Below are 71545 nucleotides of genomic sequence, written 5' to 3'. Positions count from 1 at the left end.
CATCCACCTACCTACCTACCTACCAATCTATCTATCTTTTGGTGAGGAAGATTAGCCCTGAGCTAACATCTGTCGCCGCTCTTCCTCTTTTTGCTGAGGAAGACTGGCCCTGGGCTAACATCCATGCCCATCTTCCTCCACTTTATATGGGATGCCGCCACAGCATGGCTTGACAGGCGGTGCGTTGGTGCGCACCCTGGATCTGAACCCTGGGAGCCACAGCGGAACATGCGCACTTAACCGCTACTCCTCGGGGCAGGCCCCATGAATTTATTTTAATGATGTTTTGATTACATAAAAATTTTGGGGACTCAAAATTGTCTGCAGGGCAAATTTATAAGTCATGTAAGGAAAGAAATTTTATTACTTTGTAACTATACCTTGAATATTATCAAAATGTTCTTTCAAAAATGGAAATTTGTTGGGTCCCGCCTCTTCTAAAAGTTGTCCAAATGTTCCCCAGAACTTTCCTTAGCTTAGCTCATCAGGCACTTCATGCTCTGGGATCTGCCTCTCTGTCCAGCTTCATAGCCTGCCACCACCCCACGAGAACCCTTCACTCCAGGGATTCTGCACTAACAGCGAGTTCTTAGAACATGCCTCTGTGCCTTTACATCTTCTATTCTGTCTGCTTGCACTGTTCTTCACATGGATAACATATCTTTCAAAAATCAGCTCAACATCATGCCCTCTCTGAAGCCTGCCCTGATTATGCCTGTTCCAGTCTCATCCCTGTCTCCTCCTCTTTCCTTCCGTGGCACACCCGTGCCTTCATCTACCACATTTGTCACACTGTACTGCAATCATTGGTTTACTGGTCTGTTCCCACTGCTGTAAATTGTAGGTCATGTATCTTAAATTATTTCGAATCTCCAGTGCTCCGTAAAATTATGTAAGTGCCTACTGCATGGAGAGCAAAGTGACACTTCTTAACAATTTTTTTTCTTTAAATCAACAGGAGCTGAGACTGAGTGCAGTTTTATTGTTACTGATGATGTTATGTAATGATACTTTTAAAGATTAGTTTCAAATCAACTGAATTCATAAAGCATCTTTTAGTTTTCATAACAACACATTTTCTAGATATGACCAGAAGGCTGAGGCATTAAATTAAAAAGTCAGAAATAAGAAAAAAACCATAACAGCAGAACAATCATTTATAGCAGCTCAACTTGATTCAACATTCCATCTGTATATCCTATATGCAAGACACTGGTTACTAAGATATTGGTTCACTTTCGCTAGACATTGAATTTCAGGAAAAAAAGTGAAAATATAAACTTTCAGAATGAAAATACTTTAGGTTTTTCTGCATAAATAGATCCTAACTGGAAGTGTCCAGCATTGCAGATTATATTACATGAATCTTCTGTCTTGTTTTGTTCATATGGGTTGAAATTTTGGGGTATAAACGTAAGTGCAAATCTTCTGTTAGGATATGTGTAAAACTAGGAGAACTAATACAAGATTTTCCTAGGCAGAATCTTGAACATACGAAAAAATTGCCTAATAGAACTCTAGAGGCCCAGGGGCTGAAGTCTAGATTTTGGTTTTATATATAGTTCAAATTCAAGATGGCATCCATTCAGTTCGTGACACTGATGTATTAGTCAGGGTTCTCCAGAGAAACAGAGCCAATAGGATATATATAGATATATATGAGGAGATCTGTTATGGGAATTGGCTCACATGGTTATGGAGCCTCAAATATACTGTGATATGCCATCTGCAAGCTGGAGAATCAGGAAAGCCAGTAGTATAATTCAGTCTGAGTCCAAAGGGCTGAGAACCAGAGTCCACTGGTGTAAGTCCAGGAGTCCAAAGGTCAGATGTAGTTCTGATGTCAGAGGGCAGGAGAAGATGTATGTCCCAGCTCAAGAAGACAGAGAGAGAATTCCCGCTTCCTCTGCCTTTTTGTTTTATTGGAGCCCTCAGTGGATTGGATGGTGTCCACTTGCATTGATCTGGGGGGATCTTCTTTACTCAGTCTACTGATTCAAATGCTAATCTCTTCCAGAAACACTCTCACAGACACACCCAGAAATAATGTTTTACCAGCTGCCTGGGCTTCCCTTAGTCCAGTCAAGTAGACATATAAAATCAAATATCACAACCCATTCAGGTAGCTCCAAAAGAAGATTGCAAGATGTGCCTTGTTGGGTCACACCAAAGGTGGGTTAAGCATTTGTACACTGCCTCTGGGGCACTTGCACTGTTACAGAAGGAAGATGTGCTCAGCAGGGAACAGAATAGTTGGGTCTTCTGCTTTAGAAGACATTCACTCATGCAACAATCATTGATTCTTTGCTTATAGTATATGAAAAATGTGCTAGATGTTAGATGCTAGAGCTCAAAGATAATTAAGACAAGGTTCTTGGCTTGAGGAGTTAAACATTTCCAGGGGAACAGAGATATAGAGAGCTAATTAGAGTAAAATGCTGTGCAATAACATCAGAACTAGCGATTAGCATGACCCCATAAAGCTCTCTGTTCAAGAAAGTCTTTCAATGTTTTGAGTATATTGCTGTCCAGATAATTTTTAAAAATGTTTATGAAATTAAGGTCTTCATATTTAGAAACATGTATATCTTTCTATTAATAGAAAATAACTTTATTATAATATAATATTAAATTTTATATAAATATAATATTGAATTATATATAATATATTTAATATTAGAATCTGGTAAGATTTTATAGTTTTAATATACATTCTGTAGCTTTTTTATTCGAAGTATTTTATTGATTTTGTTATTTTTAATTTTTTTTTTTGCGTTTCCATTTCAACTGCTTTTTTGCCAGCATAGAGAGAAGATACTGTTATACTGCTTCCAGCCATGTTAGCAAATTCTCTTACTAATTTTAGTATAACTTAGTGTTTATTAAGTTTTCTGGATATAGCAGCATTGGCAAATAAAATATTTTCTTTCTTTTCTAATATATTTTATTATACTGCTTATATTGTTTCCTTGTCTTGTTGCATTAGCTAGGATCTTCAAGACAATGCAGAATAATAATGGAAGTAATGCTTTAGCATTTCATTGTTTATTATTAAACAAAAGCTTGCTGTTGTTTTCATTTAGTTCTTATACTATTTATGAAGTTCTCTCTATTCCTATTTTTCTTATACTTGTAAAAAATTAAGAATGGCTGCTGAATTTCATTGAAGGTTTTGAGTATATATTTACAAATCATATGGATAATATAGTATTAATCCTTTAATTGTTAAAGTAATTAATTATATTAATAGACTTTTTAATATTGAATCAACTTTGCATTACTGGAATAAACCCTGCTTGTTGTTCAGTATTATGTTTTCTGTAAACTACTTGATAAAATTTACTTTATTTTGTTTAGACTTTTTGCCTCCATTTTCATATGTAATATTTTTCTATTATGAAGTATTAAAGTTATGCTAATTTCATGATACAAACTGGAGTTATTTACATATTTTTCTGTAATCTGTACTGGTTTTAATAGCTTCCAAATTATTTATCTTTTAAAGGTGAGCTGAAACTCAGGTGAAAAAATCATTTGAGCCTCATGCTTAAAAAAAACAAAAAAGCATCTATTGAGGTAAAGTTTACAATAAAATGTCCTTATTTTAAATCAATGGTTCAATGAGTTTCAACAAATGAATACACGTGTGCAACCGCCATCCCATGCAAGATATAAAATATTACCATCACCTCCAAGAGTTTCCTGCATACCTTTTCAGTCAATCCCACCAGCCCCAGGCAACCACTGGTCTGAATTCTAAAACTGTCAGTTAGTTTTGCCTGTTCTAGAACTTCATATAAATGGAATCATACAATATGTACTCTTTTGTGTTTGTCTTCTTTGCTTAACACAAGGTTTTTGAGATTCATCCACATTGCTGGACCTATCAGTAGTTTGTTCTTTTTTATTGCTGAATAGTATTCTGTTGTATGGATATACCCCACACATTGCTGATCCACTCATCTGCTGATGAACATCTGTATTATTACACTTTGGGGCTAGAGTGAATAAAGATGCTATAAAATTCATGTGAAAGTCTTTTATGGACACATACTTTCATTTCTCTTGGTTAAATATCTAGGAGAGGGATTGCTGGGTCATAGATTAAGTAGATGTTTAATTTTTTAAGAAACTGCCAAATTGTTTTCCTAAACTGGTTGTTCTGTTTTACATATTTACCAGCAATGGATGAGAATTCCAGTTGCTCCGTATCCTAACCTTTGGTATTATCAATTTTTTTTTTTAACTTTAGCTTTTCTAAGTGCATGTAAGCTGTGTCTACCTGTGGTTCTAATTTGTATTTCCCTGACCACTACAGATAAAGAAATCTCCTTATGTATTTATTGGCCATTCATATCTCTACTTTTGTGAAGTGGCTATTCAAATATTTAACCAATTTAGGGCCGGCCCCGTGGCTTAGCGGTTAAGTGCGCGCACTCTGCTGCTGGCAGCCCGGGTTCGGATCCCGGGCGCGCACCGATGCACCGCTTCTCCGGCCTCATGGCCGCGTCCCACATACAGCAGCTGGAAGGCTGTGCAGCTGTGGCATACAACTATCTACTGGGGCTTTGGGGGAAAAAAATAAATAAATAAAGAAATAAATTTCAAATATTTAACCAATTGAAAAATTTGGTCATTTGGCTTCTTATTATTGACTTGTAAGAGTTCTTTATATATTCTGGATGTGTGACCTTTCTGAGATGGTCTATGAATACCATTGGGTCTGCAGGGTCAACTATTTTCAAAACAATACCAAACCATTATTTGACTTTTTTGTTGTGCTGACATTTGTGCTGATAGTTAACAAATGAAAAACTCAAGATGGGTAAAACTACTGGCTCCTCACCATGAATGAAAGCACAAAACTGTGCTAGTAGTCATTGTATTCTTCACTGCCACAAACTTGTAGTTTTAAAATATTCCTGTTTCACTTAAGAATGTACTTGGTGATGCAGTAAAAATTATTAACTTTATTAAATTTTAACCTTGTTGTATGTGGCTTTTTAATATTCTCAGTTACTAAATGGGAAGTTTGCATAAATCCCTTCTGCTACACCCCAAAGTTTGAGGAGGAAAGCATTTGTGTAGTTGTCTGAGTTGCAAGCATAACTAGCCAATCTTTTCACAGAACATCATTTTTACTTGAAAGAATGATTGATAGACATCTGCTTATTTAGACTTGGGTACTTGGCAGACATGTTCCTCAAAATGAATGGTGAATATGTGTCACTTCGAGGAAAACAACTGACGGTATTTGTTGCCAATGGTATAATTTGAGCTTTCAAGGGAAAATTACAATTTTTGAAAACTTGAATTCATCATCATGAGCTTGATAGCTTCCCGATAGTTAAAATCTTTCTGATGATATTAGTAGTGATGTTAACAAATGCAATTAAGAAAATGTTGTATAATAGAAGGTGTCAACATTTGGAATCTCAGCATAACTTAATGAACCAATATTTTCCAAATGACTGTGATGCTACAAAGTCATGCATGGGTAAAAGAGCCACTCAAAGTAAAAAATAGGCCAATGGATTTTAATAAGGATGGTACGAAATGCTCATTGATATGGTTTCAGATCCCACATTGCCACTAAAATTTAAAAAATTACTATTTCTTAAATTTGGGGGTTAGTATCTGTACTAATTTCGTATGGCTATCATAACAAACTACCACAAACTGGGTGGCTTAGAAGAGCAAAATTTATTGCCTTTTAGTTCTGGAGGCTAGAAGTCTGAAATCAAGGTGCCGGCAGGTCTATGCTTCCTTTGAAGGCTCTGGAGGAAGGGTCCGTCCTTGCCTCTTCCAGCTTCTGGTATTCCCAGATGTTCCTGGGCTTGTGGCAGCATAATTCCTCTCTCTGCCTCCATCTTCACATGGCCTCCTCCCTGTGTCTCTTTACATTGTTTTCCTTCCATGTATGTTTGTGTCCGAATTTCCTTTTCATTAAGGACATCAATCATATTGGATTAGGGCCCACTCTAATGCTCTCATCTGAACTTGATTATCTGTGTAGACCCTATTTCCAAACAAGGTCACATTGTGAGGTACTGGGAGTTAGGACTTCAACATATCTTTTTGGGGCAACACAATTCAATCCATAAGAGTCTCAAAGAAGAATATCTACAATTTTCTGAAAGGCTATTGAAATACTTCCTCTGTGGCCAACGCATATCATGTGAGGCCAGATTTTCTTCATATACTGCAACCAAAACAACATATCATAACAAATTGAATGCAAAACCACATATGAGAATATAGCTGCCTTCTATTAATCTCATTAAAGAGATTTTCAAAAATGTAAAATAACGCCACTGTTCTCATTAATTTTTTTGTATTTTAGAAAATGTGATTATTTTTCATAAAAATATGCTAACAGTTAATAGATTTGTTATTTTGATTGAATTAGTAAATATTCTTTAAAATTCTTAGTTTTAATTTTTGATATAGTAAACATTGATAGATATAGGTAACTCTTGATAAACAAAACTTCTTTGGTGAGGGCGTGGTCCTGAACAATTTTACAAGCGTAGTCTTTACTTTAGGGCTAGTGGCCTTTCAGGCATCTACAGAATATTCTACGTGTGCAATAACTGTTCATAACTCAAATGTCTCTGAACCCTGTCAAGCACAGGTGTTGTTCAGCTTATAACTCTTCAGTAGTTCTTCTTTGCCTGGCCTCGTGGAGTCTCACTCTATACGTGTACAGCTTAGAATTCAGCCAAGGACTCAAGTGAACCTCTCTATAGATTTTGGAAATTCTTCGTCTGTGTAGCTCTCTGCTCTCCAGCACCCTGCCCCTCCAATTCCAGCTGCTTCAGTCTCCTTGAATCTGATCTCTGTCTCCTCTTTTCCCCGAGACCACTGTTCCTCCTCCTTCCCAGGTTTGGTAAATGCCTCCAGGTAGAAAGTCATGGTGATTGTAAGGCTTATCCTGTTTGTTGCCTTTCTCTAGGTGATTAGACTCCTGTGCTGCCTCTGCAAGATAGCTGAAAACAGTAGTTTCATATAATTTGACCAGTTTTCTCATTGTTTAAAGAAGAGTTGGTTCCCAACTAGTTACTCTGTCATGGCTGATGAACTTCTGTCTTTTATATGATAGGTCTTAATTCCTCTTTCATATTTTGAATTTCTTCCCTTAATTATATTCAGATTATACTTCAGATTCTAAGCTGTTACTCTTGACCACATCAAACGAAAGGTATATACTTCTTGTATTAATATTTCAAGTTTAAATTGCTGCGGGGAAACTTTTGGAAACCAAAGCATTTAACCATCTTTGTGTTACAAATAAAGATTAAAAGAGGATGGCTCTTTTTAGAGTAGGAAAATGAGATATTAGGTCAGTTTCTTAGTTTGGGGTTCCCCAGAAGTAGGCCCCGAAACAAAGATTATAGAGTAAGTACTTATTTGGGGGTGATCCCAGGAAACACTGGTGGGTGAGCAAGGAACTTGGACAGGGAAAGAAAAGGAGCCCATATGTAGTTCACTTGCCACTGTGGCCAACTGGAGCCTAATCGTGCTAGGAAACTCGGAGAATCAGTGTAAAACATGCACCTCATAGTCATTCCACCTGAGGAGCGGGGGAACTGGGGTATTTATCCACCAGTTTCCACTAGTCATTGCTTGAAGGCTGTTTCTGAGGAGTGTTAATTCCCTGGTGCTTCCAGTTTGCCATTAAGCAGGTAGAGTGGACTGCAGAGGCCAGAAAATATCCTTGGGCAAAGATAACCTGGCAGTTTGAAGTGCAGCTGGTGTGTATAGAAATGGTAAGGATAAGAACATATGGGCAGGCCATCAATAGCTTCTGCTATAGTCAGTGAATCAGTGGGGGAGTGGTATGGTTAGTTGCACAAAAAGTAGAACAATGATAGGGCTGATGATGAAAGCAATCTACATTGGGCTCTATCTTCCAAATACCTAGGTTGAAAAAGCTTGACGTCACATAAAGTTTTAAAAAAATATTTCTCTTTCAAGATCAAAATATTTCTTTCTTCTATATCACCATTGTTTATTTTGGATCTAGCCATGGTTTTTCCCTTATATTTTAAATTTCAGATTAAATATGGAAACATAGTGGTCTTCTTTCCATCCTTGCCCTGTAGAGTCTGCCCTCAACATTGCAGCCAAATATGCTAAATATATAAGAACTGCTAAAATATAAGAATGTGTCTTTCTTCTCCTAAAAACCTTCCAATGCAGTCCAATAGAACTTTCTGCAATGGTAGAAATGTTCTATGTCTGCAATGTCCAATACGGTAGCTGCTAGACAGATACTGCTACAGAGCACCTGTGGCTTTTGAGCACCTGTGGCTAGTGGCTACCGTATTGGACAGCACAGCTTCAGTGGCTTCCCAGATCTCTCAGAAGAAAAGTCATGATCTGTTGACCTCCGTCTCCACGTCTATGACTTCATTTCCTTCACTCTTTCCTTGCTCACTCTACCTTAGCCACATGGGCTTCTTGTTGCTCCCGGAACATGAAGGTCTGCTCCCACATAGAGGCCTTCATACTTGCCTTTTCCTCTGCCTATGATGTTCTTTCTTTAGATATTCTGATAGCTCAGTCCCTTAAATCCTTTCATTGGAGTCTTCAGAACATTAATTTTTAATGTGATTATTAAATCAATAATCATAAATCAAATCTATGCATTTCAATTTACCCTCTTGTTACTTGTTTTCTATTTGTCTCATTTGTTCTTTGTTTCTTTTTTCCTTTTCTCCAGCTTTCTTTTGGACTTATTACACATTTTTTGAATGCTGTTTTATTTCCACTGTTGGCTTATTAGCTGTGCCTCTTTGTTTAATTTTTTTTAGTGTCTGCTTTGGAGTTTACAATACACATCTTAAACTTATCACAGTCTAGCTTCAAGTAATGTTATGCCACTTTACATACAACAGTGTACTTAAAACCATTACAATTACATACTTCCATTCCCTCCTTTTGTCATCTGAACTGCTGTTCTCATACATTTTACTTCTATATATGTCATGCATTCCAAAATTTATTGTTATTATTTTGGTTTAAACTGTCAATTATCTTTTAAAGAAAATTAAAAATGAGAAATAATGTTTTATATCTACCTACATTTTTTTAAATTTCTAGTGCTCTTCATTCCTCATGTTGATCCAAGTTTTTATCTGGTATCATTTTTCTTTCACCAGAAGAAATTCCTTTAACATTTCCTATAGTGCATGTGTCTTGCTGACAAATTCTTTCAGCTTTTGTTTATATGATAAATTCTTTATTTGGCTTCCATTTTATTTGTCTATTTACTTTTTCTGGATATAGAATTCTAGGTTTGACAGATGTTTATTAAATTTTGTTTTTCTTTAGTACTTCAAGGATATTGTTTCATTGTTTCCTGGATTGCACAGTTCTGACTAGAACTTTGCTATCATTCTTTTCTTTATTTCACTACACATGCATTGATATTTTCTCTTTATTGCTGCTTTTTAGTGATTTGATTATGATAGGTCTTCCTGTGGTATTTTAATTTTTATCCTGCTTGGGTTTGTTGGGTTTCCTGGATATGTGGCTTTAGTTTTCAGAAAATTTGGAAAAGTTTCTATTTCTTCAAATATTTATCTGTCTCCTCCTTTTTTCCTGAGATTCCAATTGCATGTATGTTAGACTGCTTGATATGGTCCCACAGGTCACTGAAACTCTTTTCATTTTTTCATTTTTCTTTCTCCTTGGGCTTCATTCTAGGTGTATTCTGTCATTATGTCTTCAAGTTTGCTAATCTTTACTTCTGCAGTATCTAATTATTTATTAATCCCATCCAGCTAAATTTTCCATCTCCCAAATTTCCATTTGGTTCTTTTTAATAATTTCTTCTGCCCACACTCATTATAGTGATGTTTACCTTTATATCCTTGAGCATACAGAACATATATATATAATAGCCATTTTAAGTTTTTTTCCCCATAATTCCATCATCTATGTCATTCCTGTTGACTACTTTTTCTCTGGTTGTTCTTTTTATTCCTGAATCTTTTATGTCTATTAAATTTTTTTTATTGGATGTCAGATATTGTGAATTTTACATTGTTGAGGTCCTTGATTGTATTATTTTCCTTTAGAGAGCGTTGGGCTTTTGCTTTTTATGGCAGGCTAAGTTACTTGTAGATTAGTTTCACCATTTTGAGAGTTGTTTGTAAGCTCCTTTAGGGCAGGTCTAGAGTATCCTTTATTCTAGAACTATTTTTGCCTCACTGATAAGCTGTGGGCCTTCTGGAGTCTCTACCAAATGTCTTCGCATTCAGTGAGATCTCGTCACTCTTGTTGGAGGGAACACCAATGATTCCCAACCTTGCATGAGATTTAGCAATTGTTTTACAACTTCCCAATAGTTATTCTTTCCTCAGAAATTGTTTTTGTCTGGGTTCATGGAGTTTCACTCTATGCATATGCAGACTGATTCAGCCTCCGACTCAGGGACTCACTAGGCAGATTTTTGAAACTCTTTCTCTTAATTATTCCCTTCTCTTTGGAACTCTGTCCTGCAAATTCTAGCCTTTTCAGCCTCCTTGAACTCTGTTCTCTGTCTCCTTAACTTAGCAAGACTTCCAGGCTCTGTTTAGGGTCCCTCTCCCTGGGCCTCAGTCTGGAAATTGCCTCCAGGGAGAAAGCCTCATTTGCTTCCCTTCTCTCATCGGTCACAGTTCTGAATTGCCTGTTGTCCAATGTCTGAAAATAATTGTTTCTTATATTTTGTTCAGTCTTCTAGTGGTTTATGCTGGGTGGGCATTTCCAAACCCTGTTATTCCCTCATGGTCAGAGTCAGAGATTTTCTCTTGTCTCCTTTGAACCTTTGGTCAAATGATACTTCCCAGTGAGGCCTCTCATGACAACATTCTTTGAAATTGTAACTCGTCCCTTCACCAGCACTCCATATTCTTTTTCCCTGTTTTATTTTGCTCCATAAGTTAGTTATCACTTTATTACAAACTATAAAAGGCAATAACTTATTTTGTTTATTGTTTGTCTCTCCCCACCACCTCTCCAACTACCATTAATAGAATGGATGCTCTATGAAGATGCATAGTTTTGTCTGTTCTGTTCACTGATGTAGCCTCAGTGCCTAGAATAGCACTTGGAACACAGTAGGTATTTAACAATTGTTGGGTGAAGTCAAAGAAGGTGTGAATTTTTATGCTTGTTCTTACAGGACCTGCATTAAAATATTTGATAAAGAGATTATAAGAATTACAAAAGACGTATATGATACAGTTGCTGCATTCAAGAAATTTCCAGTAAGAAATGAACAGGTTCGTTTCTGTTAAACCAAGGTCCTCAAGGCAAAGTCTAGTTGAGTGCTGAGAGTGTAGTGCAGGCAATACCAGTTGAGGAGGTCTCCATGGAGGAGGCGAGATGGGCCAGGTGTTGCAAGGACTATGAGGTTTTGTTAGGCACGGAGAATCAGGAAGACCATTCTGAACTGGCTTTTCTTTCTTTACATCCCCTAAACACATCCACTTCCATGATCCTTATGCTGATGACAAACAGGGAGATTTCTTTCTTTTAGTTAGAGGATGGGAAGAAGCAGAAGGACAAGTGATGGACACAATGAAGGGACAGTAAAGTTAGGAGAAGAACAAGAATAAGGTCCCGGGGATCTGTATCACTGTCCTGTTGCTGCCGTAACGAATTACTACAAACAGTGGCTTGAGACAACGCAAACTTATTCTCTTATATTTCTGGAGGTCAGAAGTCCAAATAGGTATTACGGGGCAAAATCAAGGTGTTTGCAGGGCCGTGTCCCTTCTGGAGGCTGTAGGGGGGAATTCATTTCTTTGCTTTTTCCAGCTTCTAGAAGCTTCCCACATTCTTTGGTGCCTGACCCCCACCAGCAATTGCATGACTGCAACCTCTGCTTCCGTCATGGTATTTCCTTCTCTGACTCTCCTGCCTTCCGTTTCCCTTATAAAGACCCTCATGATTACATTGGGTCCACCTGAATAATGCAGAATATCTCCGCATTTTAAGATCCTTAATTTAATCACACCTACAAAGTGCCTCTTGCCATGTATGGTATCATATTCACAGGTTCTGGGGATTAGAATGTGAAATTTTATGGGAGGGCATTGTTCTGCTTACCACAGGCTGAGCAAGTAGATTTAAAAGACGAAATGTCCAATGTGGGGGGACATATAGGAGAGAAGGATGACACATGTCACTAAGAAAGAATGAGTCCAAGAATACAATAATTTAAAGACAAATGTAAATGATATTTAAATTACTTGTCATTCATATCGTCCATGTCTGTGGCTTCCTCAGCTGGTATGGGTTATTATGAGCTGATGTTGACTGTTTATAATAAGAAAGCTGCCATTTTTATGTATTTATAATCTTATTCAGCTGAGATTTGAACCCAGGTCTACCACACTCCAATCCAAGATACTTACCACCAGCTTCATGCCCTCCTGTGAGCAAAACTAGTCTATATTCTTATAACTCTAAATTGCTCTATTGTGTCATGGAACACCATTAAGCATCTGAAATAATCTGGTTCCAAAGCAGTAACATTGCCACAGAAATCAATATGATATCTTAGGAGATTTTTATTAAAAGCAGAAGGGCCCTTTTAATCAGCTTATGCAATCAGAGCTTACAATGAATTTAAGGAAAACTTCAGAGCATATGGCATTCCTATGTCTCCCAAGTGTAGTTTGATGGGACCGGCAGTGAACATGAAGAGGAGGTATGATTTTTAAAAAGCTGTTGGAGTATTGTGTTGCAAATAAAATCTAAGAAGGCATTTTGCAATTCACTTTTCTGTTTCTATTTTTTTCCTGGTGTTTTATTGCTGCCTTTCATTCCCAAACACTATAAATGTTCCTTGCCAGCTTTACATTCCAAATTCTAACTCCATGGGTTCTCTCCAAGAATCTGACACTTACTTCTCCTGGTGTACTGGAAAGAAGGAATGTCACAGCTTAGCTAAGTAAGGGGGTGGGGGTGGGAGTGGGGGTGGCAGGGAGGGGGGTCTGAGCCTGGGGGAACATGTCACAAACTCTCATTCTTATCCATCATCTCATCCCTAAACGGCAGCATTTGGATAAAATAGCCTCTAAATTCTTCCAGTCCTGTAAGTCTACGACCCTACAGGGATGAGGTTTGACTCTGGTTTGGACCATCAAATTTCATACACGTCCAAGTCCAACTGTTTATTACAGCATTCCACCCCTGGCAGTGATGCAGACTGAAAGGGGAGTGGTGTTTTTCAGGCCTTTGTGCTGTTACTCTTTGTATTTACAGTTTGCTGATCACCAACCAAAGACGACTGACGTCTCAGAGCTGTCATCACAGACCCAGGGTCAGCAAGGCCTAATTCTGCTCAAGTGCGCTGAGAAGACAGGAGACGGGGGAGTCCTCGCAGAGCACAGCTCCAGAGACCTACCGTCTCAGCGACGCCCTCAGCTTGGAGGTATTGAACCCCGGCTTTTCAAAGTGAGGTCTGAGGACCAGCATTAAAGGCGTCACCTGTGAGTTTGTTAGACAGGGAGGCTCAGGCCCCGCCCCAGACCTGCAGGGTCAGAGTCTGCGCATTAGGAGTATCCAGGTGACTCACGTGCACATAAAAGTTTGAGAAGCCTCTAGTTAAGTGTGGCTGACCACCCCTGCCTTGCCCCTAAGTATGGCAAGACCAGGCCCCGAATTAGCCGCGTGTCTGCTGTCGCGTTGCGGGAGGGGGCATGAGCCCCCACTACTCCTCGCCACTAAAGAGCGGCGGAGAGAGGGACGCGAGGCGCGGCGGTTCTCCCGCAGCCCCGCTCCTCCCGGGCAGCTCTTCCCTGGGAGATTCTCCCCACCCTCCCCGCGCCCCTCACACCCCCACCCAGCCGTCCCCAGTGAGCGGCGGGAGCGGGAGTAAAGCCCGCCCCGGGCGCCCCCTGCGCTCCTCCCCGCCTGCCGTTCCCTCGGGCGAGCGCGGCTCCAGCCCGGAGGCGCCGGCACCCAGCGCAGGCTCTCCCGCGCCCTGTCCCCTCCTGTCCCCTCCCCGGCCATGGAGCCCCGGGCGCTCTTTCTGCTCCTGTCGCCGGTGCTGGCCGCGCTGGGGAGCCTGGGGGGCTCCGGGATCGGTAAGTAGGGCGCCCTGGGGAGAGCGGCACCCCGCGCTGCAGGGGGCAGTGGTGGCGGGCTGCAGGGGCGGCGGGAGGAGGGGAGCTTGGGACACCCTTGCTGGGTGTGCGCGGCGTCCCCCAAGCCCCGGCATTCTGCAGGACCTTTTGTGTAGGAGGGCGAGCCTGGGCCTCCCGGAGGGGCCGACAGGTGAGTCTCGTGGTCCCCTGCTTCTCGGCCCTTTAGTCCCTTATGAACCTGCCCGGTGGGTGGGAGGGTAGTGGGCTCAGGGGACGAATTCGGTGTCTTTTCCTCTCCTGTCCTCAAGCAGGTGGGAAAGGGAGCTCTTGCCACACCTGAGTGCAGGACGCGCCCTCCCTTCCAGGCACTTCCTTCCCCCAACGTCCAGGCCAGGCCAAGTCGTGTGCACTTTCTAGCCCTGATCTCTACTGGGCCCGCCGCCCGGGTCTACCAGGCAGCAAATTTAGCTTCTTGGAAGCCTCGGGAAGAGGGGCCTCACTCCAGAAACAGCCCAGGGGAAATGGGGCTTGGGCCTCAGGTGCGGTTAGGAAGCAACTTCCTGTGGCACCTGTTGGTAGCACTCAGGTCTAGGCAGACCCCAAGGCAGAGGAGAGCTGAATTGAGGTCCCACCTGACTGAGACACCCACAGTTCCCACAGGGCCAGTGGCTGGTGACCTAGCCAGTAGAAGGTGCCCAGCGTTTGTCAAACCACCTGGCCTGCAGGCTTGCCATCTCTCAGGACAGGTGCTCCTGATTGGCCCTCACAGATGGAAGGCAGGTTTTAAATCATTTTAACTTATGCAGGCTCTTTCTGGGTCAAGGTCCTGTTAACTAGTTTGGAGGAGGTGCCACTTAACTGAGATATTTGTCTTCCAGGAGAGATTCTAACCCTCAGATTTTTGCCTAACCCGGTGGAGCATCTCTGTTGTGACAAGAAGCCCTTGCTCTGTGTGGTCTGTTTGCACCACTCCTGAAACAAGATTTAAAGTTACTTGTGTTTTTTACTAAGCAGTGGTTTCCAACACCTTCTAGTATGAAGACATCTTTATGATGTCTGTTTTAGAACAGCACGTGATCATTGTACTTTGTGTATTGATAAACTATGAGAAATCTACTATAAACTTAATATGTAAATAAATACATTCATAAATAAGTTTCTTATTATTCACAGAAAGCATCTACCTAAATTTGAAAAGTAGTGTTTGAGACCCATCTGCAGGTAACATGTAGAATCTATATGCACATTTGGTCTCCAGGCTGAGAATCACCAGGGCAAAATATAGTTCCAGGTGTGACTCACCTAGCAGTGAGTGTCTTTGAGGGCTGACTGCAACCCTAATTGAGATCCTTCTAGAAGGATCTGCTGGAAGAGGTAGTAAAGGAGTTAATGCTTTGTGAGCATTTATGTGGTGGGTACTGTGCCAAGTGGGTTTGTGCTCATTTAATCCTTGAATCTTCCTCTTAGGATCCCTCATTTACTAGCCTCATTTTATAGACAAAATTAAGTTCCAAAGAGAGGAAGTAACCCTCCCAAGGTCATGTTGTTAGTAAGTGGTCCAACCAAAACTCCAACCTATGTAGCCTGACATCTGAGCCTGTGCTCCCATATTAGTGATTGCTGACATCACCTGCTCTCAGTTTAATGGTTTTGGTTAAGTCAAGTGAGATTGCCTGGAGGGATGTGAGTAGACAGCAAACTTATTAGCTATCCATTAATGAATGATACTTCCTAAGTATTTTATTAGAAATGCTTTTTATAAGCCAGCATTGGAATATCAAACATTGAGTAACTGTGCTGAAAGCAGTCTTAGAGGGATACAAGTAAGACTAAGGTGTGGTCCCTTAGCAAAGAAGGTGAGTCTACGCAATGGCCTTCCATTGTCAACTTCCATTACATATCTTTGCATACAACTTTCCCTTCCATACGCACAAATTGTCCCTGGGAGTAGGAATTGCTGGTCTTCACTACGTCTTTCAGAGACTTCTACTAGTATGGGTCACATGGCTTATGTTTGCTGGGCATCAAGGATTGGCTTTTTCTCTTTGAAAGTTAGGACAATATAGTAAACTAAGTACAATCAGGCCTTCTTGGTGTTTCCTTCTGAGGACCACATTCCATAACAGGCTTATTTTTGACCATTAATCTTTCAAGGTTGACAAGCACAAGTTCATGACTTGGATAAAACTGATAGTAAAAATCAATCTCATGCAAATAACTAAAACTTACAAATATTTGTAACCAGGTTATTAGAGGCATTCTTATAAAGATGGTATGTAGGACCCAAACCCTACTCTCATTTTAAGACATATCTACTACACACGTCTAAAAATAAACTAGAGTCAAGTACTTTGGACCTAGACCTCTAAACTTGCAACTCTTCATGTTCTGAGTCTTTGAACCAGAGCTGGAAGAAGTCAGTCTGCCCCATCCTAGTAGGAAAGCAGGGAGGCCAACGACAATACTCCAGCAACAACTCCACGACACTGGAAACAGTGGTTTCCAAGGATCATCACTGGTGAACTCGTGTGGGTTGTTAGGGTACTGAATCCCACTAGCATTCTCCTGGGTATTAGTTGAAGAAAGGTGTCCAAAACGACCTTTGACTGCAGCTTATCATGAAAAGGTGCTCTCTTATACCCAAGGAAGCCAGGAACTCGCATGACTTTGCTTCTTGGCCATCCAATGCAGATGAAGTAAGGTGTAACATAACGAGGCAAGCTGCATGTGGTGAAAGGTGCATTCCTGTGGCCTGGCTCTGCAATGGAGAGCAAGAGTGCCCTGATGGGACTGACGAGCAGTGTGGTAAGCGCTTCCCACTACTGTGTCGGGTACTTGTCCACATCTGGCCCTTATTGCTCTGTGCTCGGTTGGCAGCACAGTTTGTGTGGTTTTCACCCTCTTAGGGGGTATTCAGAAATACTGGGTGTTCTGGGTTGTTGCAGGCTTTCATTGGGTAAGGCCAGGGATGTTCCTTCAAGTGTTGGTAGCACTATTGTCAAAACAAATGTGGAGGGCTAGTTGGGATGGAAAATCCAGCAAAAGTCTGGCTCCTCACTTTAATTTCAGGCTTAACCATCTGTGGCAGTTAGTTAAACTGGAATAATACAGAGATTCCTTTATAGGAAACCCTTGCAGACCCCAATGCACACAATTACTTTTATATACAATAAACTAGTTCAACTTTTATGTGTTTAGATATTATCTGACTGAAAAATAACTTTGTAAATTGAGTACAAAGAAAACTACAAAACCAATAGAAACCAAGTTAGCCATTCGATAAATGTCTTGCTGAAATAAAACTCAAATATTTCTGTGCTAAGAGTGCTCGAAGCCCTAGAAGGGACACCTGAGCACCTGTTTATGAGGAAGCCTCTTAACAGATACCTCACATCCTTGTGTAGTGCATACGTAAGGGGGAATTCCTCATTAAAGGAGAAAAACCCCCAAAGAACTTAGTGAATACTACATTCCTTTTCTCCATATGCACGTTCCTGGGATGGTCACTTACTGTAACTACTTTAACATGAAACCTTTGCTATTAAAACATGTAACATTGCAGGTTAGAGTAAAATTTCATACTTGCAGGAATGCCTTGTGTTCTGCCCCCCTTCGCTTAATCCCAGCTCCCCAGGTTTACTTGCCAGTAGGCATACATATTTGAAGGTTTAATTAAACCCCAGACTAACAGTTCCCAGCTTGTCCTAGATCTTCATGTAGTGTCGAATGCCAAAGGAGTTCAAAGAAGTGAACCTATAAAACTGTACTGTCCAGTGCAGTAGCTGCTAGCCACATGTGAGGATTTAAATTTATTTAAATACATTAAATAAAATAAATTCAGTTCTTCTGTCCTACTAGCCACATCTCAAGGGTTCAATAGCCACATGTGACCAGTGGCTACCATTTTGGACCACACAGATATAAAACGCTTCGTCACAGAAAATTTTATTGGACAATGATGTTCTAGAAGAACGATGGGGAGGATAAGCTTTATTGATCTGCTAGGTGATTGTCCCTTGGTAAGTAAGGGGTACTGTGTGATATCGTCAGGGGTAGTGTGAAAAGGACAGTCAAGTTTAGGGTTGACTCCAGCAGCAAATCAAGAATTAATTATTCTTTTGCTAATGAAAATACTGAATATGAAACCCAAATTTAAAAGCTGCTAGTGTCCTGACAACTGCTTCTTCCTTTCTTCTTCTTCTTGAACACTGCTGCTGGCCCGCAGAGGAAATATGTCATGGACACCCACAGGCCTGGCAGTGTGATGATGGGAAGTGTATTTCTGTTAGCTGGCTTTGTGATGGTGTTGGTGACTGCTTAGATGGCTCTGACGAGGTTAACTGTGGTATGTGCAACTTATTTTCATCTTTGGTCCTATTCTGTTTATCACTACCATTGATTAATATCAACAGTATTAGGTAAAACAAGCCATTCAATAGCCTATGCCATACATGTTAAACCCAGATATTAAATTGTCTCTGGTATTACAGGTGACATTTTACCTACTTCTCCATTTTTCAGAATTACGTAAAATAGATTATCAGCTTTATTGACTTTTTAAACTCTTTGGGGTGAAACTTCAGTATACAAAGTTATGGCCACGTCTCCAATGGCTACCATCCCTTTCAGTTCTTGGTTTTCTATAGACTGAATCCATGAGCAAACTATAAATACCTAAATAATAAGTTCATAGTACAGCAGTTCTAGCTCACTGAGCCAACTCCTGCCTTTTAGAGAGATTGACAGTGTGTCCGGCCCAAAAAATCCAGTGTCCAGGAAATTCTCAGTGTCGTGATGCCTGGGAGCTCTGTGATGTCCATGAGGACTGTGATGGGTTTGACGAAGCGCACTGCCCCCGGAAGCATTGCCTGGCTAGGCAGTGGCAGTGCAGGAACAGGGTGTGTGTCATGGACAGCTGGAAGTGCAATGGCATCGACGACTGTGGTGACTCCTCAGATGAGGACATCTGTGGTGAGTCTTGCTCCCTGCCTCCTTTTGTTTAAAGGGAAGGTTGTACTATGTGGGCTGCTTTCTGAAAGTTGCATTTTAATTCCTATGACTGAGACTGCCATCTTATATCTAAAAACAGGATGTTTCCTAGCAGTAACCAAGAGTTAGTTATCCATGGAAACATAAAGCAGTCTTGAATAGTGACTCTGCAATGGACACTCGAAGCATTGCCTAGAATGTTTCCACTATTCAGTTATGGCCAACGCACAGAACACCTGAGCATCGGTGTCTTAATGAGGCCTCCTAACAGATGCCTCACATCCTTGTGCAGTTCATATGGAAGGGGAAGGGTCCTCATTAAAGGAGGAAAGCCCCCACAAAGAAGTTGGTGAGTGCTACATTTCTTTAGTTTACATACACAGTGCAGTGGAACCTCCAACTTCTTGGTGAACCACAATCCCATTCAGTCTTTCTTTTCTAGAGTTAAATCTGCAATATTGAATATATTCAAATTCTAACATTTTTATAATAAGTATAAGCTTGTTTCTTAGGAGAATACTTCTTTTAGGGCTGGTGTTGACTGACTTTAATACCATTTCAATTAGAACTATTTAATACTAGCTAAATTTCATATTAATGCCATTTCAATCCAGTGCCCAGAGGTCTTAACCTCTTTGTTATCAAGTCTAAAGTCCCAATTCCATGAAAATCTGGCTGAAAAGATAAAACTTTCTGTCCTACCTAGACTTGCCTTGGGTTATAGAAATATGACCACCGTGCCCACTGTAAGGGTGGTCTATTTCTACCCCCCACTATAAGTATTAGTGAAAAAGAATGCCTAACTTCCTACACAGATTCCTGTCCAGAAGGCATGGTTAGATGTGATGAAGGGAAATGCATCTTAGAATCCCTAATGTGTGATGGGGAAGCAGACTGCACAGATGGCACCGATGAACCTACCACATGTGGTAAGAAACCAATTGCTTGGCTTAACGTGGGAGTGGGGAGAATAAGATTAAAGAACTCAGTGGCTTAGATATCATAGGGGTCTGCTCTCTGAGAGAATGCTTGGACCAAAACTCCTACATAAGGAGCTATCCTTCAATGATGGATCCCTCACATTTTACAAGTTCCAGCCCTTGGCTCTGGTGTCCTGAGAGTGAGCAAATATTACCTAAGCTGTAAAACTTTGAGAGTTATTTTCATGTTGAAGCTTTAGGGAAATAGACTAAACACTTCAAACTATATTACTCCTAAAATTCTGGAATAAAGAATAGAAACTTTGCCACCGAGAAGCGAATCATTTGTTGGGGACAAAATGGTGAATTCTCTAAGGATTTAACAGAGAAAGGAGCTAGGAAGATTATTTCCTGGTGAGGAGGGGGTGGGGCTTCTGAGCAAGCAGCTCCAGCTTTTAAACCCTTGTGTTTCTGGCTTAATCCATAAGTAGGGGTAGAGGAAGAGTGAGCATCTGTCTCCAAGTCATTTTGTCATCTGTCCCCTATTTCCCCCCAAAATCTGGTCTTAGACATGTATGATGAAACCTCTTGAGTACTGTTAAAGGCTGCGAAAGAAGCTTTTTACTAAAGGAACACATAAGAAATTCTAAGAACCTAAACAGTGGAACAAAGTACAGGTTTCTGGTCCTGTATAGATAATTTATTGGGTAGACAGTAAATTATTATATCACTTCCTGAGGTAAGGGTGGCAGCCACCATAAATTCTAGACAAAATAGAGAAGAGGTTGCTGGCCCCTCCCTGGGTGAACAGTACACAAACACTTGAAATTGTCCAGACCGTGGGCCTAGAAAGAAATGCCTTGCCCCTGCCCCGTGACTCCTGACTTTCCCTCTTCTACAGTCTTCCCCTAAAGCCTCCATATTCTTAAGTAAGAGGTCAGAGTCAAAGGTTATTCTTAACCAGTCATCTGTTCTCATAAGAGTAAAAAGGGTTGTGACACAACAGGATTTGTAAAACATTTTATCTTTACCGTGTTCAAATGTACTGACCACTGTCTTGTCTCTACCAGGTAAAAACTGCTCTCTGGCCAACGGGGGCTGTGAGGGGCAGTGCAGTGACACAAGCTGGGGTGTCCAGTGTTCGTGTGGGACTGGATGGCAATTACAGCTGGATCGTCAGAGCTGTGGAGGTCAGAATTCATTTGGCTCACCTTTTAAAAAAAGTTTTATTTATTTATTTATTTATTTATTTATTTTCCCCCCAAAGCCCCAGTAGATAGTTGTGTGTCATAGCTGCACATCCTTCTAGTTGCTGTATGTGGGACACGGCCTCAGCATGGCCGGAGAAGCGGTGCGTCGGTGCGCGCCCGGGATCCGAACCTGAGCCACCAGCAGCAGAGCGCGTGCACTTAACCGCTAAGCCACGGGGCCGGCCCTAAAAAAAGTTTTTATTGTAGTAAAATATACATAACATAAAATTTACCATTTTAATCATTTTTAAGTGTACAGTTCAGTGGCATCAACTACATTCAAAGTGTTGTGCAACCATTGCCACTATCCATTTCCAGAACTTTTTTGTCACCCCAACAGAAACTCTGTACCCACCAAACAATAACTCCCCAGACCCCCCTACCCCATCCCCTGGTAACTTCTACTGACTTTTTGTCTCTCTGAATTTACCTATTCTATTACTGCATGTAATTGGAATCATACAGTATTTGTCCTTTTGTGTCTGGCTTATTTCACTTAGCATGTCTTTAAGGCTCATCCATGTTGTAGCATGTATCAGAATTTCCTTCATTTTAAGGCCAAATAATATTCCATTGTATGTATATACCACATTTTATCCATTCATCTGTTGATGGTCATTTGGGTTTTTTCCACCTTTTGGTTACTGTGGATAATGCTGCTGTGAACACTGGTGAACAAATATCTGTTTGAGTGCCTGTTTTCAATTCTCTTGGGTACGTACTAGAAGTAGAACTACTGGATCATATGGTAAATTCTATGTTTAACTTTTTGAAGAACCAACAAACTGTTTTCCACAGAGGCTGCACCATTTGACATTCCCACCAGCAAGGCACAAGGGTTCCAATTTCTCCACATCCTTGTCAATGCTTGTTATCCTCCTTTGTGAGAATTGCAGGTCAACGGTTGACTAATGAGAAAATGTTAAATTTAGCAGCTTTCTCTTATGGAATTTAAGGGTTTCTTTCATAGAATAAATACGCTTATCACTTCACAGCCATGCCTAGGTCTGTGGTGTGGGTGGTAGGGCAGATTCTGAAATTAGAGCCTACTGTGTATTATCCTTGCTTGTTCCTGCTGGCTGACCTTCTCTGAGTCACCCAATCCTTGAAGTCGCATTTCTTCCCTTTGTGAAATGGGATTATTATGCCAGAATGGCTAAAATAAATTTCATATATCTTCATTCTTCAGTAACAATATGAACAGGTTATGGCTGTTGCTTTGTAGCACTTGTCCATAAAAATATGGGACCATATTTTAGGTTAAAATGTGATTAGGAGGGTAAAAGACTTATTGTCTTAATGCTTTGGCCTAAGAGTAGATCAGCCCTGCCATCCTGAGCCTGGGCAATGACCCCTATTCAGTAGTCCCCTCTCTCTTCGTGGGTTCTACCTGCAGCCCTACAAGCTTGGGTGGGAAGGATAAAGAGGAAAGGCCCTGGTTATTAGACAGCATCAGAGTTACATTTAACAATGACTTTGGTGTTAACAATTCATCAAGAATTGTAATGAGCTTCTTCATTGGAAGTCGGAAGTTAGTATCTGGTCATGGCCTTGGAGGGGTCTGGGTTTTGTACACATGCCCAGGCTTCTGCAGCAGCCTTTTAGGGTTATGGCTCGTTGTGGGGCTTGATTGGCCACTGAGTTTGACTTGTGGCCATATATTAATTATTCTTCCCCTGGGCTGCGAAGGCATTGTTCTACTTTAGGATTCTATGGTTTTGGAGGAATAATGTTTTCCTGGCAATGCCCCCAAGGAACCACATTCCTTCCTGTTAAAAAAAAAAAAAAAAAAAAAATCTCTCCTAGTCCTATGACTCATACTCTACAGGGTCCCTGCCATCCCGCTTTAAGTACTAGGAAAGGATAGTACCTTATCTAAATTCTGCCAGTTATACCTGTGAGGCTTAAGCCCTTTCCATCGTTTTGGATGAGATGTCACATGGCACGGTAGTGAACTCTAGGCCTTAACATTTGTCATTCTGAATTAGGCTCTGGCTGGCTTGACAAGTGACACGTCCCCAAGAATGTTGCTAGGGTAACATAGATCAGTATTCTGTATCAACCAAACATCTAGGGTCCCTATGTGATGTTTCTGCTGAATTACATTCACATGCGTGGGCATTCTGTGGAGGCAAGGAGTGTCTATTCCAGCACCTGCACAGTGACTTCCACATAATGCATGTCTAGTGAGTATCTGAAAAGTGGCCCAAAAAACCAAAAATATTCAAGAGATTGTTCCTGGGTCTTCTCTAACTTTTGGCTCTCTGTCTTCAGATGTAGATGAGTGCTCTATGGCCTACAGTCCTTGTGGTCAGCTGTGTCATAATACACCAGGCTCTTACTCCTGTGAGTGTATTCAAGGTCACCAGCTTGTCAATGGCACCGACTGTCGAGTTATGGGTGAGTTTCAATACTGAAAGCAAAGCCAGCTCCTGCTCTATTCTTAGCAGTAATTATAGATAAAAGTGATATAGATGATCCATTTTAAGGTTTAGTGTTAGAGATGACTTTGTTCTTTCCATAAAGAAGCTGCTATTAATAACATTCCTTGGCCAACTGGAGTGTCAGTTGCTATTAAATATCTTTTAAATGACTTAGTTATTCTATAGGCTCTACAACTAGGTGCTCCAGAGACCCAACCAACATAATCTTAATTTGGCCTGTGCTTCTTTATCGCTGGGGCACTTAATTACATTTGGCTACTATATACAAGGCATGGAGAGGACTTCTGTCTAGCTGGGGAGAAGGGCTGAATCTGAAATCAAATAAGGCAGTAAAGTTCCAAAGATTAGTTTTAATGTGCTCGAGTTCAGAGGAGGAAGAGAGACTTAACGTGGTCAACTAGATCTCTTCTGGATATGCCTCAGTCTAGACTTCAGAGATAAGTGGATTTTGGCATGGGAGATGGGATAACATATTTAAAGAGAATGATGTGAAAGAAAGTTTCAAAGTAATGTGTCCCTACTTCTATTGCAGATGATGCTGTTAAAATTCTTATCGCAGCAGATCAAGAGCTTGGTGTCCTGCATCGAAGAACAGGCAATTATGAGACTCTGATACCTATAAAATCAAGGCCGACTTCTGTTGCATATGATCTTGAGAGAAGCATGTATTTCTGGGTGGATGAAGTCTTAAATGTGTTTGTCCTTGGGAAGCCAAACTCCATTCCCCTCTATCCAGGTATATTTCTTGGTGTTAAGAGGCCTAGTTTCTTAAAGCTACTTAAACATAATGTGAGAAGTGTATGTATTCATCCAGGCACCTTCCTCTGTGACTCACTTGTCATGAATCATGAGAGTACATAGAAGCTCAATCTGAGATAAGACTATGTAGTTTGGCTCTACAGGAGCTTCATAGAACATAACTTGATAATTAAATCACTGTTAAGCAGTACAGAAAATTTGAGTATGTGGACTCAGGCCAAGGTTAGTCTCAGCCCCATCATTAGGTATGTGACCTTGGGCAAGTTGTTAACTCCTTTGAACTGCCCTCTCTAAGATGAGGGTAATAGTCCTCGTCTCTTTGGGTAAGCATGGGGATTAATCTAGACAGTGCTGGTAAGGAAGTGCTTAGCATAGATCTTGGCACATAGAAATCCTCTGGTAGCAGTTAAGATGTAGACTTCATAGCAATTCACCGGAAACTTCTGTAATAAATATTGCCCCAAAGTGAGGTCACATTCTCTTGGATTCCTTGGTTCTGCTTCTGTTAAGGTCTTTCTCTTTCCCTCTGCCCACTCTATGTGGGAAACACCTTAGCACAACTCTGGCCCTCACTCCCTGTGTCCTATTTGCCTCGTTGTATAGCTTGAAATCAGATGTAGAAACATTTTGTCCGAGTCTCTCTTTTCAAAGTAAGATGGGTGTAGAAGAATACAGGAACATAACACTTCTCCTGTATCCCCAGAACTTAAAACAGTGAACAGTATCTCTTTGGACTGGTTCACGGGACAGTTGTATTGGGCTAGCAGCTTCGCAAGGGTCATCTATGCTGGTTTAAGTGATGGTAGAGGCTACGTCAAAATCTTGGAAAAGGATCTGGTGCCAGAGCAGCTGATAGTGTTTCCTGAAAAGAAGTAAGTAGTGTTTCTTGGAATATATCCAAAATCATTGGTTATCTTAGATATTTAAGTTGATAAAAGAACACTTCAGCCTTTTCAACCTAGGTCTCATTTGCTCCAAAAATTTCTTAATTTTGAAGTCTAAATTGAATATTATAGAGCCAAACTTTTCAAAGTCTGAGTCTAAGAGAAGAAATACCCAGCATTCTCAGCAGTGCAATGATACGAGGCCTGTGCGAGAGAGCTGAGGGAGCCTGGCTGTTCAGGATAATGTACGTGCAGCTGAGGACTTCTCTAACCCTTTGCACTTTTGCTGTCCTCAGGTACTTGTACTGGGTAAATCGAGGTGAGAAAGGCATGCGGACTATTGAAACTGCAGGGATGGACGGCTCTGATAGGAAGGTGCTTGCGGTTGTGAACATGGAGGAACCCGTGGGACTGACACTTGACCGTGTGATTGGCAGGCTCTACTGGATCAGTAAATTTAAAGAGGTACCATAGATAGGTTAGGAGGAAAAGGGAAACCCTTTCAGTAGGGGCTTGGGGTGATGGTGGGTAAGTACCAAGTTCTCTTAAGTCTTACACCAACTTGGTGAGGTATCTTCTGGCCATGAAAATTGAGAACAGCAAGCTATAATTGCATGGTATGTTTAGTTAGAGCCAGACTGTATCAACATAGGCTTGGAGACTTAGTGTGACTTTCTTAAATACTCTACAGTCAAACTTGGCACTGGAATTTCCTGGTAGTATAGGTCATGTTCTATGTTGTACCTAGGATACAAAACCTTTTTAAGATGGCAGTCCACTTCCTTGAAAGCATGCAGTTACTTAAGTACTTCAGTGTCTGGTACTCGTATTTCTAGGTCTTAATATTCTAGTTTATGTTATCTAATTTTTGGAAGCATCCAACTAAAAGACCAATATGACATGGTGGCTAAAAGCAGAGGCTTGGGAGTCATGTTTTTAAGCCTATGACCTCCAGCTGTGATTTTGGCTACTTACGCTGAGCTCTTTGAGCTCCCATTGCCCTCTCTGAAAAGAGATAGAATGCCTACCTCAGAAGGCAGTTGGAGAATGTAGTGAAAGGATTTGGGACAATGTCTGGATGTGGACAATAAGTTATTGTAGCTACTTGTACAACGTATCTGTGACCCCAGTTTGTACAAGAAGCAGTCCAATCCACTGGCTTTGGTGTGAGCCTTCATGAATCCTTAGATGAGTTCATCTTTATCAAGTTGATATCACGTAAAGATGTTGAATCAGTTTCCAAGAAACTGGGGTGCACTGACGTTGTCAGCATCTCTGGCTAATGCATCCATGCTCTCATGAGACTCTCTAACCTGCAGTCCATAGAGACGGTAAACGTGGATGGCAGCGGGAGGCACACCTTTCCTGAGGTCTTCTTGGAAGGTGAAGATCCAGTAGGACTAGCTGTATTTGAGAACTCTTTCTTCTGGGCAAATAAAATACAGCTGTTTTGTACTTCACCCCACACCCCGAAGAAGAGAGAGGTGCTGCTAAATGCCTCCGTATCTGCTTTCTCAGTCCTCCACAAATCCCAGCAGCCTAAGAGTAAGTCAACAGCTTGCTTTTGAAATGCTTATGAATCAGAATGCATATTAAATGGAAACTACGTAAATTACTACCTCAGTCTGTTGTTGGAACTTGCTATTTTGAGGCGGGGGTACGTTCTTGGTATCATTTCAGACTTATACAGGACTTCTAAGTAAGATGAACTGAACAAAAACATCTACTGGGAAACTCATTCCAGGCATGTACCTTATGCTTGTCCAATGTAGCAACCAGATTTTTAATGTCTGAAATAGACAAAACAAGGTAGTAAGCTGTTCACAGAAGCGCTAGAATAACTTACTCACTGACAGGTGAATTGATAACAGAAAATTGAACCAAGCCCAGCATCCTGCTTATCGAAGGAAGTCAAATATTCATTGACTAGGAGTTGAAAGCTTTTGTTAATCTGAAATTATATGTCAGATTCAACTCAGATAATGCTGCTTAAATGGGTCCAAGAAACTAACTAAAGTAGAGAGCCTAGACCGCTATTTCCTTCTAAGAGAGTCTTCCTATAAGCAAGCTAGACAGTCATTTTGCCTTAACTCTAAGGGAGAAGATGCTGTTGGTTGAAGCTTTATTGGCCCGAGCTCAATATAGGTAGGTAATTGTCACTATCAGAAAGACAGGAGACCACAGGCATTCAGAGATCAGCATGCCTAACGTGGAAGGTAACAAGTACACTGGGATTCCTCTTAAGGCAAAAATGACTTAACTCCCCTTGAGTATTAATTTTTGAACTAGTATGGATAAATAAATCTGAAATTGTATCTACCTGTTTCTATTTTAAAATAGGCAGATACCCAGCATGCGTTCCAGGTTCTTGTAGCCACTTGTGTCTCCTGTCTCCCGTCCATCCCAAGGGCTATAAGTGTGTTTGTCCAGAGGGAATGTTTCTTTTACCTTCTGGTACATGTAATGGTAAGTATGCTGGGTGAAATGGGCTTGGCTCAAGGAGGCACGTTCCCTGGTAGGCCTGGAAATAATGTAGCTTCCATTTTTGGATCAATCACTTTTATACTGACAACCTACTTTGATAACAAGTTTTGTTATCAAAAGACCTTGATTTTTTTTTTCTTTTTTTATTGTGCTAAAATATTTGTTGTTAGTGCTGTGGAGTCAATTCCAACTCCTAGTGACCCTGTGGACAGCAGAGTGGAACCCTGCTCGGTCTTGTTGCACCATCCTCTCACCTTCCGGCCCTATATCAGACAATGCTCTGCTGCTATTCATAGGGTTTTCATGGCCAATTTTTTCTGAAGTGGGTGGCAGTTCTTTCTTCCTAGTCTATCTTAGTCTGGAAGCCTCACTGAAACGTGTCCATCATGGGTGATGCTGCTGGTATTTGAAATCCCAGTGGCATACCTTTCAGCATCATAGCAACACACAGCCGCCACAGTATGACAACCGACAGATGGGTGGGGTGGTTCCCTGACTGGGAAGCGAACCTGGGCTGCGGCATTGAGATCGCCTATTCTTTTTAAATTTTATTTATTTATTTTTTCCCCCAAAGCCCCAGTAGACAGTTGTATGTCATAGCTGCACATCCTTCCAATTGCTGCATGTGGGACCCGGCCTCAGCATGGCCAGAAAAGCGGTGCGCCTGTGCGCGCCCGGGATCCGAACCCCGGGCCGTCAGTATCAGAGCGCGCGCACTTAACCGCTAAGCCACGGGGCCGGCCCGAGATCGCCTATTCTTAACCACTAGACCAATCAGTGCTAAAATATACATAATGTAAAATTTACCATTTTAACTATTTTTAATTGTACAGTTCAGTGGCATTAAATGCATTCATATTTTTGTGCAACCATCACCACCAGCCATCCCCAGAACTTTTTCATCTTCCCAAACTGAAATTCTATACCCATTCAACAATTACTCCCCATTCCTCTCTCGGCACAGCCCCTGGTGACCACCATTCTACTTTCTGTCTTTATGAATTTGACTACCTTAGGTACCTCATATAAGTGGAATCATACAGTATTTGTCCTTTTGTGACTGGCTTATTTCACTTAGCATAGGTTCATCCATATTGCAACGTGTCAGAATTTCCTTTCTTTTTAAGGCTGAATAATATTCCATTGTATGTATATACTACCTTTTGTTTATCCATTCATCCCTCAATAGACTTGGGTTTCATTAGTTTTAAAACAGGAATAAATAGCTTACCCCACTCAGTTTTACGTGAAAAATAAATGACCAAGTTGATATAAGAAAGAAATCTATAATCTTATGACTATTGTGTGTTCTGACTTGTTTGTAAGCAGAGCATCTACTTCAATATTAACATAAGTTCTTCACGTTGCTGTTCCATCTTTGAAACATTAAAGATGGAACATCTTTACATAATCCATTGAACATCTCTATCCAAATTACTTGACTTCTTTCTATAGAACATTGAGGTTTTCAGAGGAACAAATGACATAAATGTGTTCATGTTCTAACTATCTTTAAAAAATGCAGTTCACAGGGGTAGCCATAGAATGCAATCACGGTGTGATAAGCTTTTGTGCCAAACTCAAGACTTCAGCTTAAATTGTATTTTGAACATTATATATACAGTTAAATACCCAAGTAACTTTTCTTTAAATAGGCAATAGAGTTTAAAATTCTTTGCACTGAGACTTGTGTACTATAAGCAAGGATTTGATGACATTCCTGAATAAAATGGAGCATCACTCCAGCCCTAATCCTCATGATTCTGTGTGAACCTTTCAGCAGAAATTCCAAAGACTTAGTGCCTTGAGAAAACTGAGCAACACTTTCATTTGCCCAAATGACTGACTGCTTTAAGGAAACTAGAGCGTTCATGTTGTCTGTGTGCTTCAGAAGTGAACTTGATAAGATCCCTTCCTGTGGGTGCCTCAGCTCGAGGGAGGGGCATTGCTCAAGAAGGGAGTAGGGGGCTTATTTGACAAATAGTCAAGTAATAAGTCTCCTCTTTTCCCTGGTAGAGTTGAAACTTGTATTTTCTTCTGGCAAACATCTCTACTTGTTGAAAGTTGGTTTTATGGGAACTGCTATAGAAAAAACTCTAGTTCAAGAGCATCCTAGGAACATCTATTTACTAGATATTGACTGGAAAAGAAACCTTGTCTACTGGACAAATGCTAAGGGACAGCTGTTCTGCTCAACTGGCTATTCAGGAGAAAAGCAAGAGATTTGGACAGAGCATAGAGGTAAGTGGGAGTGGCTATTTTGGGTTTTCCCCTTTATTTTCTGACTTTAAAATTAGCTAGAACTGGAGCCACTAAGTCCTGCCTGTTCCTGATCTGAATCAACCTTAATGCCAAAGAGTGGTCTTAACTAATTTAAATATTAAGTGTCTCTGCTTTACCCTTGTTCTTATGAGGGGCATGCAGAGTGTTAAAAGGCTACCGTGATTTGGGAAATCCTAGGGTCAGTGGTAAGGTTTTTAAAATTCTATTTTTCTGGCCTGAAGTCTGGGTAGGAGAGAAATAGACCTTAAATACTTCAATTTTGCATTGCAGATTTTTCTTACACTAATTTAGAGGTAATTTGCAATGCAGATTTCAGAGAGAACTAGCAAGATATTTTCTTAATATGGTGATGTATACTTTCTCTCCCCTCCCACACTCCTAAATGCCACACCCTACCCTTAGCTCCCTGTACTCTGCCTAAATGCAAACATCTACTTTGTAAAAGAGAACTGAGACTTGAGCTCTGGGGTGAGTAATTTGATTTCTGAATGTGTGTGCCCTGGGGACTCTGACTACATGCTTTACTACAAGAAGTGCTGTATTGAAATATACATTCCTGAGACATCTTTTAGAGCAGTAGATGCTACCTTGTGGGCAAGCACAATGCCTGGCACCTAAGAGCTTCCAGTACCCTGACCTAGAGAACTTTCAGGAGAAACTGAAATGGGCAGTGGTCTTGTGATACATCTAATGACTGTCTAGGAAACCCCTGATCGTGAATTTCTTCCCACTTAATTAAAATGCTACCTTCCCCTCCCTGGGTAATCTTTGCTAATTGGTTTTTGGGTACAATTATTGTATCAAGGATTTATAAGAGGCTGACCATTTCATTTGAGCTGGGTCTTGTATTGAATATTGGTCCCTATGGTAGGTGGCTCTGAAATAATAAATATATATTGTCACTGTCCTCAGTTACTTGCACAGAGCTCCTAAGACCTTTGTAATTTCCTGAGTGATAGGAGTATCTGACATAGAAATCCTAAATCTCTTAGAATTTCCTGGGTGATAGGAACAGCTTTTGTTCTAATGAGGCAACTCTTGGTGTGTTCTGCAATGCAATTTCTACCCTACCCAGACCTAAGACCAGAAAAATCTTAAAAACCTTATCACTGCCCCTAGGAGACTGGTCACCAGAAACACCAAGCCATGACTAGAAGCTTAGAACTTTTAGCCACACTCCCCATTCTCTGGAGAGAGGAGAGGGCCTGGAAATGGAGTTAATAATCATGCCTATGTGAGCCTATGTGATGAAGCCTCCATAAGAATCCCAAAAGTATGGGGTTCAAGAGCTTCTGTGTTGGTGTGAACACATCTATGCGCTGGAGGGAGGTGCACCCCAACTCTAGGAGACAGAAGATTCTGGACTTAGGATCCTTTGGACATTGCCTTATGTATCTCTTCATCTGGCTGTTCATCTCTATCCTTGATATTACAAACCAGTAAACATAAATAAGTGTTTCCCTGAGTTCTGTGAGCCCTTCTAGCAAATTGTCGAACTCAAGGAGGGGGTTGTAGGAACCCCGATTTAGAGCCAGAAGAACAGGTGACAACCAGAGACTTATGATTAGTGTCTAAGGTGGGGACAGTCTTGTGGGACCAAGCCCTTAACTTGTGGGATCTGATGCTAACTCCAGGTAGACAGTGTCAGAATGGAATTGAATTGTAGGACACCCAGCTGGTGTTGCAGAATTGCTTTGTGTGGGGAAAAAACCCAGCCACTTGGTGTCAGAAGTGTTGTTGTATGGGTCAAGGAGACACACAGCAGTGTTTTTCCTAAAAAGTGGCTGAAAAGCTTGACAAAGCTGGGCAGGCCTTTTGTAGATAGTAATCAGCTTCAGGCGTTCTATCTAGGCCTGTTTACAGATCTCAGGGCCTCCTTACAACCCATGAGATTGCAGCTTTCAGCTATCCTTACATCAAAGTATACTGATGTCAGCGTTGTTTTCTCTTGGGTGTGTTAATCTTGTCCTCATGATGAAAACTGAGGCTGGAAAATACAGATGAAATTCCTAATCAAAAATTGGAGGGCTTCAAAACTCTGCTTTAGAATAGAGTACGTGTCTTTAAGAACCTGTCTAGCGTCGCTCAAAGAGCATTTTGTGACCCTGGCAGCTGGACTTGCCACCTTGAATCAGCGTAGTGCCAAGGTTAAATCTTCCTCCAGAGGAGAGCACACGTTTTCTGCAGATGGCAGAGCCTAGCAAAGAAGAGAGAAGCTGAACAGAGTATGGCCAGTCTGTTCTTACTAACTTGCCAATCTTAAGACACTTCTTTCCTGGGAAGGAGTGACTTGGGGAATGTGGGGAGAATTCAGACGTACAATCTTATGCATGTTCTTCCACATGAAAATGTGAGGAATATTAGTAAAGGTATGCTCCCACCCTAAGACCCAGGAGTAGAAAGAACTTATAGCACATTAAGCCCTGTGTGTACTGGCTTCTCCATTCTGCCACTCGTGCCCCACTTCCATGCCTTGCCTGTTTGTCAACTTCCCTAGTAGATAACCTTAGAATTCTTATTAGAATACCCAATGGTGTGCTGGGATTTATTTAATGACTGGCTTGCTAAGGGGGAAAAGTGTGCATATATCTACCTACATATGTTTATAATAAAGCTTACTGATATAAAGGATGTGCAACACAATTTACAAATAATAAAATATACAACATTCTTTATTGTAAATTTCATATAGCCAACTAACTTTCACATATTGGCTACAGATCCAAGAATTCAGAATAAAAAAGCAATGTATAGATCAAGATCAAGATTTAACAAAATCCAGCTATGAATAAATGCTGGATTGCTACCTGATTTAACAAAAGTCGATGACATCATTGACTGAATGTAGTCTTGATGTGAATGTTGTTTGACACTTGTGTTTCTGTAAACAAGTGAGATGAAACTGAAGCAATGAAAACCAGTCATCAATGACATAAATGACTTATTTGTGGAAGTGGATAATAGTGTTCAAATACTAGAAAAATATTTCCTCAGTTTGTTGTGGTGTTTAAAATGTAATGGCTGTAGGGGCTGGCCCCGTGGCTTAGCGGTGAAGTGTGCGCGCTCTGCTACTGGCGGCCCAGGTTCGGATCCCGGATGCACACCGACGCACCGCTTGTCTAGCCATGCTGAGGCCGCGTACCACATACAGCAACTAAAAGGATGTGCAACTATGACATACAACTATCTACTGGGGCTTTCGGGAGAAAAAGGGGAAAAGAAGGAGGAGGATTGGCAATAGATGTTAGCTCAGGGCCGGTCTTCCTCAGCAAAAAGAGAAGGATTGGCATGGATGTTAGCTCAGGGCTGATCTTCCTCACACACACACACAAAAATAATAATGTAATGGCTATAGACACAACACATGTAACTTTAATCTGCAATATTAACATTTTCTCTATCACTTTAAGTCTAGACTAGAGGTTGTCAACCTCTTTCTGTAAAAGGCCAGGTAGTAAATATTTTAGGCTTGTTGGGCACTCTGCCATTGTGTCTCAAAAGCAGCCATAGACAATATGTGAATGCTTTGGCTGTGTTCCACTAAAACTTATTTACAAAAACAGACCATAGGCTGGATTTGGCCCAAGTGCTGTTATTTGCCCGTCCCTGATCTAGAAAACACAACCAAAGCCAACCCAAGCCCTGATTTATAGAGTTTGCCAATTTTCATGGTGTAAATACTCCCACAAAGCCAGATGTCAAGCTACCAATGTAACATCCCTGAACATGGAGTTGGGAAGGGGTGTGCAGTAACAAAGCTTTAATGTGGTGTTTCAACCATGCAGATGCAATGAATATAAATAACCAAGAGCATAGATAATAGGAAAATGTAGGAAAATGATTAGGCAATTATTTGAATATTTATTAGTTTTGTTTCAAATACGATTTAAGTTGATATAATTTAGTTTTTAATAATAGCTGTATTGAACAACAAGTTTACTGAATCCCTGAATTTAACAATTGGCTGTTATGAGCTTGTGCAAGCTATGTCCGGCACACTGCTCTAAAACAACTAACACTATTCTAAGCTTTTTGTATGTATAAACTCTAATCCTCATAACTCTATGTGGGAAGCACTTTCCCTACCATACATTTGTGGAAACTGAGGCACAGAAATGAACTGACACTTTATTATGGAACTGTGTTTCATACAAGGTAGTCTGACTTGCTATCCTAATACTGCTCCTCACCTTTATGCTACACTGCATCGCAGAGTAGGCAATACCTAGCTCAGACCCCATTGTATAGCTAGCTATGGTGGGCAGGATGGGTGTAGGGGGAGTGCTCTGCAGGCTAGTGCCTAACTCGGTTATTCACATCTAAAAACTGACACATTGTGGCTTTAATATACTTGGTCCCTATCATATCTGTGTCATCTAGTTGTAGATCTCCTCACTGTCCATCCATTCTACTGATGACCTTTCATATCATAGTGTCATGGTGTCACTTTAGCTCAGTCTCTGCTTTCCTATATAGCAATTTCAGTCTTAGTCACTTGACGTGTAATTGATTGATTTTCATACTTAACCTATGAGGAAAAGGAACGTGAATTTGAAGTTGCAGACCTGCATTTAAATGCAAGCCTTGGCACTTAGATATCTAACCTATAAAATGCAGTGAGTGTCTATCTTGCCAGGTAGTTATAAGGATTGGATGAGCTCATGTGACAGACAAGATGCTGGAATCGGAATAGGCATGATGGGACTCATAAGGTGAATGAGGTGTACAGGCTGTTAGTGACTAGTTTTTGCATCCCCTAATTGTCTCTTTTCCATTCTTGACTCAAAGCTTAAGACAGTGCATGAACGTATTTGAATGCCCTTTGTAATGGGAGTTACTTTTCCTCCTTACAGTCTGTTCAGCAAGTGTGGACATATCAACTGGGGACTTGTACTGGCTGCCCTGTGACAGAAGTGCTATTCAGAAGACTAGAATCACTGGCGCAGACACACATACCCTCTACAGAACGGGCAGCATTATACTGCATCTTCTTCTTGATTGGCCAAAGAGGGTGCTCTACTGGGTAGAAAGTGAGAAGCACTTGCAAAGTATGACCCTTGATGGCAAAAACAGACAGGAAGTCTGGAGAGGCACCTGGACGGCAGAAACCCACATGGCCTTAGACCTCGGCTCATCTAGCATCCTCTGGACCACCAAAGAGTTAGGTAAGCACTGCACAGCCAGTGCAGGTGGAAGAAGCTCGAGGGGCTAAGAGTCTTGTTTTGATATAATGATTCCAGTCATTCTTAGAACTAGTTAGGCATAGGCTCAGATTCTGATTTTCATAGTTAAAGCTGGGGCGCAGGTCACCTATCTCAAACTCAATTCTCATCTATAAGCCTAAATATATGATTTAAAAGAGAATACTTCAGAAATAACATACTTAATAGCTTTTTGCAGTGTTCAGAATTTGTTTCGACTTCTATAAGAAGTAATGGAACCAAACTTCCATTGCAAATGAAGTATAGGTTCTTCAGGTATACCTTGATAACAGTACAAGTTATCCCTTGTGGGCAGATTTGCTAGTCTTCTCACTAAGAAGCCATCCTTGCAGCCTGGCAGCTACGTGCTGATAACCAGGTGTTTTAGTATATATGTGGAAGATGGTAAAGTCGCATCTGATGTTCCCATATGGCAGACCTCACTTTCCTGGAGCTTTAAACACTTCCTTTGACTGTCTTTAACTAAAACCTACAAAACTTGATAGGAAGAATCTGTGCTTATTTTCAGTTTGGGGTCACTGAACCTCAATCATATGGCACCCATGCCTCCCCCCTGTCACAGCTTACTTGTTCTATATCAACTTGTAAGAACTTTACTCTTCCTTAGGGTTGCAAAGTCTGAGTCTCCTGAAAAATAGAACCTACAGTTTGAACAAGACCTGGAGTGATGGCATCATAGTCGCCCATGAGCCCTACCTGGTGACCGTGAACAGAGCAGCTCTTGTGCTGTGGAACAGAAGGATGCTGGAGCCCCTCTCGGTGTCAAAAGAGCCGTTCATAAGGAAAATCATCATCCTGGCAGAGAACCAGGAGGTTCCAGGTGAGTCTTCCTCTGTGGGGTTATTCTTTGAGATCCACTTTACCTTGTCTCCTCAGTGTGTTTTTATAAGATAAAATCCTGGGTATCTTTATGTTTGTATTGGCAGCTGTTCCAACCCACAGTTCAGCAGGCCTTCTCCCTAACTGTCCATGTCCTAGAAGAGCAAGAATCTAACACATTGCTCAAAGATGCTAAGTGACACAAGGCTCTGTGCAATACTCCAAGAAGTTTGCACACCGTAGGCTCTTTGGGGAACCATCTTGCACATTAGCGTGTTAAAGCTCTTAATCTGGCAGTAAAGAGATCTGCTTTTTTGCTCTAAACCAGTTTCCCAAACTGATTTTACCAAGGAACCCCCTTTTTCCATAGCAGTAGCATCTTGCAGAGGACCCTTGGCAAAGCTGTCCTGGGGCTGCAGATACCAGGAAAAGCAATGCTCTCCTGTTGAAGCTGCACCTTTTCATTCAGATTAACTTCCTTAAAGCTGATTTACCTTTTTTTTTTTCATATCAGCCTTTGACACAGAGCCAAAAAATCTGATCTTGGATCTTGAGGCAGAAAAAGAAGAAATCTTATCACAGGATTCAGGGGGCTTTGTTGGCAGAAGCAGCTGGAAGTCCCAAGGAAGAGTAGAAACAAAGAGGGGCAGAACCATTCCTGTTTCTATGTACCTGCTCCATAGAGGTCTCATCTCCCTCTTCTGTCTAAACTAGCTTGCTTTTTGATTCACTGGTTGGTTTAACCCGATCTTAAGGATTAAGAAGCATTAGGCATAGGAACATATTTCTTAGGTAGTAAATTGTGCTAATAAACAGTTGACTTTTTGGTAAGAAATCCAATTTTGATTATTCTACTAACAAGTCGGTTAGGTTGCTGTGATAGTTTCTCAAGAGTGCTAATTGGGAATTTTGAGTAGCGTCACTTATACATCCCAATGAATGAGTGCCCACGTCATGCTGGCCCCTGACCCAGACCACAAGATGCTATAGCGGGGAACCAGGCAGAACCAGTCCCTATCTTCAGAAACTTACCTTATTTTTCATTCCTAGAATATAGCATCAGATAGTGAAGAAATTAAGGTTAAAGTTAATAGACCTGAAAGGAGAAAAAAAGTGCCCATTAGATGATGGGCGAATGTACCCCATTTAATCTAGGGATCTAGGCCTTGGGTCAGTTTCACCTTTTCTTCCTGTGAGGTAGGGAAGTGTGGTTACCCAGCCATGACGTGGTTTTCTGGAGGAGGAGGACAGTAGAAGCACATCACCATTGCCAAAACCTAATGGACTAACCTGCTGAAGCAACTGTTGATTCTAGATCCTGAGGTTGAAGGAGCAGCCACAGCCACCCCTCCTACTCTTCCTCCACCACCCCCTCTCCTGTGCACCCGATCCTCTGTCCCCTGTCGGGATGGGAAGGAATGCATTTCCCGGGAGAACCTCTGCAATGGCGAGCAGGACTGTCAGGATGGCTCGGATGAAGAGAACTGTTCCCAGTTCTGCAACAAACCAGGTGTGTCACCATCTCCTGTTCTCATTCTTTTGTTCCAGGTATACTGATACAGTTTTGAGTGCATGGTGTGAATTGCCAGAGTGTTTATTATAATCAAACTTGCTTTCCCTAGATAAATTACCATAGATAAGTCGGTCAGAATACTGATCCTGTGAGTGTCCATTTTATCACATTGAAGTCAAGTGTTTTACCAGGTATAATGTGACTATTGCTTCCTTGCTTCCTCACATTTGCTTAAGTGTTCCAATATTTGCTTTTATATATATAGGCTGAGCCATAGAATGACCACTTATGACAGCCTTGGTAATGTTCTAACAAGTCGTGAAAGTAGCCAAACAAATATGAGGCCTTATTTAAATAACCTCATTCAGCTTGCTAACTTAATTGACCTGAGCACTTTATTAAAGCTTGGTTATGGATAAACTAAGGTATAGAACTCAAACAAATAAAATGCAGTCTAGTTAAAGCTCAAACTACAGAATGAGGGTACGTTAATCTAATTTCAAACCTTCAGTATGACTGAGTATATGGTGCTAGCTTTTGGCTCTTTGCATTTAAGGGATCTTCCAGTGTCTGGATGGAAACAAGTGCATTGAGGAGAAATACCACTGTGATGGGGCTTGGCAGTGCTTAGATGGGTCTGATGAGTTGGACTGCTGGAAGCCCACTGAGGATTGTTCTCTGCGTTGTGACAACAAGACCCGCTGTATCCCTAAGAGCTGGCTGTGTGATGGCAATTCAGACTGTTTTGACAAAAAAGATGAACAGGGATGTAGTAAGTTCCATGAAACTTCCTTGAAGTATTTCAAACTGCATTATACATGGTAGTTACATTCTGTAAAGTTGCCACAGACACTGAATTAGCAGATATTGAATCATTGCTTCTAGAAAAAACAATGAGGTTTCTGTGAGTCTCTGGTCACAACATTTTTGTCAGTGAATCAATATATAACCTTGTTTTATGTCTGTTTCTGTTTAAAGACAACTTAATGTATATTGTTGGCTCATTGACATTGAAGTTACAGCCAGCAGTACTGCAACTCATGCCTGGACACAGCTTATCTAACACATGTATTTTCTCCATGGGGCACATCATAGACTTCCTGCACTTAGGAACACTAGACAGCATTTCAGCACTGCACTTGGGGGCTGTTTTAAACAGCAAAATCACGAAAAAGTACAAAAATGTGAAAAGCATGGTCCTAAATAGACTGCAGAAAGGACACATGTTTATAGTATGAGAACTGAAACAAGAAGGCAGAACATTGCCTTGTTCAACTCAACTGGAAAGGTGTGTGTCGGGCAACTCAAATTTTTGCTGCTCTGTATATCTCTGCAAATGACCATGAAAGCCTGGGAATACTGATTTTGGGGGTTTCGAATAAATTTTAGCAAGTAGGTGAATGTGCAAATCCTGAATCCACAAATAATGAGGATGGACTATAGTGACTGCAGAGTTAACAGACTGAGAGGAAACCTTCTGAATTAGAGGCTCCTTGGAGATCATGCTGTCACCTTACGTTTTCCATGACCAGATTCCCATTAGTGGAAAACCAGTCTACTTACCAAAATAAAGTAGTATTTCTTGTTGAGCACAAATCTACCTTCTTAAAGATTTGAATTTTGGTCCTAGGTCTTCTCATGTGATGGGCCATCTTGGGTGTAGGTGTCATTGCTTTCCCCTCAGTTTTATGGGCTATACACTTTATTTTTATTCTTCCCAGTGACTTGTTTCAAAGACCTTCATTGCATTGTGGGCATAGCGTAGAAGAGAGAATTTGGAGACTTGAAGTGGGAAGAGCAGGAGGCTGGGTAAGGTACCATGATAGATTTGGATGTGGAGGTGACTGGGTAGCCAGAGGATATGACTTCACCTGGGCTTATGAGAAGAACATCAGGAGGAAAGAGATACAGGAAAGAAGTAGGGAGGAGCCCAAGGTATAATTTACTTTTCAATATATATTTATACTTTTGCCTAGGACCTGATCCATTTTTTTTGAACCAAGTCAAGCAACTTCTATGTGTAGGCCTTGAGTCCAAGAACATAAATTGTAGAGTATGTTGGATATTGTGGGAGAATTTCTCTTCTCATAGATGGTATAAGGTCCCAGAGGAGGATCCCACTACCCTGCTATCCTGGTGCCCTTCCACATGTCTTCCCATCCCTGTTCCCCAGCCCTTCTTCTCTGGGACAGAGAGGATTTTCTGGGCAACCTTAGTAGGACTTTTCTGGCCTAACACTCTGCTTGAACCAGCTTCCTGCCCTAATACCTGCTGGGGCTGAGTTTCCAAAGTGACAGCAGAACACCAGGGAGTCTTCAAACCATTTTATTTGCCATCAGGTCCCTTCTACATCTGTCTGAGTTCTTACCTAAAGCTTTATTTTTCAGTCCATGAAAAATGCAGCACATCTGAATTTAGATGTGGGAATGGCCAGTGCATATCTTACTCTCTGCATTGTGATGGGAGCCGTGACTGCCTGGACCACTCGGATGAAGAAGGCTGTCCTGCTGCCTGGCCCCTGCGGTGCCCCTCAGGGGAGGTGAAGTGCCCGAGGAGTGGAGAATGTGTGCTGGCAGAGTGGATATGTGACCATGACTTAGACTGCAAAGATGGAACCGATGAGAAGGTAGTCCACTCTTGTTTCCAAAAAATAAAGTAGATGTCTAATCACAACAGTAACACATGCTTCCCTGTAGAAAACTTGGGAAAACACAAAAACAGAGAAGTCTCCTGTAATTATTGCCCAGCAAGCCACTCGTAACTACGTGAAAATGTCCAGAGTGTTAAGAGTCTCCTATTGAAGGTCAAATTTTTAAGGGGCTTTTGTTGTAGGAGGTTTGCGAGTGTTAGGTCTTGATGACCATGGCTTAAATGTCCTACTCAGAGACGTTCAGGTAACTGTCACCATGAAGTACACTGCAGCTCACACATTGTCTGAGGTGCAGCCTGGGCTTGAATCCCACCGTTTGCATTTGACCTTAAGAAAGTACTTACTCCGTAAGGTTCTGCTTTTTCATTGGAAAAATGGGTACAAGATACGCCTTGTAGTGTCTGAGGGGTTGAGAATGTGTCTAAACGTTCCGGGTGTAGCAGGTACACAGATGTCCCCCTCCCTTCCTCTTGTGCATCCTGCCCCAGATCTGAGCATCCAAGTCAGATTAGGTGCGAAAGATGCCGTAACTTTTAATATGCTTCAGTGTGCGTTAGAAGTGGTAGGAGGGATTCTAGAGAAGAGTTTCTAGGGCAGGTTCTTTTGCTTGTGTTTCTTAAATGAAATCAAGACTTCCTGATGGGTCAGTTTGACAAAATAAGACGTTGCTTACCACTTCCCACCCAGGTTTGTATCACCTAGAACTCCTCACCTAAACTCCAGCTACACGGTTTCTCCTGATTCGGGTCACCTCTGAGTTTGTAGGCTCTATCTGGCTTCGTTGCAGAAGGGACTTGAGGGTTGTCTTGTAACCCAGCCTTCCCCTTCCTTCAAGAACTCTTTCCTGGGCTCTGAATGCAGGGTCACTGGCTGACGGAGCCACTCACTGTCTCCTCAGGACTGTGACCCTGAGGAGCTTCGGTGTGGCTCCAGGCAGTGGTCCTGTGCCAGCGGAGGCCAGTGCGTGCCTGACTCGTGGCTCTGTGATGGGCAGCGTGACTGCAGGGACGGCAGTGACGAGGCTGGGTGTAAGTGCAGGGGGCTGTCACTGAGGGAGAAGGCAAGGGCTTGAAAAAGGCACCTGCTGTTTGCTTCCTCTCGGCCTGAGAGACGAGCTCAGCAGGCAAATGCTACAGGACCTGAAATCCATTCCTCTACCAGAATGGAGGTGTCCTCGTTGAACACAAGGGAAGCCTTGCTGTGGGAGGGATGTTGAAGGAGGTAGACTATAAAAGTAGCAAGTCATCCTCTCCAGGCTCCCCAGAGAAGTGCCCGAGTTCTGAGTTCCAGTGTCGCTCCTCTGCCTGCCTCAACCTCAGTCTGGTGTGCAACGGGAAGGAGGACTGTGCCGACGGCTCAGATGAAGGTGGAAAGTGCTCGTCATCAGTGTGCAGCCAAGCAGAGTGTTCCCACACCTGCTACCAGTCCCCACACGGGCCTGTGAGTTGGTTCAGTTTCTGTTCTCTAGCAGCAATAAACTTGGTTTAGTGAAAGGGAACAACTTTCTCCTTCAGGCTGTCCATATCTGCTCCTTAAGTTCTAAGTCTCACCTGGGTCATGTCCTAACCCATCCACCAATGTCCCTGTGTCTGAGCCTTTCTGGGCTCTTGGTGAGTCCTGTCTAACTCCTGCCCTGTCTCATGTCTTCTGGAACCCTACCACCCAACCTCCAGAAACTCTACCATTGTGGTCCTTCCCACCCCAGCTGTGAGCTCTGGGTGGCACTTGGGGCCAAGCAAGAAGTTCTATGGAAGTCCCTTCCATATGAGTATTTGGAATATAACCTGCCCTTAAATTGAGGACTGCCTGTGCTCTAGTCCAGCATTGTTACCTGGCTGAGCATAGTGAACTTGATTCTGATGGGCGAGTAGAAGAACACTGTGCTCTCATGTCTGGTCATAGTAACATCTCTATTGGTAGACAACCAGTTTAGTCAAGTCTATGTGCCTCTTCACGCACTGATTCTGCTGGGGTTCTAGGTGTCCCAGGCTGAACTGGACACTTGTTAACTTGGAACCCATGGTGGTGGCAAGGGTGTGAGGTGTGCGGCAGAGCTGATAAGTTGGAGAGAGTGACTGTATTCACAATGAAATTGGTTCTAAGAACTGTTTGAATTGCTGAAATTGAGTGTATCAGCATGTGCTTTTTATAGCAAGGTTGAGGCCTTTTTATCAGTGTTGTACTGTCTTCAGAGTCTTAATGTTTTCCAACCCCTTTCAGGTATGTGCTTGTGAGCAGGGCTTTGAGCTGAGCAGCAGTGGCCGAATCTGCGAGGACGTAGATGAGTGCCAGAAGTCGGGTGGTTGGTCGTGCAGTCAGACCTGTGTCAATACCGAGGGCTCCTACAGCTGTACCTGTCGTCCTGGCTACTCGCTGGAGCCTGACGGCCACACCTGTAAAGCAGCAGGTAAACAGGAGCTAGGAACACCTCCTAAGCCCTGAGTCACCAGCTTTGAGGTCCTAAATCTTCCAGGAATACCATTGCAAATCTCTCTTTCTCAGGTCTTAAACCTCCTGCCCACTTTATCTGTTTTCAGAGCAAGCCTAGCACATTCCTGAAGCTCCCTTTTTATACCTCATATTTCAGACTGAGTTTGTGTCTGATAGTGTCTACTAACAAGGCATTGTTATAACTCTGGCCTCTGCATCCAGGGGTCAACCTTACCTGAAGTGAGAATAAGTGTTTGAAGTCCTGGCAAGTACTTCTCTTCTGCCCACCTGCCTCCAAATATTTAATTAGAAATGTGGTTTTCAATTTAAGCTAATCATGCCTTTATTCTAAGTATCTTCAAACCATGGGTATTAGCTTAACCATTACATTGAGGGAAGAACTACTTAGATAGCAGCTAGCTGGTATCACCGGCCTGGCAATGAGAAGGTAAAAGCTACTTTGTCCTCTAATTCCTTCGCTAGCGCTGGGGTTCACCATTCAAACTCCTTAGGGCCATGCTGAAAACAGTTCTTATTTGACAGGTACTGAACCAATCCTGCTTGTGGCAGTACAGTTTAACCTGCTCCTCTATGGACTGAGGAGCTTGAAAGAAGATATTCTGGCAGCTACAGACAAGAATCTGATTATTTTCTCTATTGACTATGACTTAGTGGAGCAGAAAGTCTTCTGGACAGATCTTGGTGCGGAAAGTATTAAGTGGATCAGCATGGACACAAAGAAGAAAGGGACTGTAGTGAAAGGTATGTCCCCTGGGTAGGCTTTCATCTCGCCTTTACTAAGTACACATAGCATGAAAAATAAAGTGAGTGGCTATTAACATTCTAAACACTAGTGTAATTATAGCTCCTTAACTAAAAGGGATTAAGGCTTGCTATTTGGATAGAAATGGAAAGATGCATTGTCATCTCTATAGACGTGGGAGTTAGCCAAACTATCAGCCAGTGGCCATTATTTGTAAAGGTCATCTTCCTCTACAAATAGTACTTTGGAACATTTTAGGGAAGACTGCTCTGATGGAGATGCATATGTAAGTTGAAAAATGAATTAACATGGCAAGCAAGTCTGATCTCTGTGAGCTCAAACCTCTAATTGAGCCTAAGAACACATGTGGAATGGTTTCCTCTCTTCAGGGATAAAGTCAGACTGTATAGTGGTTGACTGGATTGGAAGGAATCTCTACTGGGTGGATGGGATAGCTGGCCGGATTTTGGCAATTCAGTTGACTGCTGTTTGGAGAGGAAAATCTGAGCACACGGTTGTCCTAGATGATGACTTGAATCAACCACGGTCTTTGGCTTTAGATCCCCTAAATGGGTAAGTCCAGGTGTCACAATGCCTGATCAAGTCCTTTAAGTTTGTTATTTCTTCTTAGTTCTACTTTGGTTCTGTTCACTCAACACAGAACGAGTGAATAGAAACTTTATCCGAGTTTACTTTAGATCTTATGGTGAATGTGGGTCAACGATACACTTAGTAGTTTTGGAAGCTTCTGGAAAAAGTCCTTTATTTCAGTCTAGTGAGATGTAATTGTGCTCACTTGGTGGCCCACCTAGTCTTTCATTTGCTAAAATAATGAAATCTACCTCTGAATGGAGAATTTTTATGGCTTTAACATGGCAGGAGGAAGGAGGATGGAACTAGGTGTAGTGTTTAATTTACAATGATGTGATTGGTGGTGAGGGGCGGAATAATTGTGTGTTGGAGTTGAAACTGGGTTCTTCTATCTAGAGTCCTTTCTTTCTGCAAAGGGCCAGGAAGTTAGAGACAAAATTTCCTACTTGTCAGAGCTAAGCCCTCATTGGGATGGCCATGTGGGTATGAAATATAAGAAAAAGATAGAGCAGAACTCGGGATCCAAAGGTAACCCAGATCGGATACCTTCCCTCTGCTTTTCTCACCTTCTCAACACCTTCAACCAGGAATCTGTTGACATGGTCCTCAGGAAATTGCCAGTAGTTTCTGATGCATCTAATGGCTTATGGCCAAGAGTGAGATCTGAGGCACACTCTGCCCATGGAACTAGCCTACTTTCTGGCCCAGAAAAGATTGGCAGATTCCCTGGATATTTTCCAGGCTAGGGACTGACTAATGCATTTCTTAGGCTCCTTGTACAGCTGTCATTATAGATGTTTTACCCCGGAATGATGATGAACCAATCACCATAAAGTTTCAAGGAGAACCTTCTTTTACTACTTCACAAATTAAGCTTAAGGAATAGACCAAGTTTAAATTTGAGGAAAAAATAATTGGGCTGTAAGTCAGTGTTTTAAGGAATGAATTGATGTTATTTTCTGTGAGGTAATACTTGATGTTAAAGCTGACTTTGTCCACATAGGTTAATGTACTGGTCTGAAATTGGAGGAGAACCTCAAATAGAACAAGCCGGAATGGATGGCAGCAGCAGAAAAATACTCATCAATCAAGGTCTTGGCTGGCCAACTAGCATAGCTCTTGACCAGTTGAGTTGGAAGATATTCTGGGCTGATGACAAATTTCACTGTATTGGCTCTGCCAATCTAGATGGTACTGGTATTAGCGTAAGTGTTCTTTTGGTATTAGGCTTGTATGAAATGTCATGTGCCTTGTATAAAACTCATCCCAGAAACCTCACCATCACCATTTTAGATGTTGCAGCTAACACAAATCAAGAGCCCCTTTTCAGTCGCTGTGTTTGAAGATGAAGTCTTCTGGTCTGAAATGAAGACAAGAACAGTACAGCGCATGAAGAAGACGACAGGCAAGAACAGGGCTGTCCTCATCAAGCGTTTTGAACAGCCTTATGGACTCAAGGTTTATAGTGTACTCTTCAAAATATCTCCCTAATTCTCCCTGGGAAGGCTACATGTATGAGCTCCCAAGTACAAACTGTAGTGACATCCATCTATGATTAAAAAGCAAGATTTATTCATTTGCTGTTTTATAAGGATTCAATAATGCATAGTGACATCTCGCCATTTTCTTCCAGATAATACACGATGTGCTACAGCCCAGGTCTTCTAATCCTTGTCTGGACACTGGATGTTCTCATCTGTGCCTTCTGAGCCCACGATCCAAGGGGAGCTGTCATTGCCCAGTTGGACTTCTGCTTGCAGATGATGGCATCAACTGTCTTCCACTCGAGGAGTCTGCATTTCTCTTCCTTGTGTTGCCCACAGTTATCATACAGGTACTGTTCCGCAGGCTTACTCACGTGTCTGTGCTTGGGCCACATTCTATTTCACACTTTGAGTAATTTGAATTCTCCATTATAGTTTTAAATAGGAGGGGCTCTTTCCCTTGGAATATTCATCAAATACAACTTAAATTTTAATATTCACTGAGTGCTGGGAGCTAGCATGATCAAAATAAAGTAGCCATTACATGAAGACCACGCCTACTTAAATTCCCTTAAGAAATGCTTAGTACAGAACACAGTGAGGTTAGGGATCTGAGAGTGTGTTTAACTTTGTTTAGTTCTCCAAGTAGCTAGCTGATGATGTAGAGTAATTCCAAATACAAGCAGCTCAGCTGGGTTCTAGCCTGAGGGGTAGGTACATTTTACGAGGGAACTTTCCTTAAATTGTAGGAGGATAAAGGCTGCTAACAAGTAAGTCACTCCTAACTTCTACCATGCAGAGGACTTGTCAACTTTGGCATTTTAAAATGACAAAACACATTTTGGGGTAGAAGATGGATCAGTTTCAGTAAGATCTTAATAGTGGAGTCTCATTTAAAGGAGAAGGCGCTTAATATATAAATGTATCAAATCAACATTACACACCTTAAACTTACACAGTGTTATATATCAATTGTATCTCAGTAAAAATAAATTTACAAAATAAAGGGGAGGGCCTTTAACAGAGGAGTAAATCTTCAAAACTCATGGATTCAAGGAATTTTAAGTGTTTGAAGTTCCAGGAAGGGAGAGAAATAACTGCTATCTGCTTTTAGAAGATAGAATATATGAAATCTGAACTTGAGTATCTTAACGTGAATGCAAAATCAAGATGAAGAATTAGACTAGACTCAACTGGTGCCATCTATCTAATTTTTTTCCATAGATTTATCTGAAAAATCTAGAAGCTACACTAGGACAAGCAACTTTACCAGTACATAGGATACTTCCCTTTACCAATGTGAACCAGCTTGCCTCAATGGACTACCTTGTCCAGGAAAAGGCTCTCTACCTTTCAGAGTTGAATAATGGTGATATCAGACTACTGAGGCTCAAAGAATCTGGAAAGCTCTCTTGGAGGAAAATCATATCTGTGGAAGGGACAGTGATCGACCTTGCTGTGGACTGGTTGAGTGGAAACATATATTGGATTGACAGTGAGAATCCTCACATCAATGTAGCTTCCCCAAAAGGCCAGTACTCCACTGGCCTGTTCAGCGAAAATCTTTACGGCCCAACCTCTGTTGTGCTCCACCCGCCTGCCGCGATCATGTGCTTTGTGGACCGGGGTTCCCAGGATGACGGTAAGCGTGGCTCCAGCATTGAATGTGCCTCCATGGATGGCAGCAGGAGGAAGGTGCTGTGGCAGAAATCCCAGGTCCCTGTGGGCCTGACCTTTTCGGATTCAGGGACCCGAGTGTACTGGGCTGATACTGGTAAGCGATTATCTACATCCTAAATGTGAGTCTGAGGGACCTTGGCCAGAGTCAAATAGTGATGTTCTGCTGTCTGGTCTTCAGCCATAACTTCAAATAGCTTTTAAGTCTGAGTTTACATTTTTTGAATGACCTTCCAAACAAATACAATCATTTCCCAACCTGAGTAACAAATCATAGCCCTCAGTTATGCAGTTGCCCTTTTGTGAAGGAATAAAATCGAGAACTTACACAAAGATTTGCTCATGCATATTTGTTATCACTGTTAGAGCAGAATGAATGAAGAAAAACTGGCCTTTAAAGAATGCATGGCAGACAGTGTCCTCTAGGAGGGGAGGCAGGACAAAAAGAGCTACAGGATGGAGTACAGCTGTTTGGGCTAAGTGAAATTAACTGACCCTCTCTCTCTAGGGAGAGGACTCATAGAAAGTATTCAACAAGATGGCTCTAGATACAGAGTAGACCGCAGAGGCATTCAGGGCCTTAACCTCTTTACGTATGGCCAAAGCATGATGTTCTGGACAACAATTGATGATGGTAGGTCTTAATTCTACATCTGAATATCTTTGTGATCTGAATTTACTCCTGGATATCTAAAGCAAATCTGCTACTGCTTAGCATTCATCTTTGGCAGCGTGTTTCTTTTGGAAGAATAGCTAAGTGACTTGCTAATCTAACATGTATGTGTAACAGTGATTCTGTGATTTGAGGGAGCTTTTACTTTTTTGGTTATTCTTTATATATGAATACACTTGATCCCATTCTGCCTTTCATAGGAGGCTCTCTGTGTTAGAGGACACCATGGTATGGTGCAGAGAGAACTGGGCCAGGTATTGTAATGAGGTGGTATAATTACCCTGTCAGTTAGTAGCTGTAATACCTTACCTAAAATGAGGACAGTACCTGTCTCAGGTGACTGTAATACACAGGAAAGTGCTGGGTGAATTACAGAGCATACTATACTTGCAGGGTATTTCTAGCATTCACAGAGATTGTTGTAAACCACAGTGTTCTAGTATATTTTTTCTGGCTAGAGTCTAGATTTGATAAAACTGGAAAATGCTGTTTAAAATATATCTATCTCTTTATATTTCCAAATGCCAGTCCACTGACTAGTTGGGTTGGCCATACCAGAATTACAAAAACAAGTTGTCAGATCCTACCCCAGAGATGCTAATTTATTAGGTATGTGGTGAGACCTTTGCCATCTATTTTAAGATCCCCAGGTGACTTTTTTGCAGATAAGCCATTTTCAGAAATGTTGTTCTATAACAATGTTTAAAATCATTACCCATCAATTACATGGGCTGCATTTAAGTGTCTCATATCCTAATTTTCTATCTTTATGTATCTGGGCATATATGAATGTACTTAACATAACTGACATCTGACTTTATTTTGGAGAAAGGCTATCTGTTTTTTATTTATCTTGAAGTTCCCTCCCAGAAACAAGATTAAGAAAAATATATGTCTCTTCTTTAAAACTCGTGTTATTCAACTGGAGTTTATGCAGATGGTTTACAGTTTTCATACTGAGCGGTGTTCTTTGCCTAGGAAGTTATCTTAAGGTACACTTTCACTTTTGCTAATGGCTGTTCACTGGCTTTTGTTTCAGACCAAATCACTAAAGTTTGGTACAGCAAGGCAGAACTTTCAGAAAACTGGTGTTTCCAGGTAGACCAGAAGATTGTGGATTTAAAAGTGTATAGTACACTTAATCAACAGGGTAAGCAGCATTGCAATGATTATGACAACACTGAAGTCTACTGAACTTCCCCATGAAGATGGTACTCCATCCTGCAATATCTCCTTGAAATATCTTTGTGTTTCCCATTTAATTAAAATATGTCTTTGGCAAATTCCTATAGACCTGCATAACTCTCTTGTCTTCATGCAGTTATATACAGTCTGGTTCTGGTAGATAACTAGTCCTGTTACTTATCTAGGAGACACAATAGTGGCAAAAATATTGGGCTGGGGTTTGGTATACTTGGGTTCTATTTTCAGTTCTATTATTGTACACTGAATTACAACTGTGGTATAATCAAAATCCCCTTTTAGCTCCTAAGTGGAACTAGTTTTCATTCTACTTATTGTCACTCGTGTCTACTTGTGATGTTAATTAATCCTTGAAATATCAACTCGGGGGTGCTCAGATGTTTTTCCTCACCTTTCTTATAGACACAAATGGAGTGCCTAACAGAATGTTTGGGGAAGATGATGATGGGTTTAGTTAAAGTAGTAATAGATGAAATCTGTTCCTAGTTGAGATTAACACCAACAATGTGAGCTCAAGTAATTAACCACACCTACAACTACCATGTATGACGAGTATATTAGTCTTAAGGGAATAATGCTCCATTGCTTTGTTTTTGAAAGTGAAACTTTATAAACTGGTGTTAGTCAGGCTTAAACTCCTAGAGTCTTGGCTCTGTGGAGAGAAACTTTTTAGAATTCCTCAGTGTGATAAATGGTCACCCAAGTGATGATAATCTGTGACTTAGTTCTGAGAACCAGAAGGAGGGTCCCTCTCACCCTTAAAGTACATTTTATCTGTACTACGTACATACCTATTCCCCAATTCCTGGAATATCTCAAGAGGTAAAACCTCACTAGAAGTTAAAGCTTAAGATATAAGCCTTGGAGAACTATGGGAAGCTATACATGGCTGACTTAATCAGACTTTTTTCCCCTACTCCTCACCTTCTGCCTCTGGCAACCACCAATCTGTTCTCTGTATCTATGACTCAGAAGACTAATAGAGACCACAGCCTCCATGTTTTCATCTAAAGAGAGCTTTATTTCTAAGGCCCTTATAGTTCTGATGTTGGATGCATGGTGTGAGGGGAGAAGAAAACTCACGGTGGGGTCTTGAATGAGCTGGAGTTCATCTCAGTTTTTCTTAAGTTGGTCCCGTACCTGAACTCCTAGGCTTCTAAAGCCATCCTTATCCATGAAGAGGAATGACCAATCACTTGATACCTAGTTGACTAAGAGGAATTGAACTGAAAAGCTATCTACTCTGGGAAAACATCTGGAGCCTGTAACTCTGATAGTCTATTTGCAGAAAATTTGCAGAAGACCCTTCTGAAACAATCTAAATCAACATTTTTGCGGGGGGACTGGGGGGATCCACAGGTAGTCACAGCTGCTCAAAAGACAATGGAGGATGTAGCCATATTTGTTTACCAAACCCTGAAGGACGGACTTGTAAATGTCCTGGTGGATACTACTTGGCTGACACAAACAAATGTCTTGAAGCTGCCCGATGCTCTGCGCCATTACAGTCCTGTAAGGATGGTCAGAAATGCATTCCCATGGAGCAAGTGTGTGATGGTCGTGCAGACTGTCTGGATGGATCTGACGAAATGGGCTGTGAGTAACTCCTACCCAGGACCCACTATTGATCACCAGGAATAATTTACTTTTAGTAACATCTAGTTCTGCAATATTCTTCAAGCTTTTATGCTCTAAATTGTTACCTCGTTATCACTGTGTACTTTTTAAACTAAACAATGTGAAATTCTAACTATGGGCAATTAGATATAGATTTTGTGGACTCCTTGTGGAAACTTAATGTGCCTTCTGATTTGATTTTAGAATTGGCAGTATGATAGTTCCAAAGGCCTAGATAGTTTGTATGTTGTCTGAAAGAGCATCCATTTAATTTAAATTGATCACATAGTGAGCACAGCCCAGGGGAAGGAGGTTGGGCAAACTATTTGACCTATCTTGGTTCCCCCTTTCTAATATGGAAATAGCATTTTCTACCTTCTAGAGTTAAGGAATACAGAGAATGTGTATAAAGCTGTCATATTAGTACATAACACTGTCATGTTAGTACTTAAATGCTAGCTGTAGACAGTTGTTATAGAAATACTGTGCCCAAGAGTGCCTTCATAGAAAGGTGTTGTCATGACCAGCCAGCTGAGTGACCATAATATCTAATTCTGCTGTAACCACCATCCTCTAATTCTAAATCTACAGCTCCATTGATATCCAAGTCATGTAAGCTGTAGAACTCAGCATTGAAACTGGTCATAACCAGTAAAGAAGAAGATTTGGGAAAGGAATCTTACAGTGAAGAGTCCTGCTTGACTTCTCAATTTAAATTCTCATCTTCCTAAAACCTGACTAGCTGGAAGACCAGTTATTACCACTAATCACTTCATCATCAATAGGAAAGATAATGGATATTGATTCCCAGCGTTGATTCTATGGTCCAGCAAGTGAGGGTGGTTTTGTTGAAATCCCTGTGTTGCAGTGACTCAAGGAAGGGGGGTGGGGGCCAATGAGTGATAAATTAGTTGCCTTCACCACTTTGTTTTAAAACTAAACCAAAAACCTAACATACTTTCACTTGCTCTCCCATTCCTGATGACGTAGGCCCAAGAGTTGGCTCTGCTCCTTAATAATGACTTCACTCTGACTTTTTTGAGGGGCGGGGGATGGTACTGGGTGTATAAAGTTCGAGTGGCTTCCTCTGGATATACCTTACCATCAAGGAGTGGAAACCCTCCTATTATACCAGCTTCAGGCAGAGGGAAGAAGCAGTTTTATCACTAAGACTGCAGTCTTCCCTCCAGGTAGTTTGGTCTTCAGTGTTTACGTGATGAATACTTGTGCCAATAATGATGGAGAATATCGTGAAATGCCTTAAACACAAACTTAACTTTTGGATTCCTCTTTGGTTAGAAGCACCCTGTTGCCTACTCCCTGTCTTATATGTGCCCCTCCCACCACTGCCACCAAATCTGGTTCAATATTTGCAACTTGTATATCTCACTAAACCTACCATTTACTTGAACTTAAATTTTAAATATTTATGGATAGGGCCGGCCCTGTGGCTTGGTGGTTAAGTGCGCGCGCTGCAATGCTGGTGGCCCGGGTTCGGATCCCGGGTGCGCATCGAGGCACCACTTCTCCCTCCATCCTGAGGCCGAGTTCCACATACAGCAACTGAAGGATGTGCAGCTATGACATACAACTATCTACTGGGGCTTTGGGGGGAAAAAATAAAATAAATAAAATCTTTAAATATTTATGGATAAACTTACATCTTAAAAGTCTTTCTAGTCTAGATATTTACTCCTTAGATCTACCACACAAATCCTTATAGAATCAAACATTTTTGTAATGGATGGAAATTACCTTGGCTAAAACTGTGCATACCATCATTTAAAAATAGATTGGTGTGATAGACTACACTGGTCCTGAGACCAAAAATTTTAAGCACCTTAAGATATGCAGTTTTTTATGTAAGCTTTTTTTTTTTTTTTTTTTTTGCTGAGGAAGATTAGCTCTGAGATAATATCTGTTGCTAATCCTCCTCTTTGCTTGGAAAAGATGGTCCCTGGGCTAACATCTGTGCCAGTCTTCCTCTACTTTGTATATGGGCCACTGCCACAGCATGGTTTGATGAGTGGTGTGTAGGTGTGCGCCCGGGATCCAAACCCATGAACCTTGGGCCACTAAAGCGGAGCGTACAAACTTAAACACTACGCCACCGGGCCAGCCCCTATATAAGCTTTTAATAGTTTTTTGTTTGACCAAGAGTAATGGTAGTGATTATGATTTCATAAATTCAAACTGATCTGGTTAAGTCCACTAGAATTCTTAGTCTGAATTCTTCTGAAATACAATCACGTGTCACCTAACGATGGGGATACGTTCTGGGAAATGTGTTGTTAGGTGATTTTAACCTTGTGTGAACATCATAGAATATACTTACACAAACCTAGATGGTATAGCCTACTACAGTCCCAGTTATATGGTACTAATCTTATGGGACCATTGTCGTATATGCGGTTCATTGTTGACTGAAACGTCATTGTGTGGTGCATGACTGTAGTTCTTAACTGACAGATATGTGTATACAGCCAAACTCATACCTACTGTTTTTGTAGGTACCTATCCAGATAAAACCCATTCAACACCAACACCTGAAAAGCCAGAGGCTGGAAAAATGTTGACTCCAAAAGCTGCTCAACCTCTCCAGGCCACCAAGTCCACCGAGGCTAGCTATCTGGATCCAGAAGGGATGAATTATCCTGTCAGGAAAACACTGATCCCTCCGATTCCTGCTAGAGAAAGCAAGACCTCAGAAACCAAGGAAAGAGGGGAGTCTGTTCAGCCCCAGGACTCACAGAGGGCAAAACATCTGCCCTGTAGCAGCGATTTCTGTAATGGGAGGGGAATCTGTACAATGGAAGGAGAGCTGAGAAAATGCAGCTGTCTGATGGAATATGGTGGAGAGTTCTGTGAAGAGGCAGTGCATGGACCTTCTCCTGGCTACATCGCCCTCAGCTTAATCATTGCTTTATCAGTTGTTCTGGCAGCTCTGGCAGCATATGTATATTTCAGAAGAGAACATGAATTAAAAAGGTGAGCAGCTATTAACGTCCTCATGGGAGAGTTTTATTCCAAAGTTGGCTTATAAAATAAGATTAAAATAAGATTAATGGGGTTGGAGGTCTGAGTCCACTCTAGAAATTTGTCCTCTGAGGAAGGATTTAGGTGATGAAGCAGCCTCACCTGTTAGATGACCTGGAAAAATAATAATTGGAACCATCTCTTTGAGTGAGACCTGGGGCAAACAATATTATTGTAAGGGGCAGGTAAAATCTGCCTCAACGGTAGTCAGTGGCACAATCTCGGATGAAGTGAGAAGATTCCCTTCCAATGAGGCAGGGTTAGTGCCAATGATAGTTTGGAGGAAAAATTTGTTACGAGGTATATTAGTTTGCTAGGGCTGCTATAACAAATACCACAGACTGAGTGTCGTAAACAACAGAAATTTATTTTCTCATAGTTCTGGAGGCTGGAGACTGAATTCAATATGTCAGTAGCACTGGTTTCTTCTGAGGCTGAGGGTTGGTTTCTCCTTGAGTTGAAGATGCAGACTTCCCCCTGTATTTTTTTTTTTTTTTTTGTGAGGAAGATCAGCCCTGAGCTAAGATCCGTGCTAATCCTCCTCTTTTTTGCTGAGGAAGACCAGCTCTGAGCTAACATCTATTGCCAATCCTCCTCCTTTTTTTCCCCCCCAAAGCCCCAGTAGATAGTTGTATGTCATAGGTGCACATCCTTCTAGTTGCTGTATGTGGGACATGGCCTCAGCATGGCTGGAGACGTGGTGCGTCGGTGTGCGCCCGGGATCCGAACCTGGGCCGTCAGTAGCAGAGCGAACACACTTAACTACTAAGCCACAGGGCCGGCCCACCCCCTGTATCTTCACATGGTCTTGCGTCTGTACGTGGCTGTGTCCTAATCTCTTATAAGGACACCAGTCAGATTAGTGCCCAAATTAATGATATCATTTTAACATAATTACCTCTTTAAAGACCCCATCTCCAATTATGGTCACATTCTAAGGTCACATTCTATGGTCACATTCTACTGCAGGGATAAGACTTCCACATATGAATTTGGAGGGGACACAGTTCAGCCCATAAAAGGAAGTGAAATAAACTCAGGAAAGATTTAAGGCAAAAGCATTAAGTTTTGTCCATGAGCAAGAGAGTCATTGGATTCAAGAGACAAACGAGAATAACAAAATGATGATTTAGAGTAGGAATGATGACAAAATAAGCTTTAGAGTCGGAAGATACAGTAACTGAAGAAATTGATTAGATAAACATTGTGAAGGGACATTACAGGAAAAGTTACATCTCTGTCCAGGTTTCACATCACAGACTGAAGAAAAGGCCAGGACAAATGATATGTCTTTGCCTAAAGTAACACTAGTTAATAATAGCTGACTGGTTAATGTTAAGATAAACTGAGATGCTCCCCTTGGGCTTCTGGTTGTCCACGCAGGTCTTTCTACTACAGTAACCTTCTTTCCTAACTCACCTGTGTCCAATTGCCACTTACCTCTCCTTGGGTTCAGTTCTCACTGACTCCAATTACCTAGTTTCCCTCAGTTGAGAAGATACATCATTTCGGAAGTTAAGTGAATGCCTAGTAAATCATAATTGTAAACAAATCAGAATTAACTCAAGTATTGCCCATTCTAGGTCATTTGCTTTATTAAAGAGAATTAAAACAGGGCATAGTTCTCATAACAATAACTTTTGATAGGGGAGGAGTTGGCCATTTCTAACCATAGCCCAATCCCAGCTTCTACCTCAATGAACCACTCTTTTGACTTTTTCTTTGATTTCTAGAAACCGTACAGCATCATCAAGAAATTCGACCTGCTATAAAGAAAATGACCCAGAAGAAGTGAATCTAATGAATAGTGAGACTTTTGTCAATGAAGCCTATGATGAACAGGTATGCCTAGGAAGTGTCTTTGAGGAAAACAGATTGTGAGATAACAGTTAAAGAACGCCCCTTCTGGAAAATCCTAGCTGGGTAAAAGTAGGCAGTGTTAACCTCAAGATATTTTTGTTATTGGTGAATGATGCTATTATGTGTATCAAACGAATACTCAGTAACTTTTTTGTCTTTAGACGCTGTTCAGTTTTTTGTTGTTCAAACCAAAGTGACACGTGCGTGAAATAGTAATCAAGAAATTCAGCTTTTGGTGGCCTTCCACAGGGGGCTCAATCCTACCTTGAGGTGGGATGTTATTAGGGTTAGTTGGAGTCACCCCTAAAATTTACATCCCCCTGTAATCTCTGCTAACTTCTGCATAGCTCAGCCCTCTCCGTGTTTTTGCTTTGTTTTAATGTAGTCCGTGTTCTCTAACTTCAAGTCTCTCTTCCTACAGGAATTGTTAACCTCTTTACAGACTGACTAACCTGGTAAAAAAGGAGCTGAAATATCTCAATAAAAATTGTTTATACATTTCATGACGTACTGTTTCAACTTCTGTAACAGTTTGTGGTAAATGGTTACTTATTAAAATAACGGCTTTTTAAATTGGAGGAGGTTATCTGGTTTTGTGAGTGTTCAAAAACTGACTATTTATAGGGTCAGATTTCAATACAGTTTCCGTGTAATTTAGGTTATTATTCATCCAGAGAAGCTTTCTAATCCCAGGGTGCCTGGCCCAGTACTAGCCAGAAGTTCTGGATTTGAATCTTGGCTCTGACACTAACTTTGAGCTCGTTAATCTCTATGAACCTGTTTCCCCATTTCTCAAAAAGGAATGATCTCTCTTGAATCTTTACCTTTTAGGGTAAAGGTCAAGTTTCTTTAGTGTAGTAAATGTTCAAGTGTTCCTTACCACTTCCTCTCTGATACATTTTAGTGCAAAATTAGTTCTCACTTCTGCTGAAAATTTATAAAACAGTGTTTTTCTTATGCTCTCAGTTGAGTCTAAAACTCAGGACAGGTGAATGTACTTTACAGATGTAGACACTCAGGCAAATAAATGATTTGTCTATGACTTCTCTGAAGGAAAGTGGGTGGATACTGTGGGCAGCAACATACAGAGTTATAGGTATGGACCAGGATTCATCTCCACTAGCTCTTGCCTGCTGGGGAAACATGCAGATGCAACTTAGGTCCTGAAGCCCCTTTGATTGCTAATAACTCTGCTTGTCTTCCTGGATCACCACTTTATTCACACCTACATAAGGAATCAAGGGCACTGAATCTGTGATGGGAGATGGGTAACACAGCAGAAGTTCGATAGTAGCAATCTTAGGCAAATCACTTAATCATGAAACTGTTTTCCCATTGATAAAAATGGAATTAACAGAACCCACATCAGGCCAATTGGGTACTGAATGAAAATACAAAAATGCCTGTATATTGCTAAGCATAGCACCTGAGACTGATAACATGAGTCCAAATTATAATAAACACAACTTGCCAGACTTTTCTTGCTTGGATCTTTTCTAGACTATTCATATTTAGTTTCTTGCAGAATGAGCCTGTAGGCTGCCAAGCATAAAGAGAAGTCCTAGGCTTGTTACTGTGGGTATAGTTCATAAAATCAACTGTGCTTTGCAATCACATATAAAAATTCCCGAGTACAGATCAGCTTGACCTGAAGAACAAATGCTGGGGGCTCTGCCTTTCCTGAGGCTGGGAGACACATAAGAATCATTAAATTGCCTCAGAGGATCAGCTATATTTGAGAGAAACCATTTCAGCACCAGAGTACCCCAGACCCCTCTCAGGCACAGGGTGAGTCTTAGGTTTCTCTCGCTGCCTCTCCTGAGAGCCATCCTCACTGCCAGGTTTGCCCTTGGCAAGCCTCTGCCTCTATCTGTGCAAAAGTGCATAACAATGGCACAAAAGAATCCAGCTCAAAAGCATGTGCAAACGATGTACGACAGTATTACCGCTTTCTCGCGTCACAGTTAAGCCACCGCCGTTGCCTCCTCGAGATCTTAAGCCTCCACCACACTTCCTGAACGTGTATTCTGTCTCATTTAGTCTACTTCCCAGGCTCTCTGCTGTCAAATTACTCTCAGCCCCACCCTTCTACCCAGCCAGCCCCATTTCCTGTTTGGGAAACAACAAACCCCTTCTCCCCAGCCCCCACCCCTGGCTTAAATAATCTTTAATCTTGTTCTCTTATGAATGTATGCCTAAGTATTATCCCACCTGAATCTACTTTAATATCCTGTTATGCTTTCCCTAGTCAAGAATTTACAAAACACTTCTGAATGTCCTTGTCACCAGAAAGACTTAATTTTATAAATAGATACTTGATTTTTTTTTTTTTTTTTGCTGAGGAGGATTCACCCTGAGCTAACGTCTGTTACCAGTCTTCCTTTTTTCTTTTTTTTTGCTTGAGGAAGATTAGCCCTGAGCTAACATCTGTGCCAGTCTTCTTCTATTTTATATGTGGGTTGCTGCCATAGCATGGCTGACGAGTGGTGTAGGTCCACGCCGAGGGTTCTGAACCCGGGCTGCTGAAGCGGAGCTCGCTGAACTCAACCACTATGCCACAGGGCCAGCCCCAAGATTTTAGACTTAACAATTCCGAACCATGCCTATCCCCTAAATTGATTTTAATATGTCAATTTCATAACCTTATCTGTTTGGAGCAATGTCTTGTTATCAACTATAAGAGCCTTCTATTGTGATAATTTCTATATTAGGTGTTAATTTCTTACCTAATTTCTGTCCACCTAATAGATGGAGCCGTAAGCCTAGAGCAGATATAAAATTTGAATTTCCTTATAGAAACTCCACTTCTGTTACCTGGTGAGAGGTTTGAGTTTTCTTCTGGAAGAATAATGAGCTTTGGAAAAGTTAATTGGTTCATGTGTTAGGCTCAAAGAGCCCGACGTTTTGTGTCTATTGCTAGCAATGAAGAATTAAATAAAGCGCTTTATACTTATTCTCTTTGGGAAACAAACAAGAGAGGGGTCATGGATGACGGGAAGGATGTAACAAGTTCCTACCATTTCAACTGCTGGGAGGCTCATGAAATTCAGAGAAATCTAGAACTAAACATGGAGTTTGTTGAGATCAGACCAGTTACTAATTTCATGGGTCAATCAGCTTCCCCAGCCTTCACTGTTCAAATTTCAGGTCTCTCCTCTCAGCCTCATCTAATTCTTAACCTTGACTCTCAGAATATTACATTGAGAAAGGCCCTCTGACAACATCTAATCCAGTCCTCCCAGTTTTATGGCTGAGGAGACTGAAGTCCAGCAAGGGCAGAGCTTAAGGTAGTAGGAGGCGTATTTCACTCAAGTTCTGGAAAAATGGCAGTGACTAGTTTCCTGAAGCTCTGTGGTGAGTGGCAGCTCTTGGGGAGGCACTGACTTGAACAGCAACCATGGGGGTGGAGGGTGGGGGAGTGGCAGGGGCATTGGTCACACGCTTGGCAAAGGTTCTTGGTACCTGTGAACGCACCTACCTTGCAGGGTTGTCATGCTGGCTACAAGTGAGGCCGCTTGCTCTCCTCCCTGTGCGAGTCTGTGTATAATTTGGACCAGCCAGTTAGACAAGAGTGTGGTAGAGAGGTGCTTAAATCATCTTAAGCCGTTCTCTCCACATGCCTTCACTGGAGAATCAAGCCCCCTAGACAGCACTGTCTCCCCCACCCTCCCCCACCGGAGCCTTGTCTCTATTTCCCTTGATTTGAACAAATTAAACCTTGTTTTCCTGTGTTCAGTCCTGCTTAATGAAGCTTTGCTGGAGGAGGTCATTTTCTTGTGTGCAGTGAGGAGAGAGTGGAATGTGGGTGGAGGTTGTTGGGAGGACTGGGTGAGAATTACACACGATTTTTTTGTGTGTGTGAGGAAGATCAGCCCTGTGCTAACATCTGCCAATCCTCCTCTTTTTTTGCTGAGGAAGACTGACCCTGGGCTAACATCTGTGTCCATCTTTCTCCACTTTATGTGGGATGCCGCCACAGCATGGCTTGACAAGCAGTGCGTCGGTGCGCGCCCGGGACCTGAACCGGCGAACCCCGGGCCGCCACAGTGGAGCGCGTGCACTTAACTGCTTGTGCCAGCGGCCGGCCCCTACACAAGTTTTTATTTGAAGTAACAACTGAGTCCATATTTTCCTCCCTTCCTGCACAGGGAGAAAGATCTCATCCATAGTGTCTTGAGAATAGAGGAGACATCAGTTGTGCTTGGCTAGTCGTTGTAAGCAAATCAATTCGATTCACAAACTTGATCCCGTGGCCTATTCCTCACCATCGTCAGTGTGCCTCCACCCCTGAGTTTTGGGCCAGTGACCTCAGGCCACAAATTACTTTCTGTGTACATGACAAGTTGTGTGTAAGGTGAGGAATGGCTTGGGTACAGAAACAGCCTTTAGAGGTAACTTATTAAATTGCTAACAGGCACTGTTAGCACCTATTCCAGGACTATAAAAATAAACAGAAACCATCCATGCCCTTACCTTCAATTTAGAGGTCAAGAAAATTAGACACATTTCAAGACACATTTGAGCATTTAAAGGATATGTTCAAATATGATTCCTCTAAGCTGATGGGGGAAAGGATTAGTTTAGGGTACACATGTGGGAGAAAGTAATGAGGATGAAAACACAGGCCTCGGCCACATCATGAGGGGAATTGAAACTAAGAGTAGATGGTACATAAGGAAGATCCTGAGGGTTTTGCGGAGATGAATGGCAGCCCTTCATTTTAGGAAGGTCCGAGTGAAGATGCGGCATGGATATGGGGGGAGAGATCCTGGTTACTAACCTTTTCCAGCACTCTGGGGATGAGATGGGGCTCTGAGGTTCTAATTTCTTTCTCTGCCTGTGGCATCTTGGGGCTGTCTATACACTGACAGAATAGAATGTTCCTCACCAGCTATTCATATATCAAATTGTTTATATTTGATTCTGAAAAATATCCTATAAGACAGATTGACTTTGTATCAGACTCTATTCCCTCCTGAAGCAGCTATTAGCCTGATAAAGCGTAGGTGACAAGATTTCCCCAGCCTCACTCAACTGTACCATCAGCTTCTTCCTGTCCGTACTATCTGTTCTAGAGTGAAGCTGAAACAAAACATGCTGGTACCAAGATGCTATGCCCAACTGTTTTCTCTAATATTTCTCTAGCGGGAACTTGGAGTTGGCTGTTCTCTCTGCTTGGAATGCTCCCCTCTCCCTTCTTTCAGTTCTCTGCTTGAGTATCACCTCCTTCCTGATCACCTTTCCTAAAATATCACCCCTTTTCCTCCAGCCTGTGACCCTGGTTGTTTATTCTTCATTTTTCCTTGTAGATAGCTCTCACGCTAGAGTATGTAAGTTCCACAAAGACAGGGCCTGGTATGGTTTTGCTTTCCAAGCTGTCCACAAATGTGCTGACAAGTGCCCCAAAACTTACCCAATGAATGATCTAGGCAATGGAGAGAGGAGGGTGGTTGTGGAAGCATCTCTGACAGCACCTCCCCCAGCCTCCGCAAGGGATCAACAGCTGGTGTGCTAAAAACCTCACCCCTCCTTAGTGAGGGCATGCATCTAGATCAGAGGCAGGTTGGTGAGTGGAGAGAGCAGGTGCTGTGTTAATGCAGTGTCTGCTCTGCTGTCACAGATCCCTTGGTCCTCCAGGCATAACTTGAGTAATCTTGAAAAGACTTCACCCATTAAATGGGGACACATACTTGCTATGTGATTAGGATTATTAAAAATGAGTTGTGATGGCACCTCATAGGTGTCAGGGCTTGAGGCAAGGCAGCAGTGCTGTTTCACATTGGCGTCCACTGTGCTTGCTTGGCTAGTATCAAGTTCAGGATAAGTTCTCGCCCACAACAGCTAGTCCTGAGGCTCCGGCCTCCTCCAGCATCTTGAGTTTCAAGACCATTGTCAGTTTGTGCTGCTGTCAGAGAACGACCCTCAAGCCAAGAACAAATCTCGGCCTGATGCAGGAGTTTATTTCCAGGCCATCTCGCATACTATTACAGCAAAAAGAAGTTTGTATTTTTTAAAGGGAATTTTGGGTTTATTTTTGTTGATAGGGCAACAAAATCTTAGTCACCAGAGAGGAAGTGTTTTGAATATAAGCCAGTGGAGAATAATTGAGGAGAAGTAAAAGTGAAACTATACAAAACATCGATTTTGTTTTTCTTAAGGCTTCCCCAGAAATATTTGGAATTATGATGCAGGCAAGATTCAGTCGATTCGGTACCTGCCAGAATCCCAATAGCTTTATGTTGTCTGCTAGGTGCTGACTTCCCAGGCCCCTAATCTCTGCCTTTTAAAGTGTTAGCTGAAAAAAGCAGCATTGCCTTTTCTCCATCTGGTCCTGTTCCCTAGAGCAAGTCCCCTAACTCATTTAGGCGGCAGACTCTCAAAGGTGTGATTGCTGCCAGTTGGGACTGAAATTTGCGTGAGGCATAGTCTCAAGGAAAACCTTGCAGCCCCCCAGTGGGGGCCATGAACCTTCAGCATTGGCATCTTCTCCCGGGAGCTAGTTAGGGAATCAGTTTCAGACCTCACTCCAGACCTACTGAATCAGAATTTGCATTTGAAAGAGATCCCCACCTGATACGATGGCACATTCAAGTTTGGTTGCAAAACGATAGAAACAGGTGATTCCAGTACAAAATTGTAAGGGAAGTGAATCTACGTTGTCCCTTCCACTGCTAACCAGCAGCTTGTGCTGTTTAGTTAGTTTTACTACAGCTCTCTGTTATCAGCGCTTACTGAACTGAACATACCTCTGAATTGGATACCAGCAGCAGGTTTTAAAGATGAGATTCAGTTCCTGTAAAGGCACATTTACATCAACCACCTGGAATTAAAGCCTCCCACTCATAGAACTCATAGCTGCCTACTTGTGACTTTAGGCTCCACTGTTACAAGAGGAAAAGATTTCTAGTTCTACCTCGTATGGAAACTGGTGCTTCTAGTTTTCTCAGCAATAGACTTGGCTTTGTACGGAAAACAGCAGGAACCTGAAAATAAAGCACTCAGGGATTTAAGTGGGGCCTGTTGGCTTCTTTTAGTAATCTTATGCTAAGAGGTGCAAAGATTTGAGTGCTAGATTTCAGAAACAGTACTGAGGCAGCCAGGAAATTGTTAGTAATGAATGCTTAAACTCCCAAAGGTTGTAAGGGAGACAAAAAAGCTTTTGTAGGTAAACTGAAACTCTTGTTTTCAAATTTTATTTATAAATAAGAGATATATACACCTGTACATTAACCTAATATAATGAACAGGTCCCATTTTGTAGCAAATATTTAATCTATAGTCCCTCTGTCCGGGGTGAGGTAGCCAAGGAATAGCACAGTAAAGCGTTAGTGCCTTCATTCTCCTTCTGGCTTCTAGAAGAGAAACTCTGGAGTGACCTCAAGAGTCACTTTCACACCAAAAAGAAGTGATAAAAAAGATAAATCCTATTTATACATGAAGAAACGTAAATATGAGTTAATCAGGTTATTTCCTTCCATAAAAGCCACTAAGGCTGCTGGTATTTGCATGGCTCTACATTTAAATGCCTCATTCAAACATAGCCAGAAATATATTTGTCTCTTGAGAGTGTGCATGAAAATGAATTATTCAGCAGAAAAAAATTAATGCTTAATTGATGCTTGATGGTTCATGGGCATCTCAGAGTATTGTTGTTTCAAGGTGTTAAATCATTTTTGAGTTTCTATTTGCTGATTTTGACTTTTTGGTGTTATTGTCCCTGGTTAACACGATGCAAAAGTCACCCTTTCTATAGCTCCTTCAGCTAAAAGTATGAAAAGCTTATCACTCCTTAAGAGGACCCTGGTTCCTCCGGAGAGGAAAGCTAAACTCTATATAAAGAAAACCAAACCCAACCTGAACTAACCGTCCAAGGAGCCCAGTCTGGCCACAGGAAAGGAAGATCCCTCTCCAAACAAGTTACAGGAACGCGTCTGGGGCTGTGACTCCGAGCCAGGTGTTTCCAGCGGCCAGGTAACAGACAAGTGCAAGGTAGGGCCGTGGTGGGGCGAGTCCTCCGTCCTGACAGAGCCCGGCCAGAGCAGGCTGCGGGGCGCCGTCTACAGGTCGCAGTCGCAGGGCAGCGGGCTGTGGCAGGACTGGGTGCTGCGCGAGGAGGCTTCCCGGGAGTCGGCCTCCTTCTCCCCGTCGAGCACGTCCACCTCGGGGTCGCTGTAGGCCTTGGGCGGCGGCCGCGGCATGGGGAAGCCCACCTTGGACGTGCCGGCGGCGCCGAGCTCGACGGGCCGCGGCCGGTGCTGGCCCTCGCTGTAGTACTTGATGGCGGGCGTGAGCGCGGGCTCGGGACAGTCGACGTACACGGTGCTGATGCTGCTGCGGCGCGCGCTGCCCGAGGGCGCCTTGCGGCGGCGGCGGCAGCGCTGTTCGCACCAGGGCGCGAAGCTGAGCGCCAGCGAGAAGCCGCCGAGCAGCAGCAGGCAGCTGCCCAGATAGCCCAGCACCAGGCTGTAGCTGACCTCCACCGTGACCGGGCTAGACGGGGCGGGCAGGATGGCGCGGTCTGCCAAGAAGTGGTTGTACCAGGAGACCGGGATGAGGCTGAAGAGACCCGCGGCGAAGAGCACCAAGCCGGAGAGGCCCGCCAGCGCGGCGCGCGGTTCGTCCTGCCAGCAGCGCACGCCGAGCGACGCAAGCAGCAGCCCCACGGCCGTGATGGCCAGCGACGTCACCATGAGCCCCCGCGCCACGAGCACTGGCTTGGCCGCGAAGTAGCCCCACTGGTCGGCCTGGCCGCATTCGCGCTCGCGGCTGCTCTGCTCGCGACACATGTCCCAAAGGCCCTGGTAGAGCACCACGTCCACCGGCTCGTAGAGGAAGCCCTTCACCAGCCGCCAGCCGGGCGTCAGCGTGCTGGTCAGGTTGAGCAGCAGCCCGCAGGGCGCAAACACCAAGCCCACCGTCATCACCACCGGCGTCCGCATCCCGGGGCGCCGCGCCGCGCCCCCTCCGGGCGGCGCACCTGCTGCCTTCTCCGCGGCCTCGCGATCGGGCCCTCGCGCGCCGGGAGAGCGCCCCGGGCTCTGGCCCCCCGCCGTCAGCAGGGCCGGGCTCCTGCGCCCCGCCCTCTCCCAGCCGCGCTTTGCCGCCCTGGGCCGCTCGCCCCTAGTTACCTCCTCGCGTCAGGCCGCTCCGCCCTCCCGCCGGCTCTAATCGAAACCGGCTCCCGGGCGGGTCTGACCGAAACCGCGGGTTGAGGTGCCGGCGTCCAGGGGCCGCCGCCGGGGCCAAACCCGTCCCCGTGGGAGGGGCGAGCAGGAAGCGGCGCGGCCCCCTCGCGCGGCGAGCTCCCCGCTCCGGGCGGCGCTGACACCCCACCTGTGGCGAGGCTGCTCCCGGACCCAGCAAAGGTCGCCCCGCCCCCGGCTCCGGGGGCCCGGCCAGGGGGGCGGGGAAGGAAAGACGCGCCGCCGCCCAGACGGGCCGCGCCGGGCTTCGGGTGCGCAGTTGACCTGCTTCTCGGTGGAGCTGGGTGGCTAAAGTTTTTCTCCCGTCCTGGCCCGTGGGCCCTGCAGATGCAGCCTCTCCTCCCTCCACGCCCAGCGGGGATGCGATGGCCCCTCTGAACTTTTAGGCTGTTGACTTGTGTCCACTCTCGGCCAAGTGGGCGGTGCCGCCGCTCCCCGAGCTGCCTGAGATGCGCTGGGCAGGTGTGCACGGAGGGTCCGCCTGGTCGAGAAGCGTGTCCCAGAATGTTGCATTTGTTTAATAAACCTTGCTTAATGTGCTTAATAAGGCTGCATACTCCGGACTAAGTTTCACTCAAAAGAATCAAAGAATCAAAGCCAGTTACAGAGGACTTTATTTTTTTCAGCCTTGTGACATGTTGAAGCGGACAAAAAAAGAGAGGGTGTTACTGGGTGTCCTGTCTAGCACGCTTTTCAGGCTTATCTAACTGTACAGGGTCCTGCGGCTTTCACTGTCTTTGAGCTATTTTACAACTCTGTAAGTTGTAGAAAACCTAGTATGGCAAATGATTTTTGTCCATAGAAATGCAAATGAGTTTGTGTCAGTAGATTGTAAATGATTTTTGCTTAATGGGTACTGACCAGTTGGCATTCATTTGTAAGTTCATTTTAGCATGCCTGTTTGCCTATGTATTTATGTGCTTTGCATTCTCCTTTGAATCGGTTGTAACATCATACTGGTTCCCTTATTGATGAGTTAAATAAAATCTTTGACGTGTTCATTTCATATTCGTGAGATGACTTCACATTTTTCTAAAAATTATCCTTTAACAACATTTTTCTCATTTTCCATATTTCTTACAATGGAAGTGTTTTATCTTTATAATTGGTTAAAAAAAACTCTAAAAATCAAAGTTAATAAAATATTGGTTTGAAATAATTTTGAGCATTCTAGAGTGGACAATACCAGGAATAGGAATCACTACCTTCGTTTCTTGAGAATTTTTCAATTTTTAAAAAATTGTGGTAAAATACACAATAGCATAGAATTTACCATCTTTATCATTTTTAAGTGTACAGTCCATTGGCTGTAAATTAAATACCATCACTATTATCCATTGCCAAAACTTTTTCATCTTCCCAAACTGAAACTATACCCATTTATCAATAACTCCCCATTTTTGCTCCCCACCCCCCAATCCCCATCCCATCCCCTGGCAACTACCATTCTACTTTCTGTGTCAATGAATTTGAGTATTCTAGATATTTCATGTAAGTGGAGTCATACAGTATTTATTACTGGCTTCTTTGACTTAGCATAATGTCCTCAAGGTTCATCCATTTGTAGTATGTATCAGAATTTCCTTCCTTTTTAAGGCTGAATAATACTCCATTGTATGGATATACCACATTTTGTTTATCCATTCATCCTTTGATGCACGGACTTCGGTTTCTTCCACCTTTTGGCTACAGCAGATAATCCTACTAGGAACAAGGGTGTACTAACATCTCTTGGAGTCCCTGCTTTCAATTCTCTGGAAGTAGAATTGCTGGATCATATGGTAATTCTATTTTTAATTTTTTGAAGAAATGCCATACTGTGTTCCATAGCCCAGTAACAATACCTGTAAGAATATTGCCCCAGGCTTGATTAGTAAATTACCCTGTGTTTAGAGGCTGCCTCAGAGGATTCCATCTCTCCTGACCCAACTCAAAGGTTAGCTAATCCTTATGCTAGAATATGGCCTCCAGTGAACTTTCCTGACAGGGGCTGTTGGAGTATCTAAATGTACAGACACCTGGGACTTCATCAAATTTACAGAACAGGCTGAAAGACTGTTTTTGCACCTGCTTACTAATAAATAGATGAATGCATTGTGAAATTTGGTCTAAGACTTTCTCTGAGACTGAATATTGGAAGCTACTGATGTATTTTTTAATTTTTAAAAATGAGGTATAAGTGACATACAATAAACTGTACATCAGTGAGGTATAATTGACACATGACACACTGCACATACTAAATTTGCTAAGTTTTGACGTGTACGCCTGTGAAATCATCTCCATAATCAAGATAATACACATATCCATCTCCCACAGAAGTTTCCTTCTGTCTTTGATAATGTCCTCTCCTCTCTCCCAGCACCCCTGTCCCCAGGCAACCGCTGATCTGCTTTCTGTCAGTACAGATTAGCTTGTAATTTCTAGAATTTTATATAAATGGAGTCACACAATATAGATAGCATATAAGAAAACATCATCAATATGTCTCCCATGACCTGGAAACGCCCCAATGTGTCTGAAATAAGGATCTCTTGGGGTGATCAGTTTGGGAAAGTACAGGTTCCTCCTGAATGGGACTCCCCAGGGGAGTGGCGTGGGACTTTGTGTGTTTACAAGCCCCCAGGGGATGCTTAGGTTTAGGGGAAGTATGGGACAGAAAGCCAGTGTGGCCAAAAAAATTGAAATTCCAATCAGCTTTGAGAGGACACTTCTGCTTTTGAATGCACTTTACAGTTTGTTTCTACCTTAAAACCTAAATTATTGTTTAGCACAGCAGAGAGACTTCATAAAGATGTTATGGGATCTGAGTCCTCTTCCAAAAATAGTTTCCTTCTCACTTAGATTCCTCTGTAGCGTGAATGAAGCCCATTATTTCCCTGTGAGGAGGACGGGAATCCTGTATGTTCTGCCTCCGAAATCTCTCCCGGCCTTCCACTTCTTCTCTCCAACAGCCTCTGCCTAAGCCCAAACCTTCTCCCATCTTTCTTTTTAAATGACTCCTAACCAGTTTCCTATACCCAGGCTTTCTCTCTGCCTTTCTCTTACCCACACAGGCCCTCAGGGCTGATGTTGTAAAATTGAAATCAATTTTGTGCCTGCATTAATCCTTTACAAGACCTTCTCCAGTCCAGCCCAGCCACGCACTCCTGCCTATCTCCCTCTCCCCCCCACCTCCTCCTCATCCCATAACACAGAAAACTGGATTTTTTCTCACTTTTTCAAAGTTTGGGCCTCCCTTTTCCCTCCAGACCTTTGCATGTGCTGTTTTCTTTTCCTAGTGTCCTGGCTGCCACTTCCCAACCCTAATGCATCCTTCAGATCTTTGCTTAAATGTCATTTTCTCTGGGAGCGTTTCACAATTCCCTAGATTAAGTTAACTTCCATACACTCCGTCTTCTATCATAGCACTTGCCACCATTCCTTATTACTTGAATCATCTAGTTGTCTAGCTCATCTGTAAATTCTCTGCATCAGATACCGTGTTCATCTTGTTCTGTTCGGCCCTGAAATCCATCTTGTTCTGTTCGGCCCTGAAATCCATCTTGGCCCACAGTAGCCACTCAACAAATCAATTTTCTCTCTTTCTGCTCTGTATTCTTCCACCTAGTATCCACAGAATTCTCTTACAGATGACTACCTGGCCAAAATAGATTGTTACTGCATCTCAGTAAACAAATTTGTTTGTTTGTTGTTTGAATGTTTGCTTGTCCTTGGTATAGGAAACAATGAGATATAGGATAGCTCCAAACATTTATGACAAAGAATGTAGCCTTGTGGGAGTAACTTTCTGTGGTAATAAGAGAGAGATGATTGCGCTAAATACAGCACCTGATTATAGACCTGGGCTCTTTGTTGCATGGGCCTCCGAGTTCAGAGTTCATCTTCAGAGTTCATCGTAAGGCTGAGTGGGAAACAAAGCATGAATCATAGTGTGGCAGGAATGAATTATTGCTGAGATTAGTACGTGTCCGTGTAAGCCGATCCCCAGCCCTGTAATGGCTTTCTTTTCTGAAAAGGGGCCCTGTGGTAAGGCAAGAATCTGTTTACAGTGCCCCAGGTTTCCAGATGAATAGCAGGCTCCCAGTGACTAATTCTAAAGGGGCTAATGCTGGAGCCCCTGTGAGCCTGCACAGACTGGGGCTCAGATATCTCCCAGTACGAAATTCCAATCTTCTGCAGCGACTTGATCTTGGAAGTCACACTACAAACTTTGGCCAGCAAAGAGGGGCCCACTACATCAGTGTGCTGTTATGAGGCGTCCTCAGAGGCCTAGATCAGGTCTTCATATTTTACTCTCTCCACAGAATAAGACCCTAAACACTGTCACTGGTCTTCCAATGGCAAATCCAGTTAAGCAGGTTATAGAATAAAAATTAAACTGTGTGAGCCGGCCCGTGGCTTAGCGGTTAAGTGCGCGCGCTCCGCTGCTGGCGGCCCGGGTTTGGATCCCAGGCATGCATGGACGCACCACTTCTCCGGCCATGCTGAGGCCGCGTCCCACATACAGCAACTAGAAGGATGTGCAACTATGACATACAACTATCTACTGGGGCTTTGGGGGAAAAAAATAAAAAAAAAAATAAAAAAAACTATGAAAAAAAGTTAAACTATTATCATTCTCTATTTCAAAATAGCATTAAAACAGCCTGAATTAAACTAAGCCCCTTCCCCATGGCATTCCTTTTCCTTGTTGGCATATAGCCTGACAGCTGTTTTTCTAGCCTTGCGTGCCTAATATTGTAGAAAATAAATAAACAACTTTTGACATCCAATTTAAAGTAGCCCCCGGTTAGCTCAATATGACAAAATCCTAATTTATTTTCTTTATAGAACTTACCGCTATTAAATATTTTCTTATTAATTACGTATTGATCTATTTATAGTCTGTTTTCTCCCCCGGCATTTTAAGTTCCAAAGGCTAAGGACCTTGCTGGTCTTGTTTGTGCCTAGCTCATAGTAGGTACTCAATAAATATTTGTTAAATAAATGACAGAAGTTTTGTAAAATTCCTACACAGTAACACAAAAGGAAGACCTAGCAGACATCATTTTTTAAAAAATCCTAGTAACAAACACGTAACATAAAACTTACCATCTTAATTATTTTTCAGTATACAGTTCAGTAGTGTTAAGGGCATTCGCAGTGTTGTGCAACCAATTTCCAGAACTCTTTTCATCTTGCAAAATTGAAACTTTTTACCTATTAAAACAATTCTTCATTCTCTCCTCCTCCCAGCCCCTGACAACCACCATTCTACTCTGTCTCTATGAATTTGACTTCTCTATGCAACTTACATAAGTGGAATTATACAATATATTTTTTTTTCACTGACTTATTTCTCTTAGCATAATGTCCTCAAGGTTCATCCATGTTGTAGTATGTGTCAGGATTAGCTCCCTTTTTGAGGTTGAGTAATATTCCATTGTATGTGTATACCACATTTTGTTTATTCAGTCATCCCTTGATGGACACTGGGTTGCTTCCACTTTCTGCTATTGTGAATAATGCTGCTATGATAGTACATCATTTTTAGTTTATTCTGTTTCATTTCTCTGTGGTGATTGGCCATCTAAAGCAAGAATCAATTTGCCATCCCTCTCATACATATCAGAAGGTATCATTTGATAATCTATCTGGAAAATCAGTAAGAACACTTAATATCACAGTGAAAAATGGGCAAAGAAAATGCATAATCACAGAAGAAAATAAATATCTAATTATCATATTCAAAAGTGATCAATTAAATGACCCTTTTATTCACATAAATCAAAACAAAACAAGGAGAAACCGTTTTTCTCTTCTTAAGCTGGAAAATTTAAGGGGAAAGATGCTACCCGATTTTGGCTAGATTTGGGTAAAAAGTCACTATGGAGTATATTTATTTCAGAGGTGATGTTGCAATTTGTTTTTAAAAGTCTTAAATATGTGCCTTCCCTTTGATCTCTCAATTAACCTTCCAGGTATTTGCTCCAAGGAAATAAACAGATCGTGGAAAGATTTAGCTATAAGGATATTCACTGTAGTGCCCTTTATAATAAGCAGATTATAAAATAGTACTGCAGTATAAAGCTAATTAGGTTAAAAAAAAGAATATATGTGTATAGAAAAATACTGGAAGGAAATATACCAAAATGTTAGCTGTTCTTGGAGTGATGGGATCTACAATTGATTTTTATTTTCTTGGAGCTTTTATAAATTTTCAAAATTTCCTGTCTCTAGAATTTTTTAAATTTGAAAAAGATTTTTTTTAAAGTTCACTGCCAGTTAAGTTTCTCCATTTCTTTGACTTTGAAGTCAAGTCTGACATTGTTATGACACAAATTTTTCTTCTATAACTGTGAACGTACAGTCTTTTATGGCCATAACTAGGCCTAGTCTTATGAGAAAAGTAGAAGAGCTGAATTGTATTTTGATGTAACATCAAGTCATTCACAGAAATGCATGCAAAATAAACACCATGAACATATCCCAGGAAGAAAATTGGGTGGTATTTTTCTATATTTCCCTGTATTTTTCATGTTGATGCATGATACAGAAGCACTCTTTACATAGCAACAAATAGCAAAGGCAAAATTCAACGTATAAATCAGCCATGAGCCTCAAAATTCACATTTGGCATTGGCTTTGAACTTCAAGAATATATTCCTCAAATATGTTGTAGACTGGTAAACAGAATAACCATTCACCCCGTTTACTATTTT

General features: G+C 42.1%; 2 protein-coding genes across 4 annotated transcripts; one reads left to right on the top strand and one right to left on the bottom strand.

The window, feature by feature from the left end:
• Positions 1-13877: 13877 nt before the first annotated feature.
• On the top strand, positions 13878-56197 carry LOC106801599 (low-density lipoprotein receptor-related protein 2-like). Of its 3 annotated transcripts, XM_087418471.1 has the most exons (33): positions 13878-14087; positions 16779-16892; positions 18313-18432; positions 18822-19058; positions 19892-20005; positions 21067-21186; positions 23521-23646; positions 24223-24426; positions 25153-25321; positions 25630-25798; positions 26653-26878; positions 27674-27799; positions 29834-30058; positions 34954-35265; positions 35930-36142; positions 37457-37651; positions 38211-38426; positions 40042-40280; positions 41203-41332; positions 41560-41744; positions 42525-42711; positions 43278-43496; positions 43887-44070; positions 45092-45293; positions 45382-45546; positions 45722-45922; positions 46797-47346; positions 47758-47883; positions 48962-49072; positions 50485-50721; positions 53253-53730; positions 55512-55620; positions 56060-56197. In XM_087418471.1, exons 1-33 carry the CDS (start codon positions 14012-14014, stop codon positions 56087-56089), a joined length of 6315 nt encoding a protein of 2104 aa, XP_087274597.1. In that variant the 5' UTR covers positions 13878-14011; the 3' UTR covers positions 56090-56197. The 3 variants fall into 3 exon arrangements, with proteins under 3 accessions (XP_087274597.1, XP_087274596.1, XP_014641797.2); XM_087418470.1 differs by lacking the exon at positions 13878-14087 and having other exon boundaries at positions 14236-16892; XM_014786311.2 differs by lacking the exon at positions 13878-14087 and having other exon boundaries at positions 14236-16892; positions 55512-56197.
• A 5136-nt stretch (positions 56198-61333) lies between these two features.
• CLDN23 (claudin 23) lies at positions 61334-64917 on the bottom strand. The gene has a single exon (XM_004428808.3). The coding sequence runs from the start codon at positions 64575-64577 to the stop codon at positions 63696-63698; it is 882 nt and encodes a 293-aa protein (XP_004428865.1). The 5' UTR covers positions 64578-64917; the 3' UTR covers positions 61334-63695.
• Positions 64918-71545: the final 6628 nt, after the last annotated feature.

The sequence above is a fragment of the Ceratotherium simum genome, chromosome 28 (assembly GCF_057802395.1).
Source record: "Ceratotherium simum simum isolate JZ-2026a chromosome 28, ASM5780239v1, whole genome shotgun sequence".
Classification (NCBI taxonomy): domain Eukaryota; kingdom Metazoa; phylum Chordata; class Mammalia; order Perissodactyla; family Rhinocerotidae; genus Ceratotherium; species Ceratotherium simum.
This window is presented reverse-complemented; position numbering and strand designations above follow the sequence as displayed.

Excerpts from the sequence above, each read along its gene's own strand:
- LOC106801599 (XM_014786311.2), top strand. The coding sequence starts at position 16,706 with ATGAAAAGGTGCTCTCTTATACCCAAGGAAGCCAGGAACTCGCATGAC. Across the intron at positions 45,294-45,381 it reads TAGATGGTACTGGTATTAGC|ATGTTGCAGCTAACACAAAT; the intron begins GTAAGTGTTCTT and ends TCACCATTTTAG. Across the intron at positions 49,073-50,484 it reads TAGTACACTTAATCAACAGG|GTAGTCACAGCTGCTCAAAA; the intron begins GTAAGCAGCATT and ends GGGGATCCACAG.
- CLDN23 (XM_004428808.3), bottom strand. The coding sequence starts at position 64,577 with ATGCGGACGCCGGTGGTGATGACGGTGGGCTTGGTGTTTGCGCCCTGC.